Source organism: Coffea arabica, chromosome 1c, assembly GCF_036785885.1.
Source record: "Coffea arabica cultivar ET-39 chromosome 1c, Coffea Arabica ET-39 HiFi, whole genome shotgun sequence".
Lineage (NCBI taxonomy): Eukaryota > Viridiplantae > Streptophyta > Magnoliopsida > Gentianales > Rubiaceae > Coffea > Coffea arabica.
The window spans coordinates 49586115-49640178 of record NC_092310.1 but is presented as its reverse complement, the minus strand read 5'-3'; the positions used below and the strand labels follow the sequence as shown (position 1 = coordinate 49640178).

The 54064-nt window shown below is 34.8% G+C and overlaps 2 protein-coding genes and 1 pseudogene across 3 annotated transcripts; 1 reads left to right on the top strand and 2 right to left on the bottom strand.

Moving 5' to 3' along the window:
* The first annotated feature begins 27813 nt into the window (after positions 1-27813).
* On the top strand, positions 27814-29208 carry LOC113695010 (alkane hydroxylase MAH1-like; annotated as a pseudogene).
* Positions 29209-38265: 9057 nt separating this feature from the next.
* On the bottom strand, positions 38266-40902 carry LOC140006616 (aluminum-activated malate transporter 2-like). Its single transcript, XM_072048811.1, has 6 exons — positions 40577-40902; positions 40325-40465; positions 39926-40198; positions 39684-39796; positions 39460-39603; positions 38266-38924 (listed from the first exon to the last, which is right to left on the bottom strand). The coding sequence occupies exons 1-6, from the start codon at positions 40860-40862 to the stop codon at positions 38424-38426; spliced, it is 1458 nt and encodes a 485-aa protein (XP_071904912.1). The 5' UTR covers positions 40863-40902; the 3' UTR covers positions 38266-38423.
* A 4964-nt stretch (positions 40903-45866) lies between these two features.
* LOC140004022 (transcription factor LHW-like) lies at positions 45867-52696 on the bottom strand. Of its 2 annotated transcripts, none has more exons than XM_072075210.1 (10): positions 51708-52696; positions 50641-50841; positions 50454-50535; positions 50078-50119; positions 49936-49995; positions 47830-49704; positions 47618-47719; positions 47202-47342; positions 46997-47122; positions 45867-46627 (listed from the first exon to the last, which is right to left on the bottom strand). In XM_072075210.1, the coding sequence occupies exons 1-10, from the start codon at positions 51800-51802 to the stop codon at positions 46451-46453; spliced, it is 2901 nt and encodes a 966-aa protein (XP_071931311.1). In that variant the 5' UTR covers positions 51803-52696; the 3' UTR covers positions 45867-46450. The 2 variants fall into 2 exon arrangements, with proteins under 2 accessions (XP_071931311.1, XP_071931306.1); XM_072075205.1 differs by having other exon boundaries at positions 47202-47345; positions 51708-52665.
* Positions 52697-54064: the final 1368 nt, after the last annotated feature.

The following is a 54064-nucleotide window of genomic DNA, read 5'->3' as shown; positions in this document are numbered from 1 at the left end:
AAATCATCTAACACTTGGAATTTACATTCAGAGGCCAGAAGTCGGTGGACAAATGGAGATTACGATAAGAAAAAATATGGTTTCTTTGCTTTAATTGGAGTCAAAGATAAGATGACATACTTTGTGCAACAGGTGGAGTCACGATTTAGGGCACAGACACTGAACTAATCACCGATTTAAAGGGGTACTTTAAGATAGCATTGTAGGTGTAGATGTGAATGTACCTTTGAATTCCAATCATGTACTTTCAAGAGAAAACCCTAAAATAAGGTTGGTTCAATATTATAATTCAAAAATTGTATGTGTGATTTCTTTTCTTAAATAAAGGTACAAGATTATACTTGAATAATTATGTATAGTGGGAGAAATATGAACCTACCTCTTAAAGTTGGCATCAGATTTCCAAATCTTGACAGTAACAGCACCTTCAAGGTGGCTGCCAAGGTTGCTAACATCAGAATCCTATAGTGAATTGTTTTGAAGGTTATAGGATCGAACCGTAAGCACGATCCTCAGATCCTACAAAAATATGTAAAAAAAAAAAAAATGCTACATTTTACTCATTTGTAAGCTTATAGTTCTTCAAAACATGTGAAAATGAATACTAAAGAGTGCAATGTTAGCAAGAAGACTAAATATTTTCAACTAAAATGTATATCTTCTAGCATTATGTGCTAATAACATAAAAGTTCATGTTACGTAAAAAATGATTTCGTCTTTTGGCTGAAAATTAAAAAGACCAATATAATAGATCTAAATTTTGTGAAATATAAGATGGTGAACTCCAAATTATCCAGACATTTCTTAGTTTGTGTAAATCGTAGACTTGTAAGAAAAGGATTGAAAATTTAACAATTACAATGACTCCATGACCAACTAAGCTAACCAATTTATCAAAATGTGTATCTTATTTTTTTTTTATAAAAAAAATAGAAGTTTGAAATGGTAGTGAATTAGGGAAATGCAGAACTACACAATCTAACTAGAGTAGAATATGCAACCACAAGGTATGGTGCTAACTTCATGAATTAGGATGGCGACGGTTGCAATAGCAATTATTCTCGAAGGTTGATAGCCATCATTAATTGGCCAAAAAAAAAAAAAAATGTAAGATTCAAATCACATGGTATATATCATCTTAAATGTTATGTAGGACTAATAAAAAAAGTGTTCTAAACTTACATTATATTTAATGTGATTTACATAGTTGAACAAAAGACTTATATTTTGTTCAAATGCACATAATCATTCTTAGACAGTTGCAGTGACAAGCCTTCTTACCTTTAACCTTAACTCATAAAAAAATCGAGATGATCAGCAAATGGAATTTAAATTTTCAATTCCATTTGATTATAAATCTGCATTTGAAGACACTTTAACATTTGAAGGTTGGCCCCAAAAATTTCTTTTGCTGTTTCTGCGATCTCCTCCGATTCTTCACCTTAGTACTATTGATTCAAAGATAAATCTTTCTTATTTCAACTCAAAAGTAACTATATGATGAGCTAGATTCAGCCTTGACTCAAATACTACTTATCAGTTCTTATTTTGTATGCCACCTAGATTTGCTCCGCATAAGCTAGCTCACAATCTTGTCTTGAATTAAGGGATAACCTAATTTTTTTAGTTTTCGTTTTAGTAGGTCTTAAAGTGCCTCTTTTAATAATACAAGATTACCTGGATCACTCGTCTATTAATGCCTCTTTTTTAATAATTAATTGTAGTTAAAAGTTGTTTCCCAATGAAGGCGTCCATCAAACATCCTGTCAAGAACTGCGCCTTCATTTTTCATGGTCCAATTTGTCATTAATATTTTTGTACCTGATTCTTTTTTTTTTTTTATAAATTTTTCGAAGTTTGTCTAAAGTAATTTAGTAGATACAAGTTTCTTGCTTCGACTGATTTGGTAACTTAAGAATATATCGATTCTAATCTAACTTTGACTGGGTATGTGAACAACATTTATCAAATTTCAACCAATTAGGTGGACTTTTGACTGACTTACATCAATTAATTGAAACTCAAAACAGAAAGGGCAGAATTAGTTTCTATAAATATATTAGGAACCAAATTGGTTTACCCAAATGATGGAGGACTTGTACTTTTCACCATTGAATTGAGCCTACTAGACAGTAAATACTGAAAAAGAAAGAAAAGTAAAACATATGGCTATTCCAACTTGGCTTTCAAGAAGCATCAAGGAAGAAAACAAATTAAGATGTTTGGGAGCTGAACCCACCCTTTTAATTTGACTGAAAGATAAGTAGCCCGACTGCCTTTTTCCTTCTTGGCTTGAATTTTCTTGATAAGTAGGCAGAACTATGGAGAAAGTGCATAAGCTATCCTGCTAATCTACGCAACTAAGACAAAATGCTAGAACATATATAAATGTACAATGGAAAAAGTCATGGACCTCATTTGCCTAGTTGTTGGCGTGTATTTTAGTGGGAAACAACTCAAACCCAACCATGGTTTCGCTGAACCCAAATTTTACACGATCAGCGGCAGCCATCCGCGCGAAACAGCTCACAAACTTGGTGGAAGGAAACAGCTGAGTACTAGTGTTTCAGAAGATAAGTTCAATGCGGTTTTCGCTCTTAATTTCCACCTTTTTTTTTTTTCCCTATTTTTACCCTTTCACACCTTGTCACATCCATTTTACCTCAACTGTTAGATATAGAATTCGAACTTTAAACTCGACAGCGAGGTTCGAATTCTAAATTTAGTAGTCAAGAAGACTCTTAATGTCCTTCCTGATCATTGAATCGTCCCGGTGATTTCTCAGTTTCAACCATGTTATGCTGCCGTGGCCTTGAAATCCATTTCTCAATTGAAAACTTTTAGCTTTGGCACATGCATGAATTAAAGCATTGCTCCAATGCACACAAGTGCATGACAAATGCATAGGAAAATTTTTTTTTGGTGAGAAATGCATAAGAAAGTTTTCTACATCCATCAGTTATAGTTGTATTACTAGTTAAACCTTGGCGTAAGCGTGCCCAGAAAAACATTGTGTGGACGTGCCTTAAATTACTGCACAATGATGCATCTATAAATGTAAGAGTTCACTTATAAAGAGTGATTTTAAAATACAAAATATTTTAATGATAGATACAAATATGAATATTCTTGAAAAATAAAATGAGGACCATTCTTTCATTTATATCTGTCTATTGTATAAATTGTATGCCGTTTAAAGTAGAATTTTCCTAAATGTAATTAATTACATTACAAAATATTTGACTTGAAAAATATCAAGGCAAGAGATCCTCAAACACAAACGGTTAAATTTACACCAGAAAGGCCCATGGGTGCTTACTACTACTATTTCTTAAAAGGGTAATAATATGGAAATAAAAAAAATTGAGCTTCTTTCAGCTTTATTTCTTAAAAGCGTAATCATAATCTTAGCACACTTTCTATATTTTTTTTTAAATATTTTTTGTATTGTTTTCCATTTTCTTATTTAATGGATTGAGTTGGATCCATGTGAATTTTTTTTTAGTGGGCATCGGCTCTATTTTTTTCCTCTACGAGAAGCTTTATTTTTTAGCTCTCTATGATACAATTTTTTTTGTTGATTTTCTGACAAGGATCTTTTCTTGTTAATTGTTTTAACACAAGCAACGACTAGATTTTCTCTTTTTTGTCCTTAGTTATCGATGCAAAAAGTTGATAAATTAGGTGAATGAACCAAATAAGTAGATGTGACAATTTGTCCCAAGTCTCAATGGGTTACCCATGCCCAAAGGGATTTTGGGCGAAATGGGTATTATAATTTGATATTGGATTTAAAATGGGATATATCCCAATTGTACCCATTAATTGATGGGAAATGTTGGGAAATACTTGGGTACCCATTGGGCCCAAATATCTTTTCAAAAAATTTTAAAATCCAAAAATTTTAAGCAAACTTCAATAGTCAGCACCCAATGAGCTCGGCTTTTGATGGAGTGGTCTCTAAACCCTTTCAACTTTTCCTTTTTCTTTTGTCATTTGGGCTACAAAAAGTAGAAAAGATTAAAATATTCATTCAAAGCCCTCTCAAATTTTTTTTTTGGTTTTGTCCAGGGAGAAGATATATTCATTCTTATCAAAATGTTACGTCTTTTTGAAGTAATTGTTAATTGTTCTAGAGTGTAAAATGAATTCATGAAAATATAAATTCACAATAAGATTAAAAGAAATTTAATAAATAAAAAATATTAAAGTTATTTAAAAAATAAAAAATGAATTAAAGGAAAAAAATATGTAGAAAATACATTTGGGTATTGGGTGAAAAATCATTCTAGAGTGTAAAATGAATTCATGAAAATATAAATTCACAATAAGACTAAAAGAAATTTAATAAATCAAAAATATTAAAATTATTTAAAAAATAAAAAATGAATTAAAGCAAAAAAATATGTAGAAAATAGATTTGGGTATTAGGTGGGATCAATCTAAACCCATCCCAAAGTGATCCCGCCCAAGTTAGTTCCAAAACACATATGGATAAAGTTTTCCAAACTCATATGACTCGATTCCATCTCAAACTCAAGCAAATCCTGCCCCCGTCCATTTTGCCACCTTTACAAATAAGTACCAAACTGACCAGATAAATATAGTTAAGGGACTATTTTGGATTAAGTAAACTAGTTAAGGGACTATATTAGTTCATAATAAAGTTTAGAAACTAGAATTTTGGTCTTAGCAAAATAGTGTTGTTATTGTTTAGGGTTTACAAGTCGTAGCTGCATTTTCTAAATGCACTAAACACTGAAACGGCCAGAAGAATAGAAGCAAACCAACATGACATTCAACAATGAACTGTACATGTATACACTATTATGCTTAATAATTCCTTCAGTCATCAAGAACTTTAGCACCATATTCATGAAGTTAGCCGGGTTTTAAAGAATAAAAAATTTCTGGTGTTTACTTTCTTGATACAGAAGGTATGAAAAGGGATGCCATACGATTTTGCTACTCATTACATTATAAACACTATATATTATTCTAAAATTGATACTTTCTTTTTTTATCTTTTTATTGATTTCAAGCATGATATAAATTATAGGTTTTTTTTTTGGGTCCTTTATCTCTGATACTTACACATAGTGACCAGTCGTGATTGATTAATACTTATGACAAAAAAAGAAAGCATCAAAAGTAAGGACATAAATTTAATTTAATTTTAGAGATTGCTTTGTTAAATGTATCAATTCTTTTTTTTTTTAATTTAATTCTTTTCGTATTATAAGCATATATTTCCTACCAAACTATTGAGATTCCAAAATGGTCTGTCATTGTTATTGCACTTATTATTTTGAAAATTATTATATTGTTACTTTGCATAGTTTATTCGTCTTCATTGTGATGAATATTTTCAATATCCTTCATTGCGAATAATTTATTCAGGTTTCAACTAGATAAAAATTAGATAATTCTTAAGTTATATTTAACTAGCTAGTTCAACTCTTTAACGTAATGTATTTTTTTTTTCATTTTGGCAAAAAAATGTACAAATTAATTTACTTGATTTCTTTTGGTAAATTCGCTAAATTATAACTACAAGTTCATTATTTAACTCATTTGGCAGTTTATATTTTTCATAATCTATGCAAATTAAGCTGCTTGTACCGCATTATGTATTGAATTTTTTTTTTTCGTCTTTGCTTACTTTATAAAATATTATAAATGTCATTTAACCTCAATTTATTGTTCCAATTCATTTAAGATTCTAATTTTACATCTTATTTGCATTTTGCCCTGCTTAAAAATAACATATCCATATTCGGTCCCAAACAATTTCCACTTCCCCACTTCTTTATCATTTCCTAGGAATTGTTTACTAGATTGGCTCAACGATTGTAGCACATGCACTTTTAGTTCTGTGAGTCACTTGTGCTATTGATTTCTAAACCACACAACCAAACTTTCATTCATTACCATAGGTATTATAGAATATGGACACTACCTACCATAGATGGATCCATAAAGGACACATTATTGGTATACTATCAAACCTATTCATAACGAACTATTTTGAGTACTTTATTATTAATTTTTTTGTCGACATGATACATTTTCTATTCTATTCCTATTTCTACTCTATACTAAGGGGAGGGGGATGGACTCAAATGGGTCAAAGGAGAACTCGAAGAGGACTGAACTACCATCGAACCAAACGGATGCCTTTGCACCCATCGGTGAAACTTCTAAGAAATCATGGAGATGAATGCAACAAAAGATTCGATCCCTTAAGATTTTCTATGCTCAACAGTAATGAGGCAATACATCTGTGAGTTCAACATGATGAAAGTACAATGTGTTTGTTTAACATATTCATAGTACATTTGCAAATCTGAGTTGGGTTTGGATTTCATGAGATTTAATCCAATTAAAATCCGACTCAATTAATTGAGTATATAAATATTTTTTATTTATAATGATATATATTATTTAATAATTATATGTATTACATAATGTATATAATCTAATAATTTAATAATTTATGTATAATGGCAAAATAATATAACTATTATATGCACATTATATATAATTATGAATTAATTGTGATCTTCCAGCAAGCCTGAATTAGGTCTAAAGCCCTAATATTTTTGTGAGTCAAATGTGACCCTTACACATCGAGCTTATAGTGTGAAACTCTACTTACAATACAGGGCTCGAATGACAATTCCATTCCTAAATCCAGAGTGGCGTTGTATCATATGATGATTTGATAATAACCAAAGGAATTAGTTATTTAAGTCAAAATGGTTGTTAGTCGGATAGTAGACCAAAAGGTGGACGGCTCCAAATTGGGTTGGAGAAATCCAGTTTGATCTGAGCCATCCACTCTAAAATCTATTATTGTACTGCTCTGTTATTGTATCGTGCAGTGGACCTTGCAGATGATCGATCCAATCACTTCTACTTGTCAAATGATGTTGAAGTTCTACGAATGCACAAGATAAAAGTGGTACAATCCCCGCTAATAGACTGAAAAATTCTACTCTAAACTATATACAACTTAAATCAATTGAACTAGCTCAGCTGGCCACAAGATGAAAAATTAAATCTATTATTCCTAAATCAATTACTCTGATTGTATTTTCTCTCCAGAATCTCTTGAAGTATGATCTTTTTTTTTTTAATGTACATTAGAAGGATCGATATGTCTCTTCAAAGATTGATTGGTACAAATCACATTGATTGTGATACTCAAAAGTGATTCTTTTGAAAAGGTCACGAATATGCAATCATGAGACTTGAAAAAATAAAAAAATTATAATATACAAATATACGTAATCTAAGGGAATACATCATAATGGGTGCAGGAGAACTAACACTCGTGATTTCAATTTTCTCTTTAATTGAAGTATGATTGAAGGTTATTTAACTTCCTTCAAACTTTTCAATAGATTAGAGAGATCCATCCCCTCTCTTTTTTCTAGTATATGACTAATTATAACAATATTATACTAAAAAGAAACTATATACAATTTATACAACAGATACAAGCTTAATGATGTTCACCTTTCTTAATTTTAAGAATTCTCATAGTTGTATTTATCGATTAGATATCTGATTTTCTGTAACTAAACTCATATTTATGTAATTGACTAACCCATGCAACCAATATCGCCGCCCCATTTTAACCACAGTTTTGATTTAGGACAGAGGAGCATCTACAAGTGATTCTCTTGAATCAAAAGAAATGTGGTGCCAAAACTTTTGGGGCAACATTGCAACAACCGTAAAAAGCAGGTTAAAAATGGTTTTGCTTGAAAACGTTATAGCTTTGGTATGAACGATGGTAAATTATGCCTGAAAGTAAGATTCGTTAACGATGTAGTTTTGCTTAAAAAGTGATGACATTTGTTCATGAAATCATAAGTTTTGTCTTAAAAATTAATAATTTTTATATAAAAAAATGGTAAGTTCCAAAGAAAAACGTGTGTAAGTGTAGTTAAAAATTCAGTAAGATTTATTATTTGAAGACTGACCTGTATCAATTATGAAACTGACTTGTTTTTGTACAAAAATTTACTATTGTCTATAATAAATTTACCACCACAGTATTGTTCCTAATAGAACCTTTAATGGCTTATTTCCGTTTTCCTACTTTAATTATTAGCACCATCAAAAGAGAAAAGAAAACAAAAAGAAAATGGGAATTGAAGAAATCTTCATGTGCGTACTCTAATTACCCGTTTGGGTGCTACTCCAGAATGGCAATGACAACCACTATCAAAATCTCTTTACTCGGAATAGGTTTATGCTATTCTTTTTAGGTGTTTGGTTTAGGAAAAGCAATGGGAATGATTATTGATTTTGTTGTTTGGTTTATTCACAGTCATCAATGGGAATGCAAGCCCAATTCAACAACTATTTTCTTGTGAATAAATAAAAATGATATGAACATCAAATTCATGGCCGGATTTCATAGCTTGGTTTTGAATCCATGGCCAGATTTCATAACTTGGTTTCAAAGCCATGGCCGGATTTCATATAAATCCATGGCCGGATTGTGGATTGTACACCAAATTGAATGCGTAGTCGGCCGGATTACTGAACAATGTGTTCACTATAACTCGTGTTCAATTCATGCAAGAGGTTGAAGCTCATTGAAGTCCAGATCCCTTCCTTGGATGTTCTTGTTTGCCTTGTTTTCCTATGAATAAATAAAAATGATACGAACATCGAATCCATGGCTGCATTGCATAGCTTGGTTCTAATCCATGGCTGGATTTCAATACTTGGTTTCGAATCTATGGCTGGATTTCATATAAATCCATGGCCCGATTGTGGAGTGTACACCAGATTGAATGCGTAGTAGGCCGGATTACTGAACAATGTGTTCACCATAGCTCGTGTTTGTTGACCTTGGTCGATCAATCCTTGGTTTTAATGATTATCAAACCAAAATGTAGATTTGGGCTAATGTTTTTATGTGAGTAATTTGTTAGAATAGATTCTTGTGGCATAAAAGAAGAAGCAAAAACAGGGCACTTATGTCGGACGCTATCGGACGTCCGAAAGGATGAAGAACATCAACGGACGCACGCATCGGACGCACATCGATCGCATCGGACGTCCGAGAAATTTCGCAAAGATTTGATGACTCTCTGACGACGGTCGGACGCAGGGTTCGGACGTCCGACAGGTGGTTTGGACGCAGGGTTCGGACGTTCGACAGGTGGTTCGGACGTCCGACAGGCCAACGGCTAGTTTTGACAGCATTTAATATTTGACCGTTGTAGAGCCTTTTGGAGCCATTTCTCACCTTCTATAAACACCCCAAAGCACAAGAAGACAAGGGACTTTTGCCAACACAAAATACAAGCTTACAAGTGAGATTTTTGAGTAGAAAGATTCTTTGTTGGTTGTATAAGGGGTTGGGAAAGTTGGGTTGTAAGGTTGCTCAAGTGAAGGTTACTCTCTAGGAGGAGAAAAATCTTGGTGAAGGTGAACCTATCACTTGAAGTGGTAAAACCTTGGTGAAGGTTGCCTCATTTGTATAAAATAGTTCTTAATTGGGTGAGTGATCTTTCAAGTGTAGGTTGTTGAGGGTTAACTAGAATAGTTGTAAAACTCCTTGGCTCAACCAAAGTATGTTTGGGGTGAGGAAGGAGTGAGCCTTCACTTGTACATCTTGGTTAGCATCGCCATCAATTGAAGAGGCTATTGGATTGATATTTGGTTTGCATTTCTTATCTTTTCTCTTTAATTAAGTTTTCTTTATTGTGCTTAAATTTGATATATCTTTGTGCATCATTGTGAAATTGTTTGTACTCATTGGGTTGCACCGGGCACTTACAATTGGTATCAGAGCTTGGTCTCTTTTGATCAAGCTTAACCGCTTAGAGTAAAGATCATGGCAACCATAAAAGTTTCTTTTTTAGAAGGGCAATCTATTGATAGACCACCTATGTTTAATGGTTCTCATTTTAGCATGTGGAAACAAAGAATGATGATTTTCTTACAATCCGTTTATATTGAATTGTGGTATGTGGTAGAAGATGGTCCTTATGAAACTAGAATAGTTGACTCCACCACCAATTTGAGTAAATTAAAGACTAGACAAGAATTGAATGAAAAAGACAAGAGATACCTTTCTTTGAATGCTAAGGCCATGTGTATATTGTACAATGCATTAGATGTAAATGAATCTAGTAGGATTAAAGGTTGTAAATCAGTTAAAGATATTTGGGATAAATTGTGTGTATTTCATGAAGGTAACCAAGATATTAAAGAACAAAAGAAATCTTTGCTTGTTTCTCAATATGAATTTTTCAAAATGCATCCTCTTGAAAATGTTGATAAGATGTGTAGTAGATTTTGTGACATTATTGAAGATCTTAAATTGCTTGGAAAAGAATATTCTTTGGGTGAGAAAAATAGAAAGATTTTGAATGCCTTGCCAAAAGAATGGGAAAATAAAATAAATGCTATAGAAGAGGCAAAGGATTTAAATTCTATGTCCATTGAATCTCTTGTGGATACCCTAATCTCTTATGAATTAAAGCTGAAATTCAAAGTGCAAGAGGAAGAAAATGCAAGAATGTATAAGAGAGGCATAGCGTTTAAAGCATCTCAAGTGGGGGATAACCCATCCTTCATGGGTAATGAAATCATGGAAGTGGACAATGATATAACTCCTCACATCAAAAGTTTCAAGAAGATCTTCAACAAGAGATGTTCAAGAGGAGATTGCAAAGTTACATGGGATGAATGCAATTCAAAAAGAGAAAAAGAAGAGTTGGCCCAAATGGCACTAATGGCCGTTGGAGAAGATGAGGTAAGTTCTTATCACTCTTCTTGTGATGAAGATAATGAAGATGATGATGTGAAAATTCTTATGATTAAAATGCATAAAAGTTTGAGAAAATCTTATGCTAAAAATAAAGATTTGAAAACAAAAATAAATGATTTGTTGGAAGAAAACTCCAAACTTTTTCAAGAAAACAAATGTTTGAGAATGGAAAATGATGATTTAAAAAATCAAAAAAGTGTTTTTGATTGCAAAAATAATTTGAAAAGGAAGTTGGAAGAGAAAACAAAATTTTATGAAAAAATGTTGGAGGAACAAAATGTGTTAAAGAAAAGAATTAATGACTTGAACGAGTTTCTCCAAAATGAAAAACAAAAGTTTTCTCAAACAAAAGAAAACAAATCTTTTCAAGACACAAATAAGTTTGCTATGATAAGAAGTAAGAAAATTAGTTGCATTAAATCCACCTATGTGCAAAATACTTCTATCATGTGTCACTTTTGTTGCAAATTTGGACATATGCAAAATGATTGCTATGTAAAGAAAAATATGAGAAAAGGTATGAAATCCATGTGGATTGCTAGATCATGTTGTATTAACTCCCAAGGACCCTATAAAGAAAGGGTACCAAATGAAATTTCTCATATTTAGGTACATCATGAAGATTTGATCCAAGAAGTGCTATATGGTTGTAAGTACAATTGAAAATTTTGATATTCAATATGGTTTTGATTTGAAAAATAAAGGGGGAGTTTGTTTTTGATTGATGCCAAAAGGGGGAGTAGGATTTATTGAAATTTCTTTGTATGTTGGCACTTTCTAAGGGGGAGCTTTATTTGAACTTATTTGATAAAAGAAATCTTCATTTTGTTTGTCATCATCAAAAAGGGGGAGATTGTTGACCTTGGTCGATCAATCCTTGGTTTTGATGATTATCAAACCAAAATGTAGATTTGGGCTAATGTTTTTATGTGAGTAATTTGTTAGAATAGATTCTTGTGGCATAAAAGAAGAAGCAAAAACAGGGCACTCATGTCGGACGCTATCGGACGTCCGAAAGGATGAAGAACATCAACGGACGCACGCATCGGACGCACATCGATCGCATCGGACGTCCGAGAAATTTCGCAAAGATTTGATGACTCTCTGACGACGGTCGGACGCAGGGTTCGGACGTCCGACAGGTGGTTTGGACGCAGGGTTCAGACGTTCGACAGGTGATTCGGACGTCCGACAGGCCAACGGCTAGTTTTGACAGCATTTAATATTTGACCGTTGTAGAGTCTTTTGGAGCCATTTCTCACCTTCTATAAACACCCCAAAGCACAAGAAGACAAGGGACTTTTGCCAACACAAAATACAAGCTTACAAGTGAGATTTTTGAGTAGAAAGATTCTTTGTTGGTTGTATAAGGGGTTGGGAAAGTTGGGTTGTAAGGTTGCTCAAGTGAAGGTTACTCTCTAGGAGGAGAAAAACCTTGGTGAAGGTGAACCTATCACTTGAAGTGGTAAAACCTTGGTGAAGGTTGCCTCATTTGTATAAAATAGTTCTTAATTGGGTGAGTGATCTTTCAAGTGTAGGTTGTTGAGGGTTAACTAGAATAGTTGTAAAACTCCTTGGCTCAACCAAAGTATGTTTGGGGTGAGGAAGGAGTGAGCCTTCACTTGTACATCTTGGTTAGCATCGCCATCAATTGAAGAGGCTATTGGATTGATATTTGGTTTGCATTTCTTATCTTTTCTCTTTAATTAAGTTTTCTTTATTGTGCTTAAATTTGATATATCTTTGTACATCATTGTGAAATTATTTGTACTCATTGGATTGCACCGGGCACTTACAGTGTTCAAGTCATGCAAGAGGTTGAAACTCATTGAAGTCCGAAACCCTTTCTTGGTTGTTCTTGTTTGCCTTATTTTCCTGTGAATAAATAAAAATGATCCATGGTCGGATTGCATAGCTTGGTTTCGAATCCATGACGGATTGCATAATTTGGTTTCGAATCCATGACCAAATTGGGGATTGTACACCAGATTGAATGCGTAGTCGGCCGGATTACTAGACACTGTGTTTAAGAAAAATACTAAAAAATGAAACACAAAATCACCAAACTATGGCGATGATATTTATATATTTCTGCACGTAGATCATATGCAATTTTATTGATAAAGATCCTATTTGAGACTTGAAGTTTAATCAGACAAGAGACCTATTAGATATTTTAGGAATTAGGATTTTGATAAAATAATTTTTTTATATTTATTAAATTATTTTTAATTCGTAAATGGGTTAACCAGGTCAGCCGAGTCAACCCGTGATTGATCTAGACTCAACCTGATTTTTTTTCAAGTTTGACGAGTCTGATCTAATTTCGACCCGAACCCGTGAAGGTTCAATCCAAATCCATTAATTTCGTGTTAGGTTATTTTCAGGTCATGTCGGAAATTGCCACCCCTAGCTGTGACCTTTATGAAACATATTGCAAAAATGTTTGATGGTATTGACATATTTTACTGTGTGATTAGAGGCAATCGGAAACTACATAACTGAGATTCTTGAGCCCGTGATTTGCAGATGAAGGTAGTCGTTTTATCCTTATAAGGTCCCTTTGACCCTGTCTATCAATTTTGAGTTTTCAAGGACCAACTTGGCCTGTGACTGATGGATTCTGAATATCTGATTATTTTCTATATAAGAACTTGCATATGTTCTTGTCATACATGACCAAAGTTCGATGGAATGTCATTAAAAGGAATTGTGCTATTTGCTTTTGTGATGAAAATTGTCAAGTTGTTGCTATATTTCTGCTAGCTACAGTTGTTCAACTTCACAACAATTCATGCCTAAGTATCAATTCACCAAAGTGTTGCGTATGTGGGCAAATGTGGAATATGATTCCTCCACAAAACAGATAAGCAACTATACATATTTGCAGTGAAGACAGGATATGGAAGAAAAGACAGACTGTTCTTGTGACGGCCCCACTTCTCCCTAGGGCGAACCAAAGGTTTCGGCGGACTGCCTGCCCAACTCTCGCCGGGACTCAGTCACTCACTACAGACCTCAAACAAATTACAATATAAATCTCAAATATAACTCAAATGTTCCAACATTTACATATCAAAAGCGAAGCGTCCACGCTTCCACTGCGCCACTCTGATCCATGATCCCAATTCTTATACAAGAGGAATTTCACAACAATAAAATCACAACAAGCCTTCCTTCGCCACGAGCCCTGTGAAGGGGAATAAAATAGTTTTGGGTGAGCTAGAAGTTCAGCGAGTAACCAGTAAAATCATAAATCAAATATATTTCACAATAATGCATTTCGATCATTTCGATGATGTCATGATTCAGAGATCAAAATGTACGTTTATTGCTCTCATGAGCCGGTGAAATCATTGCACTTGAACACCCAACGCTCAAATAGATCATTTAACATTAACATTGAGAGGGAGCCCCTTTTTGAGCTCCAGATAAACATGAACATGAACCATAAACAAGGTGGAGACGTTGGTGTTCAGCACTAGACTTTCCCAGAACTCATTGAAGCCAAATCATGTCATGAATCCACATGCAAGCATGCATGATATGCAATCGAATAAATAATGCAAGAAGCATTTCACAAGTACTTTGGAAATAGTTTAGGGTCACTCACCTCCGTGGCTCAGAATCATCCATCATATAACATTGCCTTGCTCAAATCCAAGTCTTAGATCACAAACTCAGTGCAAACAAGTCCCTTCAAAGTTCGGACAACACTTCCCCTGAATTTGCTAACTTTTCCAGCCATCATGGCTTCATTATTTCCTCAGCTAGTCCCAAAGGTACACACACAACAACAAGTTCATCCAATAGTCATTCAACAAACTCTAAGTAGTACTAGTACAAGTCAAGTTAGGAAAAAGTTCGGAAATGAAGGTTAAGTTCAAAACCAGAAAAATAGCTTTTGACATCCTTTTGCGGTAATGGCACCAAAGGCACTACGATTGTCTGATGAAGGTGCAAGATACACCGTTTCGAAACTAAGAGATAGGTCACTCAACCCAGTTTTGAGTGCAAACATGTCAAAAATGCAAGATACCACATCAAAAACGTAAAACTGATTCATCAAAACGCATTCTAGCGGAAATATCATAACTTAGGCTATACAAGTCCAAATCCAGAAATTCCAAAACCAGCTGAAAGCTAAGACATAGGGCTAAATTTCATCAGAAGGCCTCAACAACCAATTCGGAAGCAATTCCAGTCAAAACAACCAATTACAAGCGCAATTCTTACATTCGGGTAAAACCAGAACAGCAATAGTAATTTTGACTTTTCTCATTCTACACTACTCCTATTGACCTGAAATTTTGTAGGCACCTCTAAAATGTCATTCCCTACAACTTTTATGTTTTAAACTAAGGCCAATTAGGCCTCTAACTAGGAGCTAAAAATTCGGGCAGAATGTTCCTTCACAAAACCTAATTTTCTGAAATTTCTTCCAAAACAGAAATTGATTGCAATTGACCACTTTCTCCACCTCATAGAGTCCTTAAACATCATTTTCAATCATCATATATAACCACACAACCATGTTCATATTAAAACAGAAAAATTCCCACAAATAATAAAACTTCATCACTTCAACCACAAATCAAGAAATAATCCATAATATTGCATCTCATACCACCACCAATCATGAATTGAACATCATTAGAGGAAGGAGAGGGGTCCTTCACAACTCACCTTAGCAATACAAGAGATAGAGCAACTAGTCATCTTAACTTTCCAAACAACTCCACAAAATACCTCAAAACCACTTAGCAAAGAGATTTTATGGAATGATTTGGAGTTTTATTGGTTGGATTTGAAGATTGAGCAAGAAATAGAAGGAAGAAATTGAGAGCTTTTCTTTCTTTTCCTCTCCAATAAATTCGGCCAAGAAGCTTGCAAAATGAAGAGATTTTTGGCCAATTTTAATTAAATGGTAAAGTTATGAATAGTAGTCAAACTCAAGACTAAATCTTATGGTAACACTTGTCACCTTTTGGTTCAAAACTTATCTTTTTGTCTCTCCAATACAAATATCTTAATACCATGTAAAATAATATCACTTAATACAAAATTCCAACAAGTTGTCAAAAATATAATGCATTTACCGCACTAGCGGGTCTCACGTTCAAAATACGCTCTTAATTTCTCAAAAACTAATCGATACTAGAAAAATCATTTTAAAACTATCTTTGCTCATAAACTTTATTTGGGGAATTTTTCTAATAAAGAAGATGTAGAAAAGGCGGGCGATTAAATAAAATAAACCTTAGAAAATTAAAAAATTTCCGGATTCTCACTCTCATTCTTTTCAGGGCGTCACAGTTCTGATACAGTAAGTCTGGGGTATACACAGTAAAGACAGGATATGTTGCTGCAAAAGGGGAATGAGACACTAAGGATCGAAGGTTAGCACCTGGCTCTGAAACTAGCTAGGAAATTAGGAAACATAGGGTATGGAAAAGACTGTGGAGCTTAAACATTAAGATGAAGCTGAAACATATCCTATGGAGGTGCCTGCAAAATGGATTGCCAGCTAATGAAGTACTCTATAAGAGAATTGGGAAGGGAAGCAACCTATGTAATTACTGTGGGGAGGATACTAAAACCATTGAGCATGTTTTTTTCTTTTGCCCTAAAGCTCAAATGGTGTGGAAGTTAGCTCCTGTGAGGTGGGAGGGGATAATTGAGCTGCAATGTAACTTGTGGAGGTGGTGGGATGTTGTGATGCAAGCAGCTAGGGAGGAGCAAGGAATAGACAGAATCAAACTCATGGTGAACATATTATAGCAAATCTAGAAAGCTAGAAACAAGATGACATTCCAGACAGAGAATGTGGATGCAAAACTGATAGTGGACAAAGCTCAGTAGGAATGGATTGAATATGAAGTTCCAAATGAAATAAACACATGAGCTAATGCATCATTAGAAGTAGATAGACAGCTCCAGCAGAGATGGGAGCCACCTAAAGAAGGAGTGATTAAAATCAACATAGATGCAGCAATCTCAGCTAAAATGGTAAGGATAGGCCTGGGGATCATAGCTAGGAACTGGTGTGGAGAGATAGTGAAAGCAAAAGGAATCACTGCGAGGAGGAAAGGGGAAGCAGCCACAGAGGAAATGCTAGCCATAAGAGGTGCGCTAGAATTGGCTAAAGTTGCAGGATGGACAAACATAGAGGTCCAATCTGGCTGCAAAAGTGTTGTGAGCCAAAGTAACACAGGCAATGTTCAGGAATGTAGATTACAAACAATCCTGGAAGATATTGAGGACCTAAAGAAGAGTTTTGACTGCTGCATTTTCTCTTTTGTTCCCAGAACTGCTAATGGTTGCAACCATTCCAAGGCTCAATTTGCAATCAAGTTATTTAGGAATATTGAATAGGAAGGCTCATTCCCAACTTGGCTATCAGATTTAGCTAGAAAAGATATGGGAGTAGTTACCCCTTTTTGTAATTAGCTCTTGTATTATCAAGTGTTTATATCTATAAAAATGTTATCGTTTGTCAAAAAAAAACTATACATATTTGCTGAACATCCATATTTGACAAAGTATGTTACATATTTCAAAATGCTTTTATCTCTCGGGAAAAGCGAAAATTGCAAAAGCAACTAGTCCTCACTATTTTCTGATTGTTCAGTCCCTCAACTTTTGGTTTGTCCTAAAGTGGAGTTCATTAATTTTTCTAGTGGGGCTTGTATAACTTGTCTAAGTAATAACAATCACACGTTTTTCACATTTTCCTAATTATAGAGGTAAGCATAAAGCATGGATATATAATAAATCTCCTTCAATTAATTGCCTTGACTTGTGTGTGCACATGTAATATGCGTATAATACAACTCAAAATGTTACTGTCACATGCATATTCATTTGTATACATATGAAAGCGTGTATACACTACTCTTTAATTAAGCTGAGAGATTATACATGCATCTCTGCTTATGTTTGTGTGTGATTAAATAAGAAGTAACAAAGTATTTTATTTATGTATGATTCAAGATTTCATTACTTTCAAATCAATATATATGATTTGAAAATCAATATGGGTCTATATGTGTATATTTATAGTTAAGAATGCGAAAAAATACACATTTGACCTACATCAGCGTCTATATTATTAAATTACAAATGGTTGTATCGGTAGATGAAAAATAACATTTATCTGACAACTGTAACTAGTTTGTTCATGCATTTTGCTGGCTTTCCTTATCGGTAGATGAAAAGATAGTGGTTGTGCAACTAGTTGATCTATTAATATAAAGTTTGACCATTTTTGTGGACCTGTCTAGTCAAGAACTGCCACCCCAATTTGCAATACTAAATTCTATTGTTAGTTGCACAACCACTATCTAATAGGAAACCGAAATGATCAGAAAAACTAGCAAGAAGTATGAACAATTGGTTGCAGTTGTCAGAAAAATGTTAATTTTCATCTACTAATACAACCATTTGTAATAAAATAATGTAGAATATTTTCATCTACTGATACAACCATTTGTAATAAAATAATGTAAAGTAGATGTAGATGTATGGATGTAGATGATAACAAGTGCAGATATGGTTGTCTTTTATGACACTACAATATCTCACGATAGTTTTTTTTTTTTTTTTTTTACAAACTGTTCTAAGTTGCAATTAGAATGTTTTAAATTGAAGTTCTTTTCCATAATCAAATCACAAAAAATGACCATATATTCATTGTAAAGAAGGATTTCTACTAGTCTAATGTTCTAAAATAATCCACTAGTACTCCAATTGTTTTAGATGCGCTCCTAATATTTGCAACCCACTGATTTACACTTTCTCTATTCTTGAATGAGAAGCAAACATGCTTCAAAGAAGCAATTGCACTATCAAACAGAGTCTCAAGCATTACAGGCTTTGCAAGTAGTTCAGCTCAAACATTTGGCCCAAGATTATACCTTTCTTGACAGATTTCCAATCAACTGCTATCTGCAATATATAACATGTACTTCTGATTGCATCCATCATTGGGCAGTAGTAGTCCTCTCATTCTTATCTCATCAAGTAAACATGAAATAGTAGGTTGGTTGCCCTCTTTAGCATATCCTCTAATTAATATATCATAAACTACATGATCAGGACTTATTCCCCTTTTTAACATGTCATCAAATACTTGTTTTGCTTCAATCATGAATTCTTTGTTGGTTAATCCAAAACTCAAGGAACTATATGCAAACAAATTAGCCAGAATAACCTCTTTAACCATCTGTTTCTGACTACAATCCAAGTAGTGTAAAAATGCTTGTCAATAACAAATCCAGAATCTATCATTTTTCTATCGACCATCTCAACTTGGCTCAATTCCTCTCCTTGCACATGTCATCAGTTAGGACAGTGTATGAAATTTCATAAGCATTCTCTTTGCTAAAATGTAGTTTTGCTCATGCCTACAGGAATTAGAAAGAAGTGTAGAAGAAACGTCGAACAACCTATTCACGACTGGTCTAATGGCCCTACAACAGAATGGCAAGACCCCCTTGATTAGGAGGGTGAACACCATCAGCAACCTGAAGCTGATTTCCTACCCCTCCACCCTGAGCACCTGGAGCATATTTGCATGTGATTCCACATATAAGAATCCCCTGCAGCCAACACAACATCATAATATATCTCATATCATAATAACTTGAACATGATTCTTCTATAACACCACATAGAGCTTACGTCATTCAATGTGGATATTCCCTCAGATGCCACTGCAGATTGTTGTTGTAGTTCTAGGAACGGAAAATAAAATTCTCTTTCCAACCAATTTGAACCCCATCGACCATGACTGGTAATAGGCCTCCACTGTACTTCCATCTACCCTCTAGAATTGCCCTATTTATCTGATTGTCGTGGCATTTTTTGAGAGTGATAAAGTATACTGGATGAGTTAATGGAAGTTGGAGTCCCTCAAACTCTGAAAAAAAAACTTCAAAACAATGAAAAATATGGAAATTTAAAGTGGATATGTAATAAAGGTCGTACATACTATAAGGACCCAAATTTTTTTTCTTATTTTTATTTTATTTTACTGACTTATTTAATTATTTATTCACCCGTTTACCCCAAATAATTTATTTCATCCGTTTCAAATCCATTTGTATGCAAAAATGTCCTTTTTATAATTTTAAAACGCTTCGTTAGCAAATTTAATTTTTCTACGAGTCGTTTAGCGAGAAATAGCGAATACACGTTTTTCGAGATAAATTTGATCTGAGAGTACATTAGTCTTGGAGCACTAAGGATGATTAATAGTAGATTAAGAAAAGGTAATTAAGAGATTAGATGTGAATGAGTTCAAATTAAGCTTTTACCGCGCGTGCGTCGATAGTTTCCCGAACGTCGCATCGGTACAACTAATTGGAGATTTGAAAAATTAATATTAGACTAGTAAGAGTGGGTAATTACCATATTAAAGGAAATACCTTGGATGATTAGTGCATGAGTGTATCAAACTCGAGAGAAAGTGGTAGTACGAAACCCCATTTGAGCACTATTAAGAGTTGACTTTTTGCCCAACACTTATGGCTACTATATCATTCTTTGTCTCTAGGTTTCCATCACACAAAAACCCTCATCTCTCTCTCCTCACTCCCTCAATTTTCGGCCAGGCCAAGAGACAAGAAAAGGAAGAAGAAAAACTCCATTGTTTAGCTTCAAATCACTCACCAAACCTCCACCAAATCACTCACAACTTGGAGTACCACTCTAGCTTGAAGGGAAGAGAGGGCCGGCTAGTTAGGGGCTGTTCTAAGGAGTTTCTCACACCAAAAAATTTGGGGTTTCATCTTGAGTTTTGAAGGTATAAACATCTCCACCAAAGCTTTTACTTTCTTGTTTCATTTCTTGGTTTTGAAGCTTGTAGCTTCCTTCTTATTGTTGTTGCTTGAATTTGGTTGGTTGAAGTGGGCTCTATGAACTCCTACCTTGGTTAAATGAGGGCTGCCATGATGTTTATATGTGTGTTAGGGTGTTTGTGATGAGTTTTACTAGAAGAAACTAGAAGAGGAAAAAGAAAAAGAGAAAACCGTGAGAGGAAGCAAGCTGGCCAAATCTGTCTTGTTGTTATCTTATTCATATTTCGAGTTTTTGATACTTAAATGACTGTGAAACTGATGTATATATGTGGCATAATGTGTGTACAAAGTGTCGTTCGAAAATCATTTGAATTGGTTGAGCAAAATTTGAAATTTCGAAATTTGAAGAAAACTGGAAATGTAATCTGGCAGTCCAAACAGTACCACTTTGCTTGAACGTATCTCTCTGTTTATAGGTCAAAATCAGGTACCGTTTGCAGCATTTGAAACTAGACAATTGTATCTTTCCAACGGTATAAAATTCACCTTCTAGTTCGAACTGAATGAACCGTAGTGATTCACCAAAGTCTCCTATTCTGTTCTGCTATTCTGCTCGAATGGTAGTGTGAAGCTGCAACTTGTTGCTTGAATTTGAACTACCTATGAACTGATTTTGGAAATGACTTTTCTGATGAAATGTAGCCTTTTAAATCTAGTTTCCAACGCCACTGACCATTCTCAATTTCAATTTGTATTGAGTGAGATATGGTCCAATTCCCGACCTATGACAAAGCTAGAAATCTGGAAATTCTTCTCTTCTTACTAGGCGAATGGTTAGGTTTGATTTGGGACATGTTGTTTCGAAAAGTTTGGTGTCAATTACCTACCAATTACTTCTTGGATGTTTATAAGACCTTGGCTTCACAAATGAATTGAATTGAGATTGATTTCATGGTTCAAAATGTTTGAAAAAAGGAAAAGAAAGCCAGGGGATAGATTTGCTTTAAGAATTTCCTAAACTTTGGTAGTTTTGTTAACTACTTTTCAATACGAGTTTTTGTGTGAAATTTGATAGAGAAGTAGTCCTCATATGAAAGTATAATTGTACCAAATTTGGTGTTATTCTAAAATCATTTCGATACTCAAATGAAGTCTCAAAGTTTGCTCTTCAAATCTGAAAAATTTATGAATAGTGTACAAAAGTCAGCCGACTTTAAGCTACTACATCTTTACCCTCAAAACTCCGAATTTAGTTCCATTTGCCTTGTTTGAAACTTTGTTAGGAACTCATATTGTGTTACGAATTTCAAAGGCTAGTTCATTTTTTGTGAATTTTGCTGAATTTCCAAAGATTGCTGAAAAGCATGACTGAAACTGTCATGCTTACTCAGATCAGCCACTTTGAGTTGAAAATTGAATGCCTTCTATTTAAAATCTTGGAAAGGTGTCTTCTAGAAACTTTTAGTGTTTTGAAACTAGTTTTCAACGGTGCAAAGTTTTTCAATTTTGGACCTAATGAATGTAAGATCTAATATTTCAAAGATTACCACTTAAAACTGAATTTTACCGACTTGTTGGAAAATGAGTTTTTGTAAACTCTTCTCTATCCGTTGATATTGATTGACCGTTTTAAACTCGATTTTATGGAGAAAATCAATTTTTCTTGTGTTATTAAACACCACTTTTGAATCTCAATTTTCAAGTAACTAAAGCTCTTTTTCATGATCTTTTCTTAGTATTGTTTAAGGATGCAATCTTCCTTGTTAGTAAGGAGTTTGTAAGTGATAGTATGTGATAGTCAATTATTATTTGTTCAGGCGCTCAAGGGGATCTTCAAGGGAATCTTGAAGCGGACGCCTAAAAACTTGTTTGCGCACTTACTCCCTTATTTTGATTGATGAGTGTTTCTTGTAGGTGTTTGGAACTTGAATAGTTGCTACATGTGTACTTCATAATTCTTGAGTGTTTAAGTATTAAATGTTACCGATAATTGCTCTTATGTAATTTTTCACAGTTTTAAGGTGAGTATGTACTTTATTTCACTTGACCTACTAAAATAACAAATTTTTATTGTTTAACCGTGAATTTCTACCATTTACCGGTTTATTTGATTAATTGCGCATGTTGTAAGCTTTTAGCTGAACTGAGTCCTGCCCTTGGTTACTAACCTGTTCGAGGCAGGACTGGATTTGATCGGATAGATTGGAAGTCTGGGCCACCGTTTCGGTATACTCGAGTATTACCACTGGAGGAATAAAGTGATGACCCAACAACCGGAGAAATTACTGAAGTTATAAGGTGAAACTGACCGAAACAGTTTCACGTGAACACCGTATCCTTTTAATGTGTGTTTATTTCTGTAAAATGATAAATGTCTCATTTTAATGTGCCAATGTGAAATCTTGAACCGTACATATGTTATGCTCAATTTACTTGATTTATTAGAAATGCTTAGGTTTTGGAACCTCACTGGACTGTTTAGCCCATTCCACGCTTTTGTTTTCCTTAACAGGGTTCAAAACTGAGAGTGCTCGCAAATAATACTAGGTTGTTTTCTTTTGGAGACTTTAAGTTGTATTGTAGCATATGACTGTAGTAAATATTCTTTTGGGTTGTATTTAAACTTGAAAGTTATCTAATTTTAAGTATGAAATGTTTTGGAGTACTTTACTTATATATTAAAAATATTTGAAGTATTTCTAACTTTTGAATTACGGATTGTAGTGAGTCTCGGCGAGAGTTGGACAGGCGTTCCACCGATACCCTTGAATTCGCCTTTGGAAGACGTGGGGACGGCACACATGCAAATCAGAGAAATACAGATAAAGATTCATTAATAATCTATCAAACACCCATTACTAATAATCTAACAAATTCTCCTAAAAGCTGTTACTATGGCAATGCCTACATATGCAATGTCGTGCTTCAAATTACTAGTAAGACTGTGCAAGGACATAAATTCAATGATGGCAAATTTCTGGTGGGGAGGAAGAGGATAGAAAAAGAAAAGCCCACTGGTGTTCATGAAAAAAGCTACCAATAGGGAAGGATCAAGGAGGATTAGAATTCAGAGACCTTCAAAATTTCAACAAGTCTCTTCTGGGAAAACAGGTATGGGATTGCTGACATGTCCCAACTTACTGTTAAGCAAAGCCCTAAAAGCAAAATACTACCCAAAAAATTCAATTCTAAACTGCAAGGTGAAAAAGAATGCATCATGGACATGGCAAAGTTTAATGGGAGCAAAAGAAGAGGTCAAAAAAGGAGCAAGACAGAAAATTGGTAATGGAAAGAGTATAAGAATATGGGAGGATGCATGGATACAGGATGATTGAGATGGAAAACTAACATCACCCAAGCCTCAGGATTGCAAGCTCAACAAAATGGAAGACCTGATCTCAAATTTCATATGGAAAACAAATCTCATTTTGAGGCAAGTAAGATTCTGAAGATCCCTATAAGCTTAAAAAGATGACCGGATAGCTACTTTTGGAGTCATAGCAGCACTGGGCAGTACACAGTTAGATCGGCATACGAAGCAATGACCAGTGAGAAAAGCCAGGAAGGACAATAGGGTAACAAGGACGGAGAGACAAGCCTTGCAAGAGAGAAAGAAAAAGCTTGGAAACAACTATGGAGACTGAAAATCAAGTACAAACAAAAACTTTTATCTGGAAATGCCTTAATCATGCAATACCAGTGAGAGAATCATTATTTAATAGGATAGGAAAAAAGGGAAATGGTGTGCAAGAACTGTGGCTTAGATGTAGAGACTGTGGAACATCTCTTCTTCCATTGCAGGAAGGCTAAAGATATATGGAAAATGGCACCCCTCCAATGGAATGGATAACAGGATTACTTAGGAAACTTTAAGTGCTAGTGGACACAACTCCTAGAAGCAAAGAAAAGGACAGATGGCTGGGAACACATTGCTCTAACAGTGGACATACTGTGGCATATATAGAAGGCTAGAACTGAAAAGGAGTTCAAAGACAAAGACAGACATCCAATGGATATAATACAAAAGGCAGTGAAAGAATGGGAAGAATATATACAAGTTCAACACATACCAACTCAGATGAGCATCTCAGAAATAGAGGCAGCTAATGAACATATTCAAAGAGAAGAAGAAGAAAATAGTACTCGTGGAATATGTGTGGAAGTGGGACAACATAAAGGACAGCATATGGGGATTGGAATTTCAGCAAAGAACAACCAAAACCAGTGGAAAGCAGCATGGAAATTAAAAGAAAGAACGATTGGTTCAATATTGCTAGACTATTTGCAAGCAATCAAGCTAGTACCGAGCAAGGTATGGGAACCAGTGTGGGAATGTATCAAAGTCCCGATATAATCCCATCAAATCCTAAACTTACTTAAGAAGCCATCATCGAATGACATTAGAGTTGCTGCAAATCTAGAGGACATAATCAATCTTAGCTCAATGTTTAGGAAATACTCATTTGATAAGCAGAATGTTGAACATAGTAGGCTAACTAAAAGTTTGAGCAAACTTGCTCGAAACATAACTTTTGATGAGGAATATGTAGATCCTCAGTGTATTAGTACACTCTTATGTGTCTCAAATTGAGCCTTTGCTCAACATGTAACTTCGTCTTCATTATGAATAAAGATTTCTACCATTTGAGGAAAAAAAAATAACAAACGTCAAGATCAAGATTACAAATTCATTAGTAACACAATATACAAATGAATGAAAACATTAGAGCTAAAGAAGAAGAGATAAAGATAACATAAAAGATAAAACAATAGAAAAGAATGCTAGATGGTTTAATGGAAGCTGGAGTCCTATTCATAACGAACTATTTTGAGTACTTTATTTTTTTTTTGTCGACATGATACATTTTCTATTCTACTCCTATTTTTACTCTATACTAAGGGGAGGGGGATGGACTCAAATGGATCAAAGGAGAACCCGAAGGGGACTAAACTACCATCGAACCAAACGGATGCCTTTGCACCCATTGGTGAAACTTCTAAGAAATCATGGAGATGAATGCAACAAAAGATTCGATCCCTTAAGATTTTCTATACTCAACAGTAATGAGGCAATACATCTGTGAGTTCAACATGATGAAAGTACAATGTGTTTGTTTAACATATTCGTAGTACATTTGCAAATCTGAGTTGGGTTTGGATTTCATGAGATTTAATCCAATTAAAATCCGACTCAATTAATTGAGTATATAAATATTTTTTATTTATAATGATATATATTATTTAATAATTATATGTATTACATAATGTATATAATCTAATAATTTAATAATTTATGTATAATGGCAAAATAATATAACTTTTATATGCACATTGTATATAATTATGAATTAATTGTGATCTTCCATCAAGCCTGAATTAGGTCTAAAGCCCTAATATTTTTGTGAGTCAAATGTGACCCTTACACATCGAGCTTACACAGTGAAACTCTACTTACAATACAGGACTCAAATGACAATTCCATTCCTAAATCCAGAGTAGTGTTGTATCACATGATGATTTGATAATAACCAAAGGAATTAGTTATTTAAGTCAAAATGGTTGTCAGTCGGATAGTAGACCATAAGGTGGACGGCTCCAAATTGGGTTGGAGAAACCCAGTTTGATCTGAGCCATCCACTCTAAAATCTGTTATTGTACTGCTCTGTTATTGTATCATGCAGTGGACCTTACAGATGATCGATCCAATCACTTCTACTTGTCAAATGATGTTGAAGTTCTACGAATGCACAAGATAAAAGTGGTACAGTCACCACTAATAGACTGTGAAAAATTCTACTCTAAACTATATACAACTTAAATCAATTGAACTAGCTCAACTGGCCACAAGATGAAAAATTAAATCTATTATGCCTAAATCAATTACTCTGATTGTATTTTTTTCTCCAGAATCTCTTGAAGTATGATCTTTTTTTTTTTAATGTACATCGGAAGGATTGATATGCCTCTTCAAAGATTGATTGGTGCAAATCGCATTGATTGCGATGCTCAAAAGTGATTCTTCTGAAGAGGTCACGAATATGCAATCATGAGACTTGAAAAAATAAAAAAATTATAATATGCAAATATACGTGATCTAAGGGAATACATCATAATGGGTGCGGGAGAACTAACACTCGTGATTTCAATTTTCTCTTTAATTGAAGTATGATTGAAGGTTATTTAACTTCCTTCAAACTTTTCAATAGATTAGAGAGATCCATCCCCTCTCTTTTTTCTAGTATATGGCTAATTATAACAATATTATACTAAAAAGAAACTATATACAATTTATACAACAGATACAAGCTAAATGATGTTCACCTTTCTTAATTTTAAGAATTCTCATATTTGTATTTATCGATTAGACATTTGATTTTCTGTAACTTTTTGTAGGTAAACTCATATTTATATAACTGACTAACCCATGCATCCAATATCGCCGCCCCATTTTAACCACAGTTTTGATTTAGGACAGAGGAGCATCTGCAAGTGATTCTCTTGAATCAAAAGAAATGTGGTGCCAAAACTTTTGGGGCAACATTGCAACAACCGTAAAAAGCAGGTTAAAAATGGTTTTGCTTGAAAACATTATAACTTTGGTACGAAAGATGGTAAATTATGCCTGAAAGTAAGATTCGTTAATGATGTAGTTTTGCTTAAAAAGTGATAACATTTGTTAATGAAATCATAAGTTTTGTCTAAAAAATTAATAATTTTTATATCAAAAAATGGTAAGTTCCAAAGAAAAACGTGTGTAAGTGTTGTAAAAAATTCAGTAAGATTTGTTATTTGAAGAGTGACATGTATCAATTATGAAACTTACTGTTTTTGTACAAAAATTTACTATTGTCTATAATAAATTTACCACCACAATATTGTTCCTAATAGAACCTTTAATGGCTGATTTCCATTTTTCCACTATAATTATTAGCACCATCAAAAGAGAAAAGAAAACAAAAAGAAAATGGGAATTGAAGACATCTTCATGTGCGTACTCTAGAACTAATGTGATGGAATGAAGTAATTTCGTTTTCGACGTTGAGCTTAATTAAAGGCAGCCGGGCTTGAGATCTTTGAAACTCAGGCCAGACAATATCAAGAAAAAGAGCTGCTCTGATGGCTTTCATTAATATTCCATCATATCTTGAATTTCTTCCAATGCTATTTTGTTTCGTTTTGCTTCTTTATTACTACTGCTACTGCAATCTGAGCAGGAAGTGGAGAAAAAGCTAGTTGCCCACAAACTGGCCAGTCATTGGTATGCTGCCAGCGCTTCTTCAAAACTCTCACAAGCTGCACGATTATGCAACAGAGGTTCTTAGAGAGAGTGGCGGCACGTTCGAGTACAGAGGCCCCTGGTTTGCCAATATGGGCATGGTTATCACCTGTGATCCTTCCAACATCCACTATTTCTCAGCAAAAACTTCTCAAACTACCCAAAGAGTCCTGAATTCAGAAAAATATTCGATATCCTGGGAGACGGGATTTTCAATGCTGATTCCCAGTTATGGGACCCAGTTTTCACAAACTTTTGGAGACAACCATTCGGGAGAAAGTGGAAAAAGGGCTCCTCCCAATTTGACAAAACTGTGAAGAGACGGGATCTCAGCTTGATTTGCAAGAGATATTCCAGAGGTTCGTTTTGGATAGTATGTCGACATTAATGCTTGACCATGACCCAGCAGCTTATCCATGGATTTACCAAACATCCCATGTGGAAAGGCTTTCAGGGACACCGTGGAAGCCCCGTTACAGAGGCACGTATTGCCAGAAAGCTGGTGGAAGCTCCAGAAATGGCTAGGAATCGGCAAAGAGAAGAAGCTGAGCAAAGCCTGGGATGCTTTTGATCAGCTCATTTACCCTTGTATATAGCTGAAGCAGGAAAAAATGACTAGTACAACAAAGGAGGAACCCCGGTCTGACGGACTAAGCGCTTTCATGGAGGTTTACTAGGGGACAAACACTGGAATTAACGAGGCAAAATTGTTCATGAGAGACCGGAGACGCCATGTTAAATTTGATGATTGCTGGTAGAGACGGCACCAATCGCCGCTAATCCTTGGGCCGAGGAGAAGATTCTTGAAGAGATTGCAAGCAAATTGGAGGTAGGGGAATGAAGGTCAACATTGGACAAGGCTTTTCAATGTCCAGGAGTCCCATAAGCTCGTTTACCTCCTGGGTGCACTGTGTGAAGCTCTCCGGCTTTATCCACCCGTGGCTTCAGAGCACAAAGCTCCAGTGAAGGCCGACATTGTTCCAAGTGGTCTACGTGTCGATGCAAACACCAAACTGATTCTTTCCTTCTATTCCATGGGATGGATGGAGTCCATATGGGGTGAAGATTGCTTGGAGTTCAAGCCGCAGAGGTGGATAACGGAGCAAGGAAGAGCAAGACACGAACCATCCTTCAAGTTCCCTGCATTCAATGCTGGATCAAGGACTTGTTTGGGCAAGGAGTTGGCTTTCGTTCGGAAGAAAATGGTGGCAGCCTCCATCATCCACAATTACCACGTCTGGGCAGTGGATGGTCATCCTATCTCCCTTACTGATTCTAGTATTATCCAAATGAAACATGGTTTTATGGTCAGGTTCTTTAAAAGAAATTAATTAATTTGTAATATATATATATATATATAAATGTGTGTGTGTGTGTGTGTGTGTGTGTGTGTGTGTGTAATGTATAATAAGCTCATCACGTTGGATGAATTATGTAATATGTTTCCTTGCTACTAAAACTGCTTTGTGAAATATCAACTACATCATTAGTTAGCACAAAAAGGATCTTGGATTCTGCCAAACATGCTCAAATGTCTTTCTATATACTGCTTGAACTTAGGGCTGGAGCTGAACCAAGTAGCTCGGCTCGAGCTCGCGAGCTACTTGGTCAGCAGCTCGAGTTCGGTTGACCAAGCTCGATCTTGAGCTCGAACTGCTCGTTAGAACTATTGAACCGAGCTCGATCTTGGAAATATAATACTCGAGAGCTCGACGAGCTCTATCGAGTTTTTTATAATATATATTTTTATTTTTATTATTGTGAAATGTCAATAATATCCTTTATTTAAAATTATATATAAAATATTAATTTTTATTACTTGAGTTTGATTAGGCTTGATTGAGCTTGATTTGAATTAATTACATTTAATTAAACTCGAGCTTGAGTTCGAGTTCGAGTTCCATAAATTGATATCGAGTTCGAGCTCGAACTCGAATTTTAAAAACTTGACGAGCTCGAGCTCAAATTTTAAAAGTTTGACGAGCTCGAACTTAGTTATTTTGCCTCGAGTCGAGCTCGAGTAGTGCACTCGACTCGACAGCACTCAGTTGAGCTCCCGTAAAAAGTTCATTGGACTTCATTTTGTCCTATTTTATATGCCCTATTTCGGAGATTTTGCAAACTTGAATTTGATATGTAAAAAGAGAAAAGAAAACCAATTTTCTCTTCAAGCTAAAGTAAAAACCATTTATTTCTAGAAATTCTTATCTAGTTCTTCCACTTTCAATTTCACTCAACAAACGTCCACCTCTTTAATTGACGTGAAAAAGGTAAAATTTTTTTATTTCTTCTAACTTCTGTGGAATCCAAAAACACAAATATCCTGTGTAAACTGGAAAAGCATTGTGCTCGACAACTTAAGTGAATTTATGCTTTCCTTTCCTCTAACTATAATGATTTTTGTGCCATTGATCTTAAATTAAATTTCCAATTTGACCCTCCAATACAAGGACAAATTTGGACAAGGATTTAAGCAAAGCGAATCTTTCATTTGTTATTTCCTATTCCCACTAAAAGCCAAAAGAGGAAAAGGAGAGATCAAACAGAAGTGCACAATCAATGATTCCTGTCCTTTGTTCCGCAAGGTTGTAAGGTAGTCATGAACTTGCAAGATCAAAGCAGAATATTCTTGTTAACAATTACGATTAACCAGAACTCTATGAAATCCTCTAAATAATCCGCACCATTTGTTTTTGTATATGTTTCCAGTTTGGACTTTTAGTTTTTGTGAAAAGAATTTTGAAATATTCCCTTGACATATTTTCTAATTATCTTCTATCTCACATACATCACATTGTTACAGTAATTTTCTATAAAAACTCTAAAAAATAAAAATCCAAACGTGCATATCTTTAGGGTCAATCTATGTCATTTCTGTCTTTTTATACAATCATTGCTCTATCAACATATATTTGAAAGGGAATTGATTTTGTGGTTGCATATGATGGGCTTGTCCTTGTTTGCTTAAGATTATAGAAAAGCTGATTAAAATTGTAGAAAATATTCAGCATTAACAAAGCTAGTCTTTGGTAATCAAGTGATATAATATGTATATGCAAAAATTAGCATAACAATAGTTTCAAAAGTATGTATTATTTTTTCAGGTAATACATTATCGGAAATGGTGATAACCATAATGTGATTTTCCGATATTGTAGAAGCCTATTCTCAAACAACGGATGCTGATGTAAGTGAGAAAGGGCTCATATTTGTTAACTATGAGGTCTCGGATTTGAAATCCATGAGAATGGAATGAACAACATTAGAAAAGCTGCCCCTACAAGAGGTCTGATCTGACTCAAATAGAATTAGTCGTAAATCATAAAATTGATGCGAATTTCTTTGATTTATATATATATATATATAAGTAACCTATTTTCCATCCTTATTCTTAACAACAAAAATAATCAAATTCTCCCATATTAGTTAGAATATTATCCTATGGCTTCTCTAAGACCATAGGATCCTTCAACTCGAAGCAAGTTCATGAACACATTCTGCAATTTTAATAGTGCTAGAGACAACTTTAAGGAGTAATGATGCCACTGCGAGCAATGAATTATTTCTAGAAGATCTGTTTGTTACCAAGAATCAGTTCAGTAATAATTTTGAGGTTTTCTGCTGCTGTTTTTGCAATTACAGCATGTGAAGCAGCAACTTGTGATTCATGAACTAGTCATTCTCCTTATTGCGTGTGCCATATTTTTTTTATGGTAATCTGGTAAATGGCAGTAAGACCCGGTCCCAAAGCCACTTTACTTAATCTTGAACGGTAAAAAACTAGAGACGCTTCCCTTGAAGCGGAGAGACTAGACCGGCAGCTGTTGCAGAATATCAATGGTAATCTCATAGGTTATGTATGCTATGGCTATTTACATTTCAATTTTCAAGAAAAGGACATTCAAATTTCAAGAAGGAGAATTCTAACTGGTATGCTCTTATTCCATCCCATGAGATTTAAGGACAAATTTTAGCATCTTCCATTAAAAATGGCCCAAAAACAAATAATGGATGTCCAGGGGTGGGCTACATTCTTCCCTAATCCAAGTTCTGGAATAGACAAGAATGATCTTAGTATCATTCTTACTGTTCAAGCCTTGAGTAATGGGCTTGCTAAGCCTATTCTTTCTGCTAAGTGCATTTAACGATTTTGAGTCTTGGCTCGGACGTTGTACGCGTTTTTTTTATGATTAATTCAATTTATGGTTGTGATGAAAAAAAATCCTTCAACCCCTCCCAATTCCTTCGAGTACTAGTTTAAATTTTCTTTTATCTTGATTAGAAGTAACAAGTGCGTCGTTTAATAAGGAAGTGTATTTTTTTCTTCTTTATTCTTAAAAGTTTTGAAAAAATGTAACTTTTTATATGTGGCATCCATTACTACTTCCTGTCAATTGGTTGGTTAGAAATAGAAAGTGCATCGTTTAATTTTTTTTTTTTTTTGAGAGAAGTGAAAATTTCTATATGTAGCATCAGTTACTAATTTGTATGACTGTGGTTTTTTTTTTTTTTTTGCTCTTTTATTTGGATGTTCAATTGGCACTTGTTGAGGTGAATTTTACGTGTTAGACTTTTAAAATAATAAATTTAAGTTGGGAAAAATTTTATATGAAAAGGGCACTAAATGTAACTATGTCAATGTATTTGTGCTTTTTTACAATAAGTAAGGTGCAAAATAAAAGAATAAGCTTTTTTATATACTATCAGTCAGTGTACAATATTTTTTTTAAACACTAGTAAGTTTGTATCATGCTACATAATATGAATTCAATTGAAATAAGGAGAATTTCTTTGATAAAAAAAACTTGTAAATTTCTAGTTTTACATTTGGGTAGACTAATTGTATTGCTCACGAAAAGCTCTATTCACGAATCACGTCTCTTACTTAGGTAATTTTATTTGCTGAATGAGCAAAAGCACTGCATTTGACGATAGAGAAGCTAGCCTAGTCTGCTAAGGAAATCTTGGTTTAGTGGTTAAGAATAAGGCTCTAAAATTTATAAATCTTGGATCAAAAAACCTTCATCGCTTCTTAAATTTCACCTTTCTCTTACTAGAAAAAAACTTCCAAAAAAAAGTGCTTTTCCCAATTGATGAAGAACTAAAATGTTTCAAGGTTAATTTAAAGGATAAATTTTTTATACATTAACAGTACATAAACTAAGTGATCTGAACACATGCTCCATGTGCATGAGTTTGCAGTTTCCATAACTTTATATACTGTGTATGCCTTATTCTATCTTGTGAAAATGAACACAATGTCCTCCAACTTCTTTGCTAGAACCTGGACGGTCCCTGAACTCAATTTTGGCAATTAAATCCTCCAACTAAAAATATGTATTCAATTTAATCTCTAAATGCCTGCGCCACCCAAAACTTTGAAGCTTCCTCTAATTTAACTGGGGTAAAATGGAAAGTAGCCATTCCTGATCCTCTTATAGATGTGATTCACAACAGTTTTTGTATATACATGTATGCTGTCATCTCCAAGTATGAACTTGTTCTATGACATCACCTTGTCAGGCTTCCAAAGTGCCCACATGCTCAAATGATTTCTAATTGTTTAGCCGATGCAATTGACTCTAGTCAGGCAAATTCAAGAACCAAACTTCTGGAATCAGAGTTCTATATTAAGAACAATCCAACATCAAAATAAAAAAATGCAGAAAGTCCTCCAACAAGGTGATGCATGCAAATACTAATAAACAAGTAGGCTTCATCTAATTGTGCAGTTTGAAAGGCGAAGTCCCTGGGAAGAAAACGATAAACAAAGTAGTTGGTAGTTTTATTAGAACATTAAATTCCCTCGTACAAATTAGTAATTCTCATATAAATTAATAAGTCGACAATGCATATTGCACATGTTTTATTTGTCGGAGCATCCTGTCTTTCAAATCTTCAGGCACTTAGCTGTAGTTCATTGAATATACATATTTCAGTTATTCAGTACAACTATGAGACTTCTGCCTTCAGTCCATAATGGAGAGGGATGGATACTAATGTTTAAGAAAACTTCTAGTCGTTGACTGTTTCAACTTTCAACAGCTCCGGCGTCATTTGACTTCCAATGCTTGGCTATGTTGCTTTCAGAAATTAGTTCATATGGGTTTGAAGCACTTTCGAGCACTAAAAAGTGCTTGCATTCTAAGAAGAGAAACAACTGAAAATAAAGAATGGCTATTATCCCATTTTACCTCCGGTCAGTCCCGACAAATAATAGAACACTTGAAGTTTAGTGTTGAAATTGGATACACTGGGGAAAAGAGGCTGAGATGATTGTCTGGGACACCATTCCAAACGATTTACGGTCACCATTTGACTAACAGTGTAAAATATAAAAAATGTACAAACTAAATCTTGCCATGTAATTTAAACATAACTGACATGTATGGACTCACATGAACCTTCACCTCGTGCTAGAACTTTGCAACCAAATTATATAATTACTTTGTAATGGATTATAATCTAATCAAGAGGCGTTGTCCCCCCCTCCCCTCAGGATTTAATTAGCTAAAATTTTAGTTTTTAGCTTGTGTATCAGAGACTAATAGATATGCATACCTGACTAGATCAAGGGAGTGCTATAACATCTCCCTTGAATTTTTTTTGTTGCAGGTGAGGTTTGAACTCCCCACCTACAACCCAAAAAGGGATTTAAGTCCCTCTCTGATTGTCACTAAACTTAGCTCTGTGGTTAGCTAAAATTTTAGTTGAAGGGTCGAAAAGTTGGATGACTACTTTGTTCATTTACCCTTCTGTCTTTCACTGTGAGTAAAGCTAAGTGGCAAAGAAAGAGAAGAAAAACATTGGTAATTGCACACTTCGCTTTCAAGAATCATCAAAGAAGAGAAGGAAAACTTTGGTGAACTCAACCCACTCCTGAACTTATAAAATTGATAAGTTGTCCAGCTGCTTTTTCCTTCTTCGGTTGATTCTTCTTGATAAGCAGCTAAAACTTTCGATAAAGTGTGTACAGTAGAAAAGTAACCTGCATAGGCTACCCACTAATCTACCTAATCAAGAAATCATGTTTTTGGGTAGGTATCAAGAAATCATGTTGGTGATGCTTTAGGTCTCGACATCAAAGTAGACTGTGTATAGCTCCTTTTGCTAATTAGATTTTAGTGGAAAACAACTCAATCTCCACCATGTTTCTTTTTTTCGGCAGATTCTGATATCATTTGTGCATGGTTTGTGGTGGCTGTTAAACTACTTATAGCTTAGTGGCAACAAGATTAGTGTTTCAACAGATAAGTTGACTCTCTCCATTGATTTTTTTATTAGGATCTCGTTCTTAATTTCAACCTTGTCATGCTGCCATTCATTTCTTAATTTGTAAACTTTCTGTTTTAGCAATGATACGAACCATCACATGCATGGGGTGAATCATTGCTTATAGGCAGACAACACTAAGTGATGGATCCACTTGTATGGTTATTGTTTATTTTCTACATAGGTGACTAATGTAAAATTTTGCTAGTATGAAAAGTTGACTTAAGAACTTCTTAATTGATGGTCCTAAATATGTCATTGTGCAACTCAAATTAAAGTCCCCTTTGATTATATGTCATTTGTCTTTAGCATGTGCAGAATCTATATATATATATATATATATGAAAGTGCAGAATCTATATATATGTCCCCTTTGATATATATGTCCCCTTTGATATATATGAAAGTATCTATTTTAATCAGAATTTTGCTCATTCCTATATGACATGTCTAATTGAAGAGAATTAACAAATTATAGGTCACTTGGATTTTACCCATATTAAATCCTATTTGGATTATATTATATGTTTAAAAATTATCTCTAATTTTAAAATAACTTTAAAAAAAACTAATCTTATCTTAATGATATTGCTTTAAAAAACAATTAATCTTATTTTAATGATTCTGCTTTCTATCAAATTATTACATATAGAAGTATAGGAAAACTTTTTCAAATCACAATTATTAAAATCTTACATATCCCAAATTACTTCCTTAATTATTGAAATCTTACATATCCCAAATTACTTCCTTTCACCACCATACGGTAGATTAGTATTCAAATTCTTCATCATTTCTTCCCAAAATTTTGAATTAAATTAGTGTAAAAAAAAAAAAGAATTAACTGTTACACCAACAGATTTACCAATATTATTGGAAACTGAATATTTATCAATAAAAAAAATGAATTGCTAGATTTTTTTCTACTTAATTAAATATGAATGTATAGTTCTAGATTTATGGTCAATATAAAAATTTAAATTATCTACCAAATTTTTGATATGGAGTACATGATTTGATGTATACTATCATATTATAATGAAAGTATGTAAACAAATTTTTAATAATTAGTAAATAATTGAACATTTAAAATACATTAATTTTTTAAAGTTAATATAGATGAATATGTAGGATTGTTGTTACTTTTTGTATTTAAATTATTTATATTTGTATACATTCATAATAAATTAAAAAAAAGACCGTGCTAAGGCACGGACAAAATTCTAATTTTATAGTTAAAGTTCTTTTAGGAGGAATGTAGTTAGGAAACGAACCCTTATTAACCATTTTGCAAAGTGAGTCTTCGTATGTAGCACCATTGTAAACAGTACAGAAGCTCTTCAAATCTGACACAGTAAATAGGTTCAGAAACAGGACAGCTCTAGGTGATTTACCAATTTCTGGCAACATAGGCTAAAAAATAAACCGGTTGCTTTTCTTGCGTTAATGTACACTTAAAAGACTAGTAATAAGTCACGTACTTTGCACGTAAATATATTTTCTTAAGGTATACTATTTTTGATGTACTATAATTCTTGCGAAATTTTGATTTTTAACATAATATTTGTATAAAATGTAGTAATTGCCAACAAAACATTTATTGTATATTAAAAAAATAAACATTTATACTACATTCTAACATATAAAAACTCTAAAGATGGAAGGTTAACTAAATTACTTAATATTTTACCATTTTACAGGAGTTGTCACAGTAATAATAGAAAATTTTGTATGATTTACCAGACCAATATACGAAATCAAACTTAACAAAATATTTGTTAAAGCATGCTCTTTTGTAACCATTGTATAAGAGATCCTAAGCTAACTCCTTCTTCTAGCTCCAAATCGAATCAATTGGAAATCATGGCATCTAAAATCAATGCAAGAGTTTAAGAATCTCTTAAATCTATACTCTATATATTGTTATAAAAAACTTAGGCAGAGTTAAGAAAATACCTTAAAAGTCTCTAGGAGTACTTTGAAGTACGTGTAAGTTGAAATTCTGAATCTAAACCTACCTTTGCTTTACTATCATAACCAATTTCCAATGCCAATCCATCAATATTTTCCCTCTTCATAATTGAGTCTTCTTTCTCATGCACTTTATCGAGTCTTGATTTAAGCCATTGTACAGGGCATAAATGGTTCAATCAATGATTAACACCACCATTTTATTGACCCATATTCACATTAAGAAGTTGTAGGAATTATAGAAATCAATTGATGGTGTTAGATGAGAGTATTAAATTAAATTGATTATCTCCATAACTCTTTTTTTGGTTTTTATAAATAGATGACCTTTGCCCTTCCTAAGTTTTGTGCCTAGATAAGCAAAGCTTTCAAGCCTCGTAGCAATAAGGTTTCATTAATAAAAATTAAGCATTTCCACCAACACATTCCTTAAAAGACTAATTTCTAATTCAAACTTTTAGAGCATTTTGAGAAGAACTTTTCTAATTGTGTGCTTTGTCCGCCCCAGCATCAGGTGCGTGGAGGGGGGCCTCCCCAGGATTCGAACCCTGGTCCTTGTGTGTATAAGGGTCTTAGGGTTGAAGTCCTGGTACCACTTGGGCTACTTGGCCTCCACGGGGGAAGCTTCCGCGCTTCTTCAAAAAGGCGTGGAGGGGGGCCTTCCCAGGATTCGAACCCTGGTCCTTGTGTATAAGGGTCTTGGTTTAAGACATTAACAAGTGAGGACAATAGGAGAAAATATGCATTAGTATAAGTACAATTTTAAAAGGTTAATTATAGTTCAAAAATCCTTTTGTTTTAGTATTTTTGAATTATTTTTGCCATTTTGCTTTTTTCATTTTCTTAATTGATATGTTATAATAAAGTGAATTTAATCGTCAATTTAATATTTTGATGACCTTTGTGTTCTCATTCAAAATTGTAAACCAGCATGTATATATAGTATTTAATCATGATTAAATAATAAGGGCACAATATGATATTTCAATCATCAATTAATAATTGCATCACCGGAATAAGGAAGGCTAAGATCACAATAATGCTTATAGTTAAAATACCAAAACTCATGGTGCTTTGTATAATAGTAATAGATAGATAGATATGCTTACAGGGTTAACCCCCTATTTGGGTAAAAAAGATTGCATTGGATGGATACAAGTTCATTAGCAGGATTTATCTGCTCTGGTATTAGTAACAAAATAAGTTATACGTGGATTCTGCATACATAAGAATAAAATGCTAGAATATATATACTTCGATATGACCCCAAACTTTAATACTTGTTTGTGGTTTTGTATCATATTTACACTTGGACATTTTGCTTGGCTTCTTGATTCGAATCTTGAAACTGGGATTGGTGGACTTCATCAGTGGCTGGAGTTAGATTAATGGAAATAATGACACGAGGACAGTCTTGGACTTGAAGCTGTTTAGTACTGATGCCTGCATTTGATGGTATTTTGCTTTCTGGGACATTCAGTTCTGGACTCTGGAATTTTGCAAGTGTTGCAAGCTCAGTAACAGACTCAGCAATATCCTCCACAGAGATGACTATATCAATTAACAGAGATGCAACTGCTGCTACTGATATTAGCCGTCGAAGGTTAATGTCTTCCCATGAGCCTGACTTGAGTAAGGATTCGAGGTTCTGGGCTGCTGTTGTCGAGTTTACAATGTGACGATTAGGAGAGGATGGCTTTGTCATTGTTCTGATTGCCAATGACAATTCTTTGAGTGCTTGACCTGATTCTTTGCTCATTATTGTACATATCTCCTGGACTCTCTGAAAGACCTCTTCTGGTGCCTAAAACAGTAGCATAATTTGCATCAGTTTTATGAGAAAAGCAGCAGAAAATCATTTAATCCTAAAATAGTAGTTTGGTGAAAATTTTCGTTACAGAAAATGAATAAGCCCTATCTTTGCTAGTTGCCAAGAGAAAAAAAAGATTGTTTCTGTTAAAGCTAATTGAAGTCGATACAAACATCCTGATTGATGTGGCTGCACCAGTCAGAAAGTGTTCGAGTGTTGCTAACTAATAAAAATGGTTTTCAACTAATTGCACACGTGACAGGTTCACTAAGAAGCAGTAATGTGGTTGTTCATTGCTTTGCCTATAATTCATTGAAAAATTCAAGTTTTTATTAATTCCTGAAGAGATGTTAAATTTCTTTCTAGTTTGGTAATGCTTCATGCCATTATCTTTCTATGAAGTTGTTATAATTTGCTTCAGATTCCATATCATTCGTGGACCTTATTTAGTGATGTAACTCTAAATTAGATATAATTACGAAGTATGGAATGAATATAAGTGTGTTAGAGATTGTTGATGGTATAATACTTTGATCTCAGAATTCAGGTAGCTGTTAAGAGCTTCAATTCTGCAGGCACATTTTCGAGTCAGAGCTCCAATTTTCAGGTACTGCTCCCAGGGATGGAGATACATGAACTTTCCATGACCGGGTTCCCATCTTGCCAAATTAGCCTGCAAAGGAAGCATGCAGAGATCAGTGCATGTACGTTAAGTACAACAGATTTTAATAGCATCAGAAAGCTTCTGCTCACTTGGTTTTCTTCAGTGGTTTTGGAATTAAGAACACTTTTATAGCCAACCAGAAAAGACTTGTTATCCTTAAACTCTGTCTCCACTGATCCTGCAAAGTATTCTTCTCCAAAGCCTAAAATCAAAGATCAACTCTTGAGTTTTCGAGCTCATAATATAACAAGAAAATTCAACTGGCTAGTGGTTTAACCTGGTTTATAAATTATAATGGCATACTGCAATAACTCTAGGATCAAAACTGTACCTTCTAAGAAATTTCCAAGTTTCTCAAGATGATCAGCTACGAGATTGTGAAGATCTTCACCGGCCCATACAGGACAAACGAAAATCGAAACAATCACACAGGTGGACGCACCAACTAATATGGTAGATAATCTTTTATGCGCCAAATCAAGTATTTCATCAGTTCGAAAGCCAGATATGGACACAAGACTGAAAGTCAAGATGAAAATCACCAATCCGTAGTCATATCTGGCCTTCACTTTGGGAAAGAATCGAATAAATGTAGTTACAGCAGCTGCAAATCACCAAGATATCATGAACATATTATTAGGATGTTTTCTCTCTTATCCCAAGATGTTAAATAAGATTAAGAGATAAAGCAATGGTGCAATATATATATATTGCACTAGAAACAACATACCTTGGAGGAACACAAATAGCCCAATGAATATCGGCTCGCCTACTTTTCCTGTCATGCTGGCCAAGTAATGTGCTCCAACACCTAAAGCACCAGCTATAAACGTTGCTAGTCCTCTATTTAATCCTTTGCCGATTGTTGCACCTGAAAACATTAGAAAAAGTATCCCAATTCAGTATTTCTTTGGAGTTTACATAGATTTGGAATGGCAAGTAGACTTCCCAAATAAAATGGATTTCGTAGTTGGCAACTCACCTACAGAGAATTCAAAAACAACCACTACAGTCATCACAGCCCACATTGCGGAGACACCAAAATTTTTGTAAAGTGGCTGAAAGTAGTAGAACAATGAAACTAACGTAAGTGCTAGTCCTAGTTTAAGGGAATGGATCACTCTTCTAGGGTCATCTTGGCCAATCTTCTTTGTTTGTCTAGCAATTTCTACACCTTTTGCAAATGAATTCTTAGGTAAATCCTTCATCCACCGCCATCCCCTCGTCAAAATGCCGGCTTTCTCGTTGTTTCCAGACCCCATTTCCATGACTAAATGAGCTAACAGGTACTATAGGTTGCATGAAATATATGGACAAATCACTCTTGTGCGCTATGGTCTGAGGAGTGAAGGTGATGATCAATTTATAAGAAAAGAGAGAATGTGGACGCAGACATTAAAATATATCTATGTCTTGGACAAGTCATAAAGGTTCTTTTTTCGTACGATGCAGGTACAAAGAAAGTTCTTACAATGACTAAGCTGGGGTGGTTTATGACAGTAGCATACATTATCTGTTACCCACATACAGCCATGGTTCGAAGTCTCGGCCGATACGATACCGTCTCGGCCCCTACGATACCGTCTCGGCCCCTACCGATACGATACCGTGACGAAACGATACCGAGATACTTGACTCGCCGAGAAATCGGCCGAGACGTCACCGCTATGGATTGACTCGGCCGAGTCACACCGAATCACTCCGAGTTATCCCGAGTCAAGATGAGAAATCAGTCAAGTTACACCGTGACGGATTGACTCGGCCATTTCTTTTGCTATTTTTTATTATTTTTGTTTAGCATACTATTTTTATATTATTAACAATTTTTAGAATATTAAATACTTTAAAATTTACGTTTCACCGAAACCGCGACCGATATGCCGAGACCGATGTGGAGCGTTCTAGGCCGCGACCGCGACTTTGAACCATGCATACAGCAGTCCATATGACCTTAAGTAAAGCTAAGTTTGATTTTTTGAGGCTTTCTTCCAATAACAGGTACATAAATATTTGAGGTACCCTTGTTCTTGTTGGATTTTACCAGAAGAAGATATAATTGGTCCACCTGGTAGCTATCTGTGATTATTCTGTAAAGGAAAGTAGAATTCCATTGTGGTACAATGAACTGTTTTGCATTGGTACAAACTTTGAGATCAAGCTGTTATGCAGTTTCTTTAGCATCTCTTGGAAAATTGTGGATGATATGTATGGTTTTCACTTTTTAGTTGTAAGTTGATTTGGAGGTTCTAACTAGTGACGGCCCACTTGAACGTGGATAAGAGATTGAAACATTGTGAGTGTTATAATCAAATTTTAATTGGTATGTTTTATTGTTGTAAATCATATAACATCTTGTACAACATACAAATTTTATGACACCGATTTGAAGCACTCACAAACAACATTAAAAATTATGTATGACATGTTAAATATGTTAATCATCATCTTTGAACCTTAAAATTTTGGTCAATCTTGGCCGTTCCCATATGGAAAATGGAGCCTCCCCTCTTTCCTTGAACCAAGGCAAATCTGAAAACAAAATCAACACGTTGAGAGGCAACATTTAAAATCTTATAATGGGAGAGGATGGTCAAATCATTTCAAACATTGTGAGGGCAATCAATATTTCAAAGGGCATTAGGAGATTGAAGGGTAAACACTTAATCATGAGGATCTTTTGGGAGTGGCCTATAGTTGCACAACAAATGTTTGGTGTCTTTGTTACATCATCCCCCCAAAAAATATGGGTTAGAATTGTAGAATTTAGTCACATTTGATAGAGAATGGTTTTACCACAATGTCGACATGTGTTATCTGTCTACAAGTAATATTCTTTATCCCTTTCGTTGAGATTATGGAATGCAATCCCTTACCCTTAGAAACGACTAGATTTAACCTGCCTCCAAAGATGTTAAAAGTCTTTTCCAAAATATTCCGACTGCAGACAAGGTTGAGGTTCATAATCACTTAACCACAAATCCCTGGTACCAAAAACAGGAAAACCACACAGACAAGAGGTTCTATACTATTCCATTTTTGAGTGTTATCCACTTGTAAATGGTGTCAGAACTTGTAGGTGCATTGTGTGGAAAACTTTTAGGTTCATGCGTGGGATTACTAATGGATTATGCAACTAAGAAACTGATTCAGCAAGCTTAGGTTAAACACATTTTTCAACTATTTTTTTATTTAACGTATACGTTTAACAAAAAATTTATGCAGTGATATGTTTGAGAACTACCTTAAAAAATAACCATTTAAAGGGGGTCAAGGCATAAGTGAAGTGAAGTGCATTTTTAAGAGATATATTTTTCATCTGTCATATTTTCCTAAGAAAATAATGTTGTAACTCTCATATAATGAACTCACTGACACAACAAAAAAGTCCATCACAGAAATTAAAAAGAAAAAGGAGTCAAATTAGTGCTGAGAGAAATAAAAAACATAGAGAAATAGCAATAGTCAAATTAGCAGCACCTAAGGAGATGTTTTCCTGGTTAATTGTGAGTTTGTTGTCTTTGAGTTCAATGAATCCAAACATTCCTTGGATAAGTTTATATTTACCTTTTCCCTTACCTAAACTAAATTCTGGTGTCTGCCATTAGTTGTTGTTAGGCAATTTTACAAATTCTCAATTTTACAACTAACAATTTTATAATTGTTAGTCTTTAAGGGAGAGTGCAAAATAAAGTTTGCTACTTGTGGAATTTTATGAAGGCAAAAATTGACTATAAAAGATGTCTGTTTTATCAAAAGAAATCAGCCATTCAAATTTAGGTTACTGTCTTTTCATTCCAAAAGACAGCTTAATTAGCTACCGCTTTTTTATACAAAATATGCAACTACTTTAACTACCAATGGAGGAATATTTTAATTGTTTGTGAAAATACCACATGTCTGGCTCTCCACAAATCGTAATGGGAAGAATAATCGATCAGTCTCAATTTTCTTGCAAAGTTTTACAAAGGGTTTTGTCATATGATCTCTTTTATCTAATGAATTGAGAAAATCATCTCATGCCTCAGAATTCAAACTTGTAACTCCTACTATCTTATTTTTATAACCTTTTTTTAATTATTTTTTCTTTTTCTTTTCTTGTGGAAATCACTTTGGCACGCACCAATATAGGGCAAGACAGAAAAGCAAACTTAGATGTCAAAGAATCAAACCTATTGGAATAATTCTGGATTTTGTTCTTGATTCCTGCTGATGCAACTAGTAGCACGAGAACGCCATCCATTTTATTATAATTTTGTCTTGTAAAAGTCATGTTCATGGGTTTGAATATATTCTGTCGTAGAAGAAGAATCCAAACTTGGTTTCTTCTTTTGATAATTGCTTTGTTAAGAGTTCAAACTTTACCCCTTATCAATTGTCACTTGTCACTTGTCACTATATGTGACTTACCACTTTAAGTGATTTAAATCTATACGGGTGCGTAATGTATCCGTCTGATCCGATGATGATTTAATTTCCGTTGGTTCTCCAGTAGGTCCAATTGGACCCTACCCCAGAATAAACTAAAGTAGGAGTAGGGTACGTTTTGACAAAAAAGGAAAAAAAAATTGCTTTGTAAGATCAAGGGTTTGGAATATAAATCATCAACAAATCTAACACAAATGCCCATATATTTGTCAGGGCTGAATTTTGAACTGCATTATGTTTTTTTTAGTGGCAACCCGAAACTTGAAACATCTGCAAATATTTGCAGTTTCAATGGAGTTCATAGGGAATCAAACAGTCACCTTGAATGGCCTGGTGACTCCAGCAGTTTTTAAATTTTTTATACTCTGCCAGTTCATTTATTTGTACTATGTTATTGGTGCATTAAATATTCGTCTGGAGTACAATTTCTTGTTTCTCCTTTTTCATGCCTAAAAATCCAATGTGTGTATATGATTTAATAACTCTGACGAATATTCTCTTGTGCTGTTTGGTTATTAAACAGAGTATTCCATCAAAATTAATTTGCCGAATCAAATAGTGAAACAATAAGAATGGAAAAGTTGGTTTGGAATATTCTCCATTTTCAAAGCTGGTTTGCTTCTCCTTTTCAATAAAATATGGACTTACAAAGAAAAAAAAGATAGAAAAGTAGAATTATCCAACATTTAATTTGATTATTTCTTGCATATTTCAATAGCCATTTTCTACTGTAGAAATCAAGAGATTTTACTTGTGTTTCTTGATGGAAAAGCTACAAGCGAGAAATGATAAATACTGATCCAATTGCTTCACACCATTAAATTAGATTAGCACCAAATTAACTTTGGTTAAATGAGGTAAAATATAGGGGTATAAACGAGTCTAATCAAACCGAACATCCTAATATTCAAACTTATTTGATTATTTTAGACTGGTTTGAAATTTCGTTCAAAGTTGACTTGTTTATTTGACGAATCAAAAATAAACGAGTTTTTTTTTTATTGAGTATGAAAATTAACAAATATAAAATGCTGTTCAAGTTTGACTCGATTAGTTGTCCAACCAAATTTGAAAGCAAACTACGATGAATTTAACTGTATTAATTGCCATTGCATGCAAATATTTCTTTGGTTTGGGTGGGTTTTGACATCTGATTATCTCTGCTGTAAGTAAAGCTTTTAGTGTCCTCATTCCTCATTGGAGTAGGTAAAGAAACTACTCAATGTTAATGATGTCTGATGCATGAGGTGGACATCCACTCACTCATATCTGTATCTGGTCTTCATTACAAGATTTCTACAATTTCATCCAAAGCCGCAAAACTCAACAGAAACAAGAGCCTATGTTACTTTCGGAGGTGGGAAATCTCCACTCAGATTTTCAATTTGTCCATCCAATCCATGGACTGAGAGCCACACAATCCCATTAGGAATGTTTTAGCACATCTAATTTGCTTTGTCTGTTTGGGAAAGTCGGCTGAGCACGTAGGGAGATCTAGTGTAGTCATCAACATTGAGAATTTCAACTTTTTTTTTTCCAAGGTTGAGAAAGGAAAAATTGTTGTATTTGCAGTAGTTTCCCTTGTAGAATTTAGGGTAACCTGAACTTAAAAAAAAAAAATTTAAAATATAATTTGACTTTTAAAGAAGGAAAAAAGTGAAGTACAATGCGTATTGTAATTAGTTGAATTGTTGAGTTGAGCTTTATCAATGCAAATTTCAGCCAAAAATCTTTGTGTTTTTTGGCATCAAAGCTCTCTACTGCCACAAAATGTTCATAAGATTTTGAGAAGTTGAATTGAAAATGATGAAGGTTGAAAATAATTTTACTGGAATAACACACAATCAAACCAGAAGCAAATGCCAAATAATACTAGAAATAGGCAATGTCAACAGACAATTGAAAACTTGGACTCCTCCTATCATCATCTCCTTTTCTGTACAGAAGCAATGTGATAATTCACAACAGACAGATGATCAAACAGAACCCTTTCTGCAATCAAAGAGGGAGGGAGACGAAAATTTCCTTCCCATCTTGTTAAAACCTCCTTCCAACTAATAAAACTGCGACAACTATGGGAAGAACAAAGCTTCTACCATGCAAACATCTTGTTCTCTCTCGTTTAATCTCCTTCCAACTAATAAAACTGTAAACTAATAAAACTGTGAAACTATGGGAAGAACAAAGCTTCAACCATGCAAGAGAGTAAACAGTCTAGGAAGCATCTTACACACTGTAGTTCTCATTGCCTAAACTCATCTTCCCAGATCTAAATCGATGTGGAATACAATTTAGCTCATGGAAGATAACAAACTTCAGTCAGTTGTTGGATCAACAAGCTAATTCGTCTGGAACAACTGTTAGTCACAGCAAGCATAAAACTTTGCTCACTCTTAACATATCCCAGACCTAAAGTTATCCAGCAGATGGATCACTGCAAATCACATGGCCTACCAGATGCTGGTATTGAGGTAGCTTGCTGAAACTGAGGAACCATCATACTCTCACTTTCAATGCAGTTGGCCAGAGTTGCACCATTTTTGGTTGTTTGCTCCAGTAGACGAACAAGTGCGATGAAGATGTCCGTCCTTGTCACATCTCTATTAGCCTGCTTGAAAAAATGTTTTAGTTAACAAGCATATTGAGAGAAATAGTAATTTAAAATTTGCACTTGATTGCCCAAGTAAAAGGCTTAACTATTCTGTTCACATATAGTAGCAGGATGTACCAGTACAGCTAGAAGAAGTATAAAAACAGTAAGTAGTAATCTAGCAACCTTTTCCTCCACACCGAAATCACTACCTGAACTCCATAGAGGCCACAAACAGAGACGATCTCAAATAGATAAAATGATATCACTAAAAACTAGTCAAGGTTTCTAATATACTCCTAGTTATTTGCACCCCTTTTGGAGATAAGAATACAAAGTTTGAGGTCAAGATTCCCATCTGAAGCAACCATTTACTACAAGACCTACCTCTACAGCAAAGCGCGCCCAGATTTTCTCATTGCGAGTTTCCATAATGCCCTTCAAGATTGTCAGTCCCAATCCTCTAATTATGTCAGCTATTTCTAGAAACAAACCTCTTTCTTCACAAAGCATCTGTCACAACACAAAATGTTAATCAAAACAAGTAAAAATTGCAAAAGCGTCAAACCCTGTAACCGATGTCAATGAGTACCTCCACAAGCATTTGACGGTGTTGATTAAGATCCTCAACTATGATAGGGCAGACCATAGACTGGGAGCCCAACTCATATGCCCATGTAACTCCACCATCATAGTTATCTTTAATAAGTAGTCCACCTTCCTTGCCAAGTATCTGCTGAATTCAAAAATAAAAGGATAAGCGTCATAAGTTTCTTCCATCACCTCAAATATTCTGTGAGTTAGTTGTTTAGACTTTCTATAGTACCCTGGTTTTGTACAAGTCCAACTAGTAAAATAAATTTATAAATCCGTACTATTTTTAGTTTCGGAGTAGCATTTATAAGTAAAATGTGCGAGATGTCCATGCCACATTAATCTCCTTATAGTTTTGCATCTGCCTTTTAGAGTTTGTATTAGTAAGAAAATCTTGCCCAAGAATGCAACTACCTTAAAATCTCCAGTATGCTTCAGCTTGTCCGCATGCTTCGTGACACTTTGCAAGAAAAGCATATGCTTTATAGTTCGTTCTAGGAGTGCATCAATGCTACACTGTTACATAAATCAGGTATCAATCAAGTGCATTACTAGTCTGCATTTGAAACAGAAATGGAACGAAGGGAAACGAGAAACAAGGTTCAGAGTTTGAATAAGAAACTCACCTTTGCCCCATTTGGCACGATTTCCCTTAATTCTTTGACACGATCTTGGATCATTTGACGATCTTTTGGCCTGGGTCGAGGATTCTCCCCAGGTTTAAGCCTTTTGCGATTTGTCTTGGTCATTTCATCAGGTTTCTTAGAATATGCAGTTGATACACTGCTACTTGGCTTGACATCTTGATGTTCAATCCATGAGCTAATTTGTGACCCACATATGGAACCACTATTGGAATAGCCTCCTTTATCATCCTTGCCGGGCCCAGATCTCAATGAATAGGAGCCAAGACTACCAGGTTTTGTCATGGATTTAGGAAAAGCAAATAAATCTCCCTGCATTTGACCAGACAAACTAACCATGGAGCAGGGGCGTGAAGCATTTGGAGCAGAGGAGCTACTTGTGTTGGTCAACATTGTCCTGCAAGAAACACTATCATCCATGTTCAGCTTGCCTGAAGGTTGGATACTGGAGATAACAGCATCTAAAAGGTGGTCGTTGCTCGCCCCAGAGAATATGCTGCTCTCTGACTGTCCTTGATTGACAGGATACAAGTCAGTAGAAGCATCCGATCCTTTAAACCACACAGAACTATTCTTATCCAAATATGTTATGCTTGAGTCACACGTACTATTCTGAGAGTTATTCCAGCCGCAATTTAGCAATTTGTTTCTAAAATCAACCCCCAGTATGTCAAACAAGTCATCTCCAGAAGGATTTTGAGCACATCCATCTCCATATAAGGCTTCCCCAAGTGTTAGACTTTGAACTCCATTCCCATGCTTTTCATCTTTAGGAATTAAACTTGGGTTGCACTCGCTTAAACAGGTATTATCAGACTGTTGAGAGAGTTGGGCACTAAAGGCTTGATGCAAATCATTGACCACTCTGTCATTGACATCAACCAGATGAATGCCTATCAACTTGTTATCTGCAGAAGGATATCCACTTGCAGAGTTATTTGTTAGCAACTTACATGCACTTGAGCAATCAACAGCTTTAGACAAAGAACCCTCTAGTTTAGATGAATTTGCAATCTGAGAGTCACTGACATTATGTGCGCCAGAATTACTATTGCAGGAGAGCAGGTCTGCATCTGAAAGTGAACCCATTGTTGAAACTGATATCCTATTGCTCTTTACACCACCATACGATTCACCTACATTAGCTGATTGGCAAGTGACAGAATCTTGAGAAGAACTGGATACTAGGCCTGCATTAGCTCTTAGAATGGACATCATCATGTTGTTGGATACATTGAAACTTTTATCCATATGATTCTGGAAACTATTGTTGGATAAGATTTGTTGTTCCAGCAATTTTAAGCTGCCGCGATTTATATCTGATGAGCCAATAGCAGGTTGAAAATTGAATGTCGGCCTTGGAATGCACAGAGAACTTTGCTGATTCAATGAAACTTCAGGGTTTGAGCACATTACTTCAGCTTTTGCAACTCCATTTGCCAGTTGGCCTGTAGAAGAACTATTTGTATTTGCTGATGGACCAATTTTTGCTTGGTATTGTTCTACATGAGATGCCAACGGACTTCGACAAAAGTCAGAGGCTTGAAACATAGCAACAGAAGGATGATCAATACCTTGAACTTGTCCAATCGCACCAGAAGTTTGAGCCAGACATGCTTCCATTTGAGTCAAGTTGGTCTTGAAGTCACAGCTGTTAGCAATAAAAGGAGTAGAGGCGTACATATCTGAGCTCTCAGAACAATTTCTCATAAAAGAACTTCCAGGGCACACAGGAATTCCAAGCTTTGGGGCTGGTTCTTTTGTTGCGTAACTTTCAGATAGCAGGATCCTCGGTACACATCCTAGTTGAAGAACTAAGGTCTTCACATCATTTACAAAAGCCACATTCTCCATAATCTGAAACACAAAATTTGATTCTTTTTTACTTTCTAAAGAAGGTTGAAGAATCATATGATTCGATAATCTCTTGATATCGTCAAAGACTTGCTAAATCCTGTGTTTTTTTAGAAATCAATAGACTTGGTATTGAGAAAACACTAAAATTACCAGCAAATTATAATCCAGAAAACACACATACAACAGGTGTTAAGCTACCTTTTGGATCCATGATAGGAAGAAAGAACTTACAGGCATGCATGAACCAAGTTGTACAACACCGTGAGGAAGGACTGGAATTACTGCAATTGTCTGCATGTCAAACACAATCAGTATCAATATAACAGGATAGAAGAATCATCTAATGCTCCACTTGGTATCAATAGCATTTTACCTGCATGCCAGCTGAAAATTGTTGAACCACCTCTTTCAGAACCTGATGAAACAGAAAGAAACTCAGTAGCCATTAACATCATTAGGAAAAAAATTCATCATTTGATCCTATTTTTTACATTAACAGCCCATTTTTCGATATTAAGAGAAGAATTGTTTGGTCGAGTTGTTGTAGCATTGGTTTAACTTCAACAGGGCCAAAGTGTACCTAAACTAAATAGGAATGATGGAACAGCTCTATCTAAACATGGATGAATGTGCAGACCAGAGATTCACTTAGATTTCCATCACGTTTTGCACACGCGCAACTTTGCACATTGTAATGCTAATTTAAACGCAACTTGAACTGTAGAAACCAGAGAAGCATTATGGTATACCTCTAGTGGATGTGCATCCCTCCTATAGTTCTCTGAAAGAATCCACTGGTGACTTCCAGTAAATGCAGCCCGACCAACTAGTCTGAGAGACAAAATTACCCGAGTTAAAAAAATTATATACATACCCATGCAATACCAAGCAACTCCCCGTGCCAAAAACCACCAACATTAATTAAGATAATCATACCCTTCTCCCAACACATTAACTTGATTTTCCATCATCATCTTGTTTACAAGTAAATGGAGTTCATTTCCTGCCCCAACACCAAGCTGAGAATTACAAGCTTCAGCTGAATTCCAATTTTCAAACCCTTCAATCCCAGAATTTCTGGGTAGGCCAGTAGCATAAATCACTGGTTCGTAATAGCATTCTTCCCATATCAAAAGTCTGCCAAGTAACAATCAAGTTAATCAACTTTATCATGCATTTTAACAAAATTGTGCTCCAGCTAATGCAGAAAGGCCAGTTAATGACTAGAACTGGAGAATAATTGGCAGGAACTAACATATATGTTGCCACTTTTATCAGCTTATTCGAGAAACCAAACAAAAAAAGGGTCCAAGATTCAGAACTTCGTCTAAAACAGTAATATAATAACATATGAATCAAACAAGGAAGATGGAATCAGAAATGAATATGTTCATATATACGAAACCAACAGCTGGGAGGATTTCATCAGAGTAGAACAAATCTCCTTTTTCCCCACTAAGATTCTCGGAGACAAGCAGAACGGACCAAACAGAAAACTCCAAAACTAGTAAATGAAAGTTACTGGATTTAAAGCAAAAACAAGACAAGAATATCCAATCAATCTTTCACACGTCAAATCACATCTTCATCGTTAACGTATAAATTATACAACTTCCAACTACCAGATATATTAAACAATCAATTTTACTTGTATATTCATTTTTCTTTTACTTCTTGCTTAAACAGCAAATATGAGAAAAAAAAGTGTACAGAACTCCCAATAATTAGCTCCAGCCAACAGTTCACTGATGCAAACAAAGCTGCACAACAGAAAAGTACCGTAATACACGATTCTTTTCCTTTCATTTGTCCTCCATTCTTTCAGCAGCCAAACAGTGGTTAGCACAAAATTCCAGGAACGAAAAGAGAGACTACTATTTCTTCTTAAAAGAAAACAACACAGGCATATCAGCATATAACAAGTACAGACTTTTAAAATCAACAAAATAATTACTTTCTCTTAAGGGAAACTAAAAAGAACAAAAGAGAATCATTCAACTCACTTGGGATTTTGACAACCGATTTTCCAGAAAACAGCATAAGACCATTGATTGACTCCACACAGAGTCTTCAAAGCCTCTTTTAACAAGCTCCCCATATTGATTGATGATACTACCAGCTGGCACAGAAGGTATAGCCTTTTCTGACTATGAGTACAAGTCGAGAGAGATAGAGATAGGCGGAGATGAATTTAAAGGGATAACAGAGCTTATAAATATAGAGTATAATCAGCTTTTCAGTGCCGGAAAGATTCCATCTTTGTTTCTTTCTTTCTTTCTTTCTCCGGCAAAATTGAGTTAAAAGGCCTAACTTCCTCGGCAAGAGCCTCTACCAGCCTGTTTTGTTCTCAACCCACCACTCCTTTTCCTCTCTGGATCCAAGTTTCCTGATATCATGATCCTGCTGCCCATTCTATTCAGAAAGAGAAGGGAAGAAAGGAAGAGGGAAAAGAAGAGAAATGAAACTGAAAGAGAAAAGAAAGGATAAAAATCCCTTCTTTTTCTCTAGCAAAAAACAGAAAAATGAAGAGACCTCAACAGCAGCTGAGAAAAAAACACGCCCTTCGGTGAAATCTACACTATGCCACAAGCCTTTAGCAAGTAGCTAGCCATAACCATCATTTTGTCCATTTTCAAGCTCACCCCAGATTAAAAAAAAACCCACCAAAACAAAGCTTAGAAATGGCCAAAGATCAGAACTTTATGCAAGTTCTTGAGCTAAAGAGACTGTCTTTATCTGGGCTTGATTGATTAATGCTACTGCGTGCTGTGACTTGTGCTTGTGTTTTCTTGAGAGAGAGGAAGAGAATGTTATTATGCTGCTGCTGCTGCTGCTGCTGAGTGCTGAGTGCTGAGTGGAAGGGTGACTTTTGCTGTGCTGAGTGTGTGTTGTGTGTGCAATTCTGAATGGCTAGTTCAGGCTGTGCTGCTCAGGGCTGAGTCTCTTGCTCTTTTGTTTTGTGCTCAGAAGGGAAGACCAGAGACTGTAATATGCAGGTTATGTTTGTAATAAAAATGGACTATGCTATGATTAATCAATGAAAGTCATTAGATTTACAGAAAGAGGCATGGAGATTGGGGGAATTCTGCTTTTGCCACGGAGAGAGGAGAAGAGAGGGAGGGAGGTGGGGGGTGCTAAAGTGACCTTGGTTTTGTCTGCTTTCTGGTCTTTTTCCATCCTCAGGATCAGGACTTTTTCCTGTCTGCGTTTAGGACTGTACAAGAATCTTGGAATTGGTTCAGATCAGAATTCTTTCCATTTAAGTGTGATTTAATTGGTTTGGAGTAATAAACAAGTCTTTTTATCTATTTCGCTGAAGCCATTTAATTGGTTTAAATGCATTGTTCCATGTCTTAATTTGACTGAGTATGATTCTTAACAAAAGTTTAAACCCAAATTAGTGCTTAAAGGACAGCACTTTGTCAAATGATTCAAAGAATAAAAAAGGAAGAGATAAACCTTAAAACTTTTTCCTAGAATGAGAAATGAATAAAATTTTGACAAGATAACAATTATATGACTAATTTTAAGTTAGGTTTTTTGATCGAGGCATGTAAACGCTCACAGGTATCAGATGCTAGGCATATAATGAACACGGTTGACACAATTAAATCACATCAACTGGACATACTAATAATTATTATCTTTTTTTTATTTATATATTTTTTATAATTAATTTTTTTTCTAAAATTTAATATCTAAAGTACTTTTTAACAAATATCTACAGGGTACTCGTCAGACAAGTCCTTTTAAATTTCTAGTCACACCATACAAATTCGCCAAATTAATCATATCAATTAGAGAGGAAAAAAAAAAGAAAATATACAAAGCTAACTACTATTATCAAATTTTCCTCCAAAAATCCAAAAAAAACCAAAGCTATTACCAAATTTAAATAGTTTCGTCCACAAATCAAAATTTAATGCTGAACTACGACCATCTAACCCTGCAAAATAGCAAAGTTTTTCTTCCCTTTTATGTTTTGATACTTCATATGTTATGTAACTTCAAATATGAGATGAATTGTTAGCAGACATACATTTCTTATTTGTTGTTGAAATGGAGACTTGGCATGCTATGGTAACAAGAGGAATTACTCAAATGTGCCTTTTTCTTGATGAATTATGAAAAATCATTGGTAGGTAGATGCTAAAAGCAACCCTTTGTACACCCCAACAAGTCCATACTTAGGGTTAAATCAAACAAAATGAACTCAAGGTAAAAGAAAAAAATCAATAAATTTTGTTATAAAATTCCCACCACACCTAAATATGTTGTAACAAAATATATGGAGCCAAACAACTTGGAATAGAAAAGTAGAAACGTAAAAATAAATAAATAAATAAATAAAAAAGTTGTT

Excerpts from the sequence above, each read along its gene's own strand:
- LOC140006616 (XM_072048811.1), bottom strand. The coding sequence starts at position 40,862 with ATGGAAATGGGGTCTGGAAACAACGAGAAAGCCGGCATTTTGACGAGG. Across the intron at positions 40,466-40,576 it reads TGTTTTTGAATTCTCTGTAG|GTGCAACAATCGGCAAAGGA; the intron begins GTGAGTTGCCAA and ends TAATGTTTTCAG. Across the intron at positions 40,199-40,324 it reads GCTATTTGTGTTCCTCCAAG|CTGCTGTAACTACATTTATT; the intron begins GTATGTTGTTTC and ends GGTGATTTGCAG.
- LOC140004022 (XM_072075205.1), bottom strand. The coding sequence starts at position 51,802 with ATGGGGAGCTTGTTAAAAGAGGCTTTGAAGACTCTGTGTGGAGTCAAT. Across the intron at positions 47,346-47,617 it reads AGCATACTGGAGATTTTAAG|CAGATACTTGGCAAGGAAGG; the intron begins GTAGTTGCATTC and ends TTTTGAATTCAG. Across the intron at positions 46,628-46,996 it reads GGGCGCGCTTTGCTGTAGAG|GCTAATAGAGATGTGACAAG; the intron begins GTAGGTCTTGTA and ends TTTTTCAAGCAG.